This window comes from Zea mays, chromosome 4, assembly GCF_902167145.1.
Source record: "Zea mays cultivar B73 chromosome 4, Zm-B73-REFERENCE-NAM-5.0, whole genome shotgun sequence".
Classification (NCBI taxonomy): domain Eukaryota; kingdom Viridiplantae; phylum Streptophyta; class Magnoliopsida; order Poales; family Poaceae; genus Zea; species Zea mays.
In genome coordinates this window covers 32,382,223-32,454,311 of record NC_050099.1, presented here as the reverse complement: position 1 = coordinate 32,454,311, position 72,089 = coordinate 32,382,223, and the positions used below count along the sequence as shown (strand labels likewise).

General features: G+C 43.7%; 2 protein-coding genes and 1 non-coding gene across 4 annotated transcripts; 2 read left to right on the top strand and 1 right to left on the bottom strand.

Moving 5' to 3' along the window:
* Positions 1 to 16,357: 16,357 nt before the first annotated feature.
* Positions 16,358 to 16,477, bottom strand: LOC111591444 (small nucleolar RNA F1/F2/snoR5a). Its single transcript, XR_004858075.1, has one exon. It is a non-coding gene; the product is annotated as a small nucleolar RNA F1/F2/snoR5a (small nucleolar RNA).
* Positions 16,478 to 35,099: 18,622 nt separating this feature from the next.
* On the top strand, positions 35,100 to 39,414 carry LOC100384196 (Cullin-3B). Its single transcript, NM_001321832.1, has 2 exons — positions 35,100 to 35,454; positions 37,198 to 39,414. The coding sequence occupies exons 1-2, from the start codon at positions 35,279 to 35,281 to the stop codon at positions 39,239 to 39,241; spliced, it is 2,220 nt and encodes a 739-aa protein (NP_001308761.1). The 5' UTR covers positions 35,100 to 35,278; the 3' UTR covers positions 39,242 to 39,414.
* Positions 39,415 to 44,098: 4,684 nt separating this feature from the next.
* LOC103653050 (uncharacterized) lies at positions 44,099 to 45,437 on the top strand. 2 transcript variants are annotated; one of them, XM_008680025.3, is made up of 3 exons: positions 44,099 to 44,411; positions 44,507 to 44,577; positions 44,731 to 45,437. In XM_008680025.3, the coding sequence occupies exons 1-3, from the start codon at positions 44,342 to 44,344 to the stop codon at positions 45,022 to 45,024; spliced, it is 435 nt and encodes a 144-aa protein (XP_008678247.1). In that variant the 5' UTR covers positions 44,099 to 44,341; the 3' UTR covers positions 45,025 to 45,437. The 2 variants fall into 2 exon arrangements, with proteins under 2 accessions (XP_008678247.1, XP_008678248.1); XM_008680026.3 differs by having other exon boundaries at positions 44,102 to 44,411; positions 44,734 to 45,437.
* Positions 45,438 to 72,089: the final 26,652 nt, after the last annotated feature.

Here is a 72,089-nt window from a genome sequence, read left to right as displayed (position 1 = left end):
GATCGTTCGATCATTCGTCCGATCGTTCATGGTTCGTTCGTCCGTTCGTCCGATCATTCGATCGTTCGTCCGTTCGTTCGTCCAAATAATCTTTTCCTGTTGTTATGCTGCCGAAATTCCGATCGTTCGTTCGTTCGATCGTTCATAGTTCCTATTCATCGTTCATCGTTCGTTCATCGTCACTATTCACTGTTCATCGTTCGTTCATACGAACTATTCACCGTTACTATTCATCGTTACTATTCATCGATCATCCGGTCACCCCAAATTTCATCTACTCATCCATCATGCTGCCCAGTCCACCTAAGACCAGCCAGACCCATATTCCAGTCATACGAACTCCGGTGACTATGATTTTCATTCCAGTAGGAAACTTCCCATCTGATCACCCATCCTAGATTTCTCCAAGTTGAGCACGCTTAACTTTGGGATTCTTTCAAGCTAGACTTCCAAAAAGAAAGGCGAACCATGTTTGTATGGATACGTCTTCAATCCTTTAAAACCTGGCCCAAGATACCACAACCCACTCGGACCACAATACCACAGCATTCCAGCTATTTGGGTCCCGCCTCATTGCTGTCTGATGTGACACAGTAGGTAGGAACAGTTTGCACCAATATAAACCTCTGCCCAAGAATAGCCCAAAAATAATTCCTCGCACCCCGCTCAAAAATACATTTGTATTTTTGATTTTCCAAATATCTCTAAATATTCAAATTCTAGAATATTCTAAGAATATTCCTTTTCTTTTTCTCCCTATGATTATAAAATCCAAAACTCCTCCATCCAAACTCAGATTTCAGTCATTCTTGTTTCTAAAATTCTTGTCAAACTATTCCCTATCCAACCATGTCATCCCTTAAGCATGGTTCATATTCCAGAAAACTCCCAAAATACTCTTGTCTCATATTCTGCCTATAACTCTCCTCTTCATATTAAGTCAGACGATTCAATCGTCACTATTCTCACCAACAGTGAACTTCACTGTGCTACACCACATACACCTAGCTATAAATACACCTAGCTACCCTCTCCCTCTCCACACACACTCGACACCCTCAGCCAAGGTAAACACCCCACCCACTCAGTTACTCCGCTCTGCCGGCTACACGCATAGTGTCGTTTCGTCTCCAGTCCACCCTCCTGGTAAGCACCTTCCCTTCACCACTAGCAGTATCTCAACACCACATGACACAGATTCTACTCAAGACTCTACCCATCCATATATCGCTATTCTGACCACTATACTAAATATTTGTTGGTATACTTGTTGGTTTGTATGTTTTCTTGTTCATGTTGCATAGTTATCGGAGCGTTCGTGCCATCTCGTGGAGGCCAGATCTGCAAGTCTACGCCAGGCAGTGGAGCTAGAAGCCAGTTCCGCAAGCTCCCTTTCCCCCTTCATCGGATAAGCACGGCAAGCTCACTGGATCCCTTTGATGCATAAATTACCTATGATTTTTCAACCACAACCCTCAGCCTGTTATTTTATGCATAATATGATTTTGAGACAAGTTATTATGGCCACCCATCCGCTTGCCGCAATCAATCCTTGATATATTTGTTACAAATTATTTGAGAAAAGGTGTGAGTTTTCAAAAGAAAATGCTTTTCAAAATGTGTATGATGAAGGGTTTTCACTCTTATCACCTTTGAGTAGGGATGATCAGGGACTCCCTGGTTTAGGGGAGGGCCTAAGGTAATGGCTCAGCTGGTTTAGGTGTGAGCAGAAGGATTGTCCCCTCACATAAGGACCGGTTTGTCATCCTTCACTACCTGTACTCATGATAAGTACAACCACTCGAGACTGTGTGGGCAGTCACTCAATCTGAACTCGTACAATCCAACCACAGGGTTATGAAGGCTGGGGAGCACCGGGAGGATAAGGAGGGGGAAAGTTTTGTCCGGTTTGGACATGGCGGTGGCCTGACTCCTTCCGGTATAACCGTTAAGGTTAGGACGTGCGAGGAAAGAAAGAGATTCGGCATTCGGGTCTCATGACGGTGAGATCGCAGAAACCGGACTAGTGGGTAAAGTGTACACCTCTGTGCAGAGTTTGAAAACCTATTCGAATAGTCCGTGCCCACAAGAATTGACGAGTCTGGTATGGTATGGCAATTAATGTTTTGTTTTCAAAAAAGGGTGCGTTTGATAAAGGTGGTTTTTAAAAGGTCCGGCGGTTGAGCCGTGAGCTATGGTGGACGGGAAGTCCAGCAGCTGTTTTTGAAAATGAAAACCAGTGGGAAGCTACTGAGATACCTGGATGGTTTAGTCCAGGGGATTTTGTTCTAATATTGAAAAACTTCCTGCTCCTTTGGGAGAGAATGCGCTTTGAAAAATACAAAATGTTTTAAAAAACAACCCTGCATAAAATATTGTTGTTTCTGCAAAATATCCTGAGTTCCACATATTCCATGCATTATATCTGATTTCCCCATTCCGCGGGTGAAGGTGGGCTGCTGAGTACGTTTGTACTCACCCTTGCTTATTTGTTGTTTTTCAGAAAAAGGAGATCGGGTAAGAGTTACGACTGTTCCCAACCTTGCCTGTGGCTGTTGGACCGCTGAATTGCTTCGCTGCGTATATCGGGCTGCTTCAGCCCCACTCTGATGATATGTCCCGAGTTGTGGACCAACTCTTAAAGTTGTTCGCCACCTTTATAGGTTTGTATCGTTTAAGCATATCTGTAATCATCTCATGTATAAATGTGTTTACTAGCCTCCTGGGACTAGTAATTGCATCACATTTGAGTCCCAAAGGATTGGGGCGCTTCACGGACACTGTCCGGTGCACCAGCCACGTCACCCGGCCGTTGGGTTCTGACCGTTGGAGCTTCTGACAACGGGGCCACCGGACAGTCCGGTAATGCACCGGACAGGTCCTGTTCATTGTCCGGTGCGCCATCTGACGCCTGCTCTGACTCCTGTGAGCGCAGGCGCGCACTGTAGCGTTTCAATGTTCCTTTGCAGACGACCGTTGGCGCTGTATAGCCGTTACTCCGCTGGCACACCGAACAGTCCGATGCTACACTGGACAGTCCGATGAATTATAGCGGAGTGGCTCCCAGAATTCCCGAAGCTAGCGAGTTGGAGAGAATCCACCCTGGTGCACCGGACAGTCCGGTGCGCCAGACCAGGGCAGCCTTCGGTTGTCTTTTGCTCTTTTTATTTGAACCCTTTTTTTGAACTTTGTATTGGTTTATTGTGAACCTTTGGCACCTGTAGAACTTATAATCTAGAGCAAACTAGTTAGTCCAATTGTTTGTGTTGGGCAATTCAACCACCAAAATCATTTAGGAAAAGGTGTAAGCCTATTTCCCTTTCAATCTCCCCCTTTTTGGTGATTGATGCCAACACAAACCAAAGCAAATATATAATTGCAGAATTGAACTAGTTTGCATAATGAAAGTGCAAAGGTTACTTGGAATTAAACCAATATACATTTCATAAGATATGCATGGATGCTTTCTTCTAATTTTAACATTTTGGACCACGCTTGCACCACATGTTTTGTTTTTGCAAAATCTTCTGGAAATTCTTTTTCAAAGTCTTTTTGCAAATAGTCAAAGGTAAATGAATAAGATTTCGAGAAGCATTTTCAAGATTTGAAATTTTCTCCCCCTGTTTCAAATGCTTTTCCTTTGACTAAACAAAACTCCCCCTCAATGAAATTCTCCTCTTAGTGTTCAAGAGGGTATTAGATATTAATTTTGAAAGGGGTTATACCCATTTTAAAAATCTATCAAAAATAAGATACCAATTGAAAAACCTTCTTTTAATACAAATTTCATTTTTGAAATTGGTGGTGGTGCGGTCCTTTTGCTTTGGGCTAATACTTTCTCCCCTTTTGGCATGAATCGCCAAAAACGGATACTTGTGTGTGAAATATAAGCTCTTTTACTTTCTCTTCCGTTGGTAAATAAAATAAGAGTGAAGATTATACCAAATTGGAGAGTGGTGCGGAGTGACGGCGAAGTTAAATAACATGATGGAGTGGAGTGGAAGCCTTGTCTTCGCCGAAGACTCCATTTCCCTTTCAATCTATGACTTGGTATGAAATTTACTTGACAAACGCATTAGTCATAGCACATGAAAGAGATATGATCAAAGGTATATAAATGAGCTATGTGTGCAAGATATCAATCAAAATTCCTAGAATAAAGAATGTTTAGCTCATGCCTAAGTTCGGTAAAAGTTTTCTCATCTAATGGCTTGGTAAAGATATCGGCTAATTGTTCTTTGGTGCTAACATATGCAATCTCGATATCCCCCTTTTGTTGGTGATCCCTCAAAAAGTGATACCGAATGGCTACGTGCTTAGTGCGGCTGTGCTCAATGGGATTATCCGCCATGCGGATTGCACTCTCATTATCACATAGGAGAGGAACTTTGGTTAATTTGGAACCATAGTCCCTAAGGGTTTGCCTCATCCAAAGCAATTGCGCGCAACAATGGCCTGCGGCAATATACTCGGCTTCGGCGGTAGAAAGAGCTACAAATTTTTGTTTCTTAGAAGCCCAAGACACCAGAGATCTTCCCAAGAACTGGCAAGTCCCTAATGTGCTTTTTCTATCAATCTTACACCCTACCCAATCAGCATCTGAATATCCAATTAAATCAAATGTGGATCCCCTGGGGTACCATAGGCCAAACTTAGGAGTATAAACTAAATATCTCAAGATTCGTTTCACGGCCCTAAGGTGAACTTCCTTAGGATCGGCTTGGAATCTTGCAAACATGCATACGGAAAGCATTATATCCGGTCGAGATGCACATAAATAGAGTAGAGATCCTATCATTGACCGGTATACCTTTTGATCTACAGATTTACCTCCCGTGTCGAGGTCGAGATGCCCATTGGTTCCCATGGGTGTCTTGATGGGCTTGGCATCCTTCATCCCAAACTTGGTGAGTATGTCTTGAATGTACTTCGTTTGGCTAATGAAGGTGCCCTCTTGGAGTTGTTTGACTTGAAATCCTAAGAAATACTTCAACTCCCCCATCATAGACATCTCGAATTTTTGAATCATAATCCTACTAAACTCTTCACAAGTAGATTTGTTAGTAGACCCAAATATGATATCATCAACATAAATTTGGCATACAAACAAATCATTTGCAATTGTTTTAGTAAAGAGAGTAGGGTCGGCTTTGCCGACTTTGAAGCCATTAGCAATAAGAAAATCTCTTAGGCATTCATACCATGCTCTTGGGGCTTGCTTGAGCCCATAAAGCGCCTTAGAGAGTTTATAGACATGGTTAGGGTACTCACTATCTTCAAAGTCGGGAGGTTGCTCAACATAGACCTCCTCCTTGATTGGTCCATTGAGGAAGGCACTTTTCACGTCCATTTGATAGAGCTTAAAGCCATGGTAAGTAGCATAGGCAAGTAATATACGAATTGACTCAAGCCTAGCTACGGGTGCATAGGTTTCACCAAAATCCAAACCTTCGACTTGTGAATATCCTTTGGCCACAAGTCGGGCTTTGTTCCTTGTCACCACACCATGCTCATCTTGCTTGTTGCGGAAGACCCACTTGGTTCCTACAACATTTTGGTTAGGACGTGGAACAAGATGCCAAACCTCATTCCTCGTGAAGTTGTTGAGTTCCTCTTGCATTGCCAACACCCAATCTGAATCCCTTAATGCGTCTTCCACCCTGTATAGCTCAATAGAAGACACAAAGGAGTAATGTTCACAAAAATGAGCAACATGAGATCGATTGGTTACCCCATGAATATCAACGAGGATGGAGTTCATGGGGTGATCTCGTTGTATTGCTTGGTGGACTCTTGGGTGTGGCAGTCTTGGACTGTCGTCATCTTCCTTGTCTTCATTAGCATCTCCCCCTTGATCATTGTCCTCCTCTTGAGGTAGCTCCTCTTGATCTTCATTTTCATCATCTTGAGCTTGATCCTCATCTTGGGTTGGTGGAGATGCTTGCAAGGAGGAAGATGGTTGATCTTGTGCTTGTGGAGGCTCTTCGGATTCCTTATGACACACATCCCCAATGGACATGTTCCTTAGAGCGACGCACGGAGCCTCTTCATCATCTATCTCATCAAGATCAACTTGCTCTACTTGAGAGCCGTTAGTCTCATCAAACACAATGTCACAAGAAACTTCAACTAGTCCAGTGGACTTGTTAAAGACTCTATATGCCCTTGCGTTTGAATCATATCCTAGTAAAAAGCCTTCTACAGCCTTAGGAGCAAATTTAGATTTTCTACCTCTTTTAACAAGAATAAAGCATTTGCTACCAAAGACTCTAAAATATGAAACATTGGGCTTTTTACCGGTGAGGAGTTCATATGATGTCTTCTTGAGGATTCGGTGAAGATAGAGACGGTTGATGGCGTAGCAAGCGGTGTTGATTGCTTCTGCCCAAAACCGGTCCAAAGTCTTGTACTCATCAAGCATGGTCCTTGCCATGTCAAGTAGAGTTCTATTCTTCCTCTCTACTACACCATTTTGTTGTGGTGCGTAGAGAGAAGAGAACTCATGCTTGATGCCCTCATCCTCAAGGAAGCCTTCTATTTGTGAGTTCTTGAACTCCGTCCCATTGTCGCTTCTTATCTTTTTGATCCTTAAGCCAAACTCGTTTTGAGCCCGTCTCAAGAATCCCTTCAATGTCTCTTGGGTTTGTGATTTTTCCTGCAAAAAGAATACCCAAGTGAAGCGAGAATAATCATCCACAATAACTAGACAGTACTTACTCCCGCCGATGCTTATGTAAGCTACCGGGCCGAATAGGTCCATGTGAAGTAGCTCAAGCGGCCTGTCAGTCGTCATGATGTTCTTATGTGGATGATGAACACCAACTTGCTTTCCTGCTTGACATGCGCTACACATCCTGTCTTTCTCAAAATGAACATTTGTTAGTCCCAAAATGTGTTCTCTCTTTAGAAGCTTATGAAGATTCTTCATCCCAACGTGGGCTAGTCGGCGGTGCCAGAGCCAACCCATGTTAGTCTTAGCAATTAAGCAAGTGTTGAGTTCAGCTCTAGAACTAAGTATAGCTGACCCTCTAACACTCCCTTAAATGCTACTGAATCATCACTTCTTCTAAAGACAGTAACACCTATATCCGTAAAAATACAATTGTAGCCCATTTTGCATAATTGAGAGACAGAAAGCAAGTTATAATCTAAAGAGTCTACAAGAAAAACATTGGAAATAGAGTGGTCAGGAGATATAGCAATTTTACCAAGTCCTTTGACCAAACCTTGATTTCCATCCCCGAATGTGATAGCTCTTTGGGGATCATGGTTTTTCTCGTAGGAGGAGAACATCTTCTTCTCCCCTGTCATGTGGTTTGTGCACCCGCTATTAATGATCCAACTTGAGCCCCTGGATGCATAAACCTACAAAACAAATTTAGGCCTTATTCTTAGGTACCCAAACGGTCTTGGGTCCTTTCACATTAGAAACAAGCACCTTGGGTACCCAAACACAAGTCTTTGAGCCCTTGTGTTTGGCCCCAACATATTTGGCAACTACTTTGCCTGATTTATTAGTTAAAACATATGATGCATCAAAAGTCTTAAATGAAATGTTAGGTTCATTTGATGCAATAGGAGTTTTCTTCTTAGGTAATTTAACATGGGTTGATTGCCTAGAGCTAGATGCCTCACTCATATACATAAAAGCATGATTAGAGCCAAAGTGAGACTTCCTAGAGTGAATTCTCCTAATTTTGTGCTCGGGATAACCGGTAGGGTATAAAATGTAACCCTCGTTATCCTGAGCCATGGGAGCCTTGCCCTTAACAAAGTTGGACAATTTCTTAGGGGCATTAAGCTTGACATTGTCTCCCTTTTGGAAGCCAATGCCATCCTTAATGCCTGGGTGTCTCCCACTATAGAGCATGCTTCTAGCAAATTTAAATTTTTCATTTTCTAAGTCATGCTCATTAATTTTGGCACTAAGTTGAGCTATGTGATCATTTTGTTGTTTAATTAAATCTAGGTGATCATGAATAGCATCAACATTAATATCTCTACAACTAGTACAAATAGTAACATGCTCAACGGTAGATGTAGAGGGTTTGCATGCATTTAATTCATCAATCTTAGCATGTAAAATATCATTTTCATTCTTAAGATTGGAAATAGAAACATTGCAAACATTTAGATCTTTAGCCTTAGTAATTAATTTTTCATTTTCAATTTTAAGGCTAGAGAGTGATGCAATCAACTTGTCAATCTTAGCAATCAAATTATCATTAACCTTTTTAAGATTAACAATTGAATCATCACAAACATTTGAACTTTCAACCTTAGCAATTAATTTAGCATTCTCATTCCTAAGGTTGGCAATAGTATCATGGCAAGAACATAGCTCACTAGTTAATTTTTCACATTTTTCTACTTCTTGAGCATAAGCATTTTTAACTTTAACATGCCTCTTATTTTCTTTAATAAGGAAGTCCTCTTGGCTATCCAAGAGTTCATCCTTCTCATGAATGGCACTAATCAATTCATTTAGTTTTTCCTTTTGTTGCATGTTTAAGTTGGCAAAAAGGGTGAGCAAGTTCTCCTCATCATCACTAGAATTTTTCTCATCACTAGAAGTTGCATACTTAGTGGATGAAGCATCCCGATCCTTTGGGACTCAAATGTGATACAATTACTAGTCCTAGGAGGCTAGTAAACACATTCCTTACTTCAAATAGTACAAAGTTAAATAGAGGTTATTACAATACCGAGGTACAAGCTCTAGGGAGCCAGAATAAGAAGCGCAGTAGGAAAATATACTAACCCAAGCCACAGGCAGAACTGGGTGCAGGCACAAGCCTCTCAATCAAGCATAGCAGAAAAGAAGTCTTCGGCTCCTGAAAAACATAAATAAATTTGGGTGAATACACTAGGTATTCCGCAAGCCCACCCCGCTCCCGTAAAGAGAAAGAGACCTATATCATACATGCTTTATTTGGTGGAGTTGAAGTCACTCTTCATTTTCTTAGAGAAAGGCAGTTGCTGTAAGGTTTTTCCCAAAGACTTAAAAGTAACAAAAATACTCAACCACCACTGAGCTTCCCGCTCCCGTGGCCTTGTTTTCTTTCTTAGTAAGCACTTACACACATTTCCCTGCTCACGGAGGTTATAGAAAAATCTCTAATTGTCATACCACACCAGACTCGTCCATACCAGTGGACACAGACTATTCGAATAGGTTTCAACTCTGCGCAGAGGGGTACACTTTACCCACTAGTCCGGTTTCTGCGATCTCACCGTCGCGAGACCCGAATGCTAGATCTCTTTCCTTTCTCGTACGTCCTAACCTTAACGGTTATCCAGAAGGAGTCAGGCCACCACCATGTCCAAACCGGACAAAACTTTCCCCCTCCTTATCCTCCCGGTGCTCCCCAGCCTTCATAACCCTGGGGTCGGACCGCACGAGTTCAGATTGAGTGACTGCCCACACAGTCTCGAGTGGTTGTACTATTAAAGAGTACAGGTAGTGAAGATGACAAACCGGTCCTTATATGAGGGGACAATCCTTCTGCTCACGCCTAAACCAGCTGAGCCAACACCTTAGGCCCTCCCCTAAACCAGGGAGTCCTTCATCATCCCACTCCCAAGGTGATGAGGGTGAGTACCCTTCATCGCACAACCCTTTCTTTAAGGAAAACTTATTTGAAATATCATATTCCCCTTTCTCCCAACCCACATTTCGTATCCGAAAAATGTATGTTAATGCAGGCTATCTCTTTGCTCACAATGCAAATATCCCTCCCTGAAATCCTGGCCTAGGTAGTGGTAGAAAGAATAGGTAATTTATGCATCAAGGGAAGGATGGACTTGCCTTCGTCGAAGCTTTCCTGGCACAAAAGATCTACTTCCGGGAGATCGGGCTCCGGCCCTTCTTCCGGGGCTACGGGTTCCGGATCAATGGTCCCCGCTTCTTCTAGTAAAAACAGGCAATAAAACAATACATCAACAGTGGTTTTCCAGTTGCAGTGTGTCATTTTCTAACATTATTATTACTTGTGACTTTAGAAATCATTTTGATAATTTTTGGTGAATAAAATATTGAGAAATACTAATTAAATGAGAAAAGGTTGGAAAAAGGAAAAAGAAAAGGGATTCCAGCACTGGTGGGCCGGGGGGGAGATCTTGGCCTAGCCAGGCGCAGCGCGCGCGAGGGCGCCGGCCCAGCTGCGGCCCAAGTCGAGGAGATGGCGCGGGCGCGCGAGGAGCGGACGCCGTCACTGTGGGCCCACACGTCAGCGAGAGCGGAGGGGGGGAACGACGTCACGGTTCGACGGCACGGGCGAACAGGCCGCCCGTGGGGGAAGAAACCCAGCCGCCGGTGGGCTCGGCGGCGATTCGCCGCTGGTGGCCCGGTTCTTGGACAACGGAGAGGTGCCTTAGCACGGGGAGGGGCTGGCGAACCTAGGGGTGGGCTCAATTTGGCTATAGGGGGCCGGGAGGGGGCTGTCCGCGGGGAGGTGGCGGAGCTCCACGGCAGGGATCGCTGTCGGTGGGCTTCGGGCAAGGGATTGGGGCGGGGGAGTGGTGTTCTGAGTCTGCGGCAATGTGATGAAGCTGGTAGGCCAACTTAATCGCTCGCCGGACCAACAGAGAGGGAGGGAGAAGAGGGGGAAGGGCTCACCGGAGAGGGAGAAGACGGCGGCGCTTCGCGAATTGAGCTTGGGTGAGGGGAGGAGGGTGGTGGCTGAGGACGGTGCGGGGAAGGAGGTGCTCGAGGCGACCTTTTTATAAGCTCCCGAGGGGAGGGGAGCGGCGGAGCTCGGTGGGCGCCGGTGAGGTGCATAGCGCCGGCATTAATGTCGCACAGCGGCGACGATGAGACCTCACGGCGAGGGCGGTACTGGGCGAGGACGCGGTCAAGCGGCGAGGACGGGGCGGTGCCAAACTCTCCTGTGCGGCGAGGGGATGGGCGAGGGGACGGCGATGGAGGGGACGGTGGTGCGTCGTACGCGAGGAAGACGACGAAGCGGCTGACCAGTGGGGCCGGTCTGCCAGCGAGAGGGAGCGCGCGAGAGGGAGTGGCTGGCAGGTGGCGCTGGCTCGTCAGCGAGAGAGAGGGAGGGGAGCGCGGAGCGGCTGTGCGCGCGCGAGCGGGCCGGCAATGGGCCAAAAGGGGGAAGCGCGGGCACGAGGGGGAGGGGAGGCGGCCGCGGCATGGGCCAGATTCAGCCCAGCAGGGGGAAGGAGAGCTTTCTCTTTTTCCTTTTATTTTCTAATTCCCATTTCCATTTTTGTTTCTTTTTCTTTTTGAACAATTTATTTAGTAGATAATCTAGGTGCTGGAAAATAAAATCGAACTGAGGTGTTCAAAATCAAACAAAGTGTATGCATATGATGGGAAGAATCTAAGGGAGTTTTGGGATGGATAAAAAAAGAAGAGGGGGGGTTAGGTTAGGGTTTCAAACCTGGGTTAGAATTAGGGATGTTACAAACCTACCCCACTTAAAGGAATCTCGCCCTCAAGATTCAGACGGGGCTCGAGAAAAGGTAAGGGTATTCCTTCCTCAGAGAGTCCTCACTTTCCCAGGTGGCTTCCTCTTCTCCATCTCTGCTCCACTGAACCTTACAGAGTCTCACTTCTGAGTTGTGGGTCCTTCGGACTGCTGAGTCGAGAATCTTTATTGGCTTCTCTCGGTACTGGAGATCCTTTTGAATCTGAATTGTCTCTGCCTCGATGTGGTCTTCTGGTACTTGTAGGCATTTACGGAGTTGGGACACATGAAACACATTGTGAATGTCTGACATGGATTCTGGTAGCTCAAGGCGGTATGCTGCGGGTCCCACTCGGCTAATGACGGGGTAGGGGCCGACGAAACGCGGTGCTAGCTTTCCTTTCATTTGGAACCTTTTGACACCACGCATCGGGGAGACCTTGAGATAAACGAAATCTCCTTCCTCAAATCTGAGTTCTCTCCGTCTGTTGTCTGCATAACTTTTCTGTTGACTCTAAGCTTCTAGTAACCTCTTGCGGATCAGGGCAACTATCTCTTCGGCTTCTTTAACAAAGTCAGATCCTTCTAGTGTCCTTTCCCCTACATTGGACCACATTAGGGGGTCTGGCATTTTCTTCCATACAATGCTTCAAACGGTGACATTTTGATGCTGGTCTGATGGCTGTTGTTGTATGAGAATTCGGCGTACGGCAAACTGGACTCCCAATCCCTATCAAACGTTAACACACAGGCTCTTAGTAAATCTTTGAGGATCTTGTTGACTCTTTCTGTTTGACCATCTGACTGGGGGTGATAAGCGGTGCTGAAATCTAACTTGGTGTCCATCGCTTGCTGAAGGCCTTTCCAAAATTTTTAGGTGAACTACGTCCCTCTGTCTGACACTATCTTCCGCGGAATACCATGGAGCCTAACTATCTCCTTAAGATATATTCGGGCAAGGGCGGCTCCTCCAAAAGTGGTTTTTACTGGGATGAAGTGGGCCACCTTGGTGAGACGATCGATTATTACCCAGATAGAATCATTCCCTTTTTGCGTTCGGGGCAGTCCGGTTACGAAATCCATGCCTATTTCTTCCCACTTCCATTCAGGCACTCGGAGGGGTTGCAGTAGGCCTGCAGGCTTCTGGTGTTCGGCCTTTGTTCGCTGGCAGGTGTCACACTGGGCCACATACCGTGCTATCTCCTTCTTCATTCCTCTCCACCAGTATCTGGCTTTGAGGTCCAGGTACATCTTGGTGGTTCCTGGGTGGATGGAGTAAGCTGAGTTGTGGGCTTCATTGAGCAGGACTTCTCGTGCCTCTCCCATTGGTACACACAGACGGTTCTTGAACCAAAGGACTCCTTGTTCATCTGTCCTAAGATCCGGAAGTTGCTCCTTGCGAGCTCTTTCCATAAGTCTGGCTATCTCTGCGTCCAGGCGTTGAGCCTTGCGTATGAGATCTTCTAGCATTGGCTTGACTTCTAGGCTACCGTTGTCTCCCAGACATGCATTTAGCTGAGCTTATTCCTTCTTCCAATCTTCTAAAAAGTTGGTCCCCTTTATCCTGAAAGGTTTTCGGCTGAGGGCGTCCGCTACTACGTTGGCCTTCCCGGGGTGGTAATGGATTTCGAGGTCATAATCCTTGATCAATTCAAGCCATCTTCTTTGATGGAGGTTGAGGTCTGGCTGAGTGAAGATGTACCTCAGACTCTTGTGATCAGTGAAGATGTGGCATTTGTTCCCAATCAGATAGTGCCTCCATATTTTCAGGGCGTGCACTATGGCTGCCAACTCCAAGTCGTGGGTGGGGTAGTTCTGCTCATGTGGCTTGAGTAAGCGGGATGCATAGGCAATAACTTTCTCATTTTGCATCAAGACACACCCTAAGCCTTGCCTTGAAGCATCACAGAAGATGACGAAATCCTGGTGTATATCTGGTAGTGTCAAAACGGGCGCGGTTGTAAGCTTTTCCTTGATGATCTGGAAACTTTCCTCACATTTTGGAGTCCACACAAACTTATTGTCCTTTTTGAGAAGTTCGGTCATAGGTTTCGCTATGCTGGAGAATCCTTTGATAAAGCGGCGGTAATACCCTGCCATTCCCAGAAAGCTTCGTACTTCACTGACGTTGGATGGCTGTTTCCATTTTGAAACGGCTTCCACCTTGGATGGGTCCACTTCTATCCCTTCTGCAGTCAAGATATGCCCTAGGAAGGCTATCTTTTCTAACTAGAACTCACACTTGCTGAGCTTAGCATAAAGTTGATGTGCCCTGAGTCTTCCGAGGACAATTCGAAGGTGACGCTCATGGTCCTTGCGATTATTGGAATAGATAAGGATGTCATCGATGAAGACCAGGACAAACTTATCCAATTCTTCCATGAATACCTTATTCATGAGGTTCATGAAAAAGGCGGGTGCGTTTGTTAGCCCAAACGGCATCACTGTGAATTCATATTGTCCGTATCTGGTGACAAATGCAGTCTTCTGAATATCTGCTTCCTTGATCCTCAGTTGGTGATATCCTGACCAGAGGTTTATCTTGGAGAAATATTTGGCTCCCTGCAGCTAGTCGAAGAGGTCGTCGATCCGAGGGAGAGGGTACTTATTCTTGATTGTAACTTCATTCGAGGACCGGTAATCAATACACATTCTCATACTTCCATCCTTTTTTGTAACGAAAAGGACGGGTGCTCCCCAGGGAGACAAACTAGGACAGATGTACCCTTTTTGTTGCAGCTCTGAAATCTGGAGTTTCAATTCTGCTAACTCTGTGGGGGCCATGCGGTATGGTCTCTTTGCGATGGGCGCAGTGCCAGGAATGAGATCTATATAGAACTCCACTCCTCTTTCTGGTGGCATTCCCGGTAACTCTTCCGGAAATACATCCACGAACTCTTCTATTACGAACATGTTTTCTGCTGCCAGATTAAACATCATTGGATCATTGGCGGACGGTTGGGCCTGACAAGAAACTGCTTTTCCTTGGCGGTCGGTGAGAAGGACGGTCTTACTTGCGCAGCTTATGATACCCTTGTGCTTAGTTAGCCAATCCATTCCTAGGATCACATCAATCCCTTGGGATGGCAAGACGGTTAAGTCTGCTAGGAACACTACCCCACTTAAAAGAATTCTGACTTGGGAGCACCTGAGTTGGCATAGGAGGTCTGACCCCGGGGTTCGGGTGACCAAAGGGATTGCTAGGGGTGTAGAGGGGATGCCATGCTTTTCCACAAACTTAGTGGCTATAAATGAATGGGATGCTCCTGAATCAAAAAGCACAGTAGCGGGAGTAAATTCAACAAGGAACTCACCGAGCACTACTCCCGGAGCTTGCTGGGCTTCTTGAGCGTCGACGTGGTTGACTCGTGCTCTGCCCTGGTACTGGGTCCTGCTCTGCTGACTGTTGGAAGGAGGTGCCTTGGAGGTAGGTGCCGAGGGAATCTTGGGGCCATTCACCGAGTTGGAGTAGGTAGGTCCGGGTGCCTTCAACTGGGGGCAGTTATTCTTGAAGTGACTGGTGTCTCCGCAGTGCCAACAGGCATTTGCTGGCAGTTGGTTGCTTGCAACAGAGGGGGCCTGAAGGGAGCTCTGACTCTGCTGACTGTAGCGTGACGGAGTGGGTCCAGATGGTCTATTAAAGCTTGGTCCCCTGGGTGGAAGCCCAAAGGGTCAAGCTCTCTGGTGACGATCTTGCTGCTGAGCTCGGAGAACTTGAAATTTCCTCTTGAGGTGCTCTTTTTCTTCCTCTTTTGCCCTTTCCACTTGGATGGCTTTGTTGGAGAGGTGAGAGAAGTTGAGGAAGTCTTGGCTGGCGAGGATGGTCTTAAGCTCGGGTCTTAGCCCTTTCAGAAAATAGGCCATCTTCTTGGACTCGGTGCTGACATCGTCAGGCACGTAACGGGCCAACTCTATGAACTTGTCACTACACGACGGTTCACTTACAGCGACCTACGGTCGGTTGCTAAAACGACCTTCAGCGACTTACGGTTGGTCGCTAAAAACTTTTAGCGACCCATAAGGATGGTCGCTGTAAGTGCCGTCGCTAAAGGCTTTAGCGACCGACATCTTTTTAGCGACCGACCGTCCGTTGCTAATATTGTATATTTAGCGACCAACCGTGAGTTGTTGTACTATAGATTTAGCAACCAATCGTGAGTCGTTATACTATACATTTAGCAACCAACAGAAAGTTGCCCCTAGTTATAGTCGTTAATAATGATAATATACCATTAATTAGCATTCAACAACTGTTATATATACAAAAGAATCACAAATCACCAATTTTTATACACATAATCACATAGATATACAAATTTAATTAGTATTGCACAATGATAGATCCACATCACATAAACCATCAACAAGCACCACAACAAAATCATTCACAAAACCTACACATGTTATTATGTTTTGCACATATTTGCAAACACTTTACAAAATCATTCACAAAAGTACCAACGCTTCAAGTGATTCGCAAAAGCCTTCACAAAAGCACTCCATCTTCTTGTATCCTCTTGTTTTAAGGCACAAGCTTGTAGGGGTTGTGATGTCGCCACTTACTTGATGCTAACAAGACATTTCCTTCACCAAAGCCATCTTCAACACTTCGCCCATAAAAAAGATCAATTCTGCATATGAAAGCAATCATGTCAGCAATGCATTCCAAATCATACAGTTTGAAATGTTACAGAATCACCCTTTCATTGACAATTGTGATCAATCTGAAATCTAAGAATCCAACTGGAATCGCAAAACAAATTACACCAATCTAACAAAGAAATAAATAACACAGCAGCTTACAGACAAGATAATATTGGCATAATGGGCGATCAAGTTAATCAAACTGATTTTGCAAAACATAGCAACCTATAACTAGGAAAACACACACATCACTTTTCAGTCAAGATGCATTAGCACAATGAGAAACATGTACACGGGCATATAGTAACTCGAAGCTCATAAGTGAGCAACCAGTGTCGCAAGAACCGTTAACCTTTGATTTCTGCCATGTTTCGAGACACACAATCACAAAAAAAATGACGGAGACCTAAGCTTTAAGATATGATAATTTTCATTTCAAATTAGACCACTAACATCTTGATTATTTTGCGATGTTCAATCGTGATAAACACACTAAACTATGTTCTCAAAGACACAATTTTATATCTAGTATAACTGCAGTAAGCTGATATAACAAAAAGGTTATATTACTTGCCTCAAGAATATCCTTAAATGTTGCCTCATCTAATGACACAAAGTCCGTGCAAGCAGTTGTGCAATAATCAAAATGCGTAGCAAAATTCCTCTTGCATACTTCTTCAAGCAGTTTACAAGATGGGATTGATGAAACTGCCTGTAAGACTGAACATACAGTGTCCTGCAATAAACTTTCAGGGGTCAGTCTACACTGAACCAGCTAAAAGTTCACCCAAATTTTCAGAAGCCATATCCCTTGAATTTGGAAAAAACTAGAAGCTAGTCCCGCCACATGGATCCGCACATGCATCACACCTAATCCATTTACAAATAAAATTGTAGCTGAAGAAAGACATAGTCCATCACAATATATTCATTTTGAACAAGCCACCAATTCATGGACAGTGAAGTTTTATTCTTATTGGCAATCCTCACTAATAAATATAGAAAGTAGTCTAGTACTAGTGCCACTTATCAGCCTGAGACAAACTTGGCGATAATTTTTAATTAAGAACAACAAGAAGTCTAGCACACTAGAAAACAAACACTGCAATTCAGTTCATTTCACTCAACAAAACTGAAATTGACGACAAACTGAAATTTATTCTTCACTTACATGAATGTTGATCAACGAATCATATGGGCAGTCTTTTGTTTGTGCTAAATCAATTTGTTAAATGTGATGTAGTATATTATTCCTACGAAACATAATTTAAATTTCTTTTGTTTAGCCCAAAATACAATGTTTAGAGAATCCGTTCAGCTCATCAACCAATGATTAGCCAGGTTTATTTATCATTGTCCTGGATGCAAAAAATATAAGAAAATAAAAAGAACTACTAGTAGTAGTAGTAGATGTCAATCAGCAAGATGTTTTGAAGACAATTCAGTCACACAGATGGAGTTGACGAACTGGTTAGGAATTCTCACAAGACTTTTGTCAGATATGAGACTTTTATCTTTAGCGAGTGAAACAATTGTTGGAATATTTAAACAAATACAGTGCTATTGCATACCACTTGACGGATTGACGAACGGAGCAGGGAGGTCGTCGCTGCCTCCAAAGAAGGAGGATGCAGTTGATCGATTTCTCCATTACCCGTGATGTGGAGCTGCGTCACGGTGTCTTCGTAGCACAGGACGGCGGCCGAGCCCGCCGGGCCCATGGCGCCGCCGCCGCCGCTGCAGAAGTCGGTGCAGAGCGAGGGAAGAGGACAGAGTGGGTGGCGGCTGATGGAGAGGAAGAAGGAGGCGGCGGCTACAGGGAGGAGCCAGGGCGCGCGCGCTAGGGTTAGCTGTTGGGCCTCTAGTGGGCCAATTAAGATAGGGTTTGTGTTTTTTTCTTTTTTTTCGAATTTCCTTTTTACTGTAACAAAAATATATATACTCTCTAAAAATTATAATAAATCCCAAAAATAATAGTTTATAAATAAAATACATAATTTTCGAATAGATTCTATTTAAATCAAATGTGTGTCACAATAAAACAATAAAAATGAGATTTTTGCAAATAATTATATACAAAATGATTAACCTTAAAAATTGAGTCAAACAGATTCAAGGTTCAAAACCTTAAAAATCCTTTTTTACAATTCGTTTTCTTTTCCATAATTTTTTTTCTTTTCTACAATTTTTTTTTCTTTACTACAATTTAGCGATCAATGTTTAATTGTTTTAATTAATTTGTAGTCACTAACATCTACAGGTACATTCAGGCTATAAGATTTGATGATCCTTGCTCTATAGCGACCCACCGCTAATCCCCAAAGACATCTATAGCGACCAACCATAAGTTGTTAAATTTCTAGACTTTTAGCGACCAACCGACCGTTGCTACAAAAGGATTTAGCGACTGACCGTCGGTCCCTAACCTTTAGCAACCAACAGTTGGTACCTAATAAGGGTCGCTAAAGATCAACCGTCGTGTAGTGTGTGCACATACTCACTGACAGTTCTCCCACCTTGAGTTAGCTCCCGGAACTCATCTTCCTTGAGTTGAACTATCCCCTGGGGTACATGGTGCTCACGGAAGGCTGTTTCAAATTCTGCCCAGGTAGCATCTCTGACGGCCTCGCTGAAGATATCCCACCATGCTAGGGCCATCCCAGAAAGTTGATGAGCAGCTAGTTGAACACGCTGATTTTCGGGGCATCCGATGGCTTCCAGTTTCCTCTTGATCGTGCGTAGCCAGTCATCTGCATCGAGGGGATTGCTAGACCCCGCGAACGTGGGAGGCTTGAGTCTTAAAAACTTCTCCCATCCTGTCCTGTGGTCTTCCACCACCTGGGCGCTGGTTTTCCAGACTTCTAGTGAGGACTTCAATGAGTCGGGTTTGATTGGCTAGAACTTGGGCTAGGTCTAGTGGTAGTTCCGGAGGTGCAGGGAGGTGGGTCTCACTCCCTTCTCCGCCAGCTTCTCCTTCAGCTCTTAGGGGAAAACCTGCTCCAATCCCAGAGGCGGTAGGCGTGGTTTTATCTGAAGCCATCTGCCAGGGGAAAAGAGTTACTACCATGCACATGCCAAATTTTTTTCAACTAGTTACTTTATTCATTACATCAGGTCATTACATAATACAACACACAACTACCATAAGCTTATTACACGCGAGTGCTATCGAGGGTACTCCCGAACTCCTTCTCTAAAATGTCCCCAAATTTCTTGAGAAGGTCATCAAGGCTGGCTAGGGACATTTCCTCGGTGTCGGACGAGTTTCTTATCCTGGTAGGAGGTAGGGCTGGAGGGGCTTCTTCCTTCTGCTCAGTCTGACATCCTTGGCTTTTGGTCTTCTTGCGGATATTTCTTGCGGGGGCGAGCTTCTTCAGTTTCTTGTCGTAATCCATCTTCAGAGTGCGGTAGGCCTCACGGGTATTGGTTTCCTCGCCTTCTGCTATCTCGAGGCTCTCTTGAAGGGACGCCTTTTCCCTTGTAAGTTCCCTGACTTTTTGCTCCAGGCTTTCCACCCGGGAGTTTAGGTGAGTGCAGTGGGAGGCAAGGTCATCATATTGGTTATCAAGGGTGTGAAGGTATCCAGCCATGTAGACGATGGTGGGGTCATCCTCAATAGGGTCTCCTCCTGACAGGGCCTGAAGTCTTTTCCTCCAGGTAGGTGTATTTTTGTTGCTGGGTGGGAAGTAGCGAAGGGGGGGTTTCAAAGATCACCTTGTTGTAGCTCTGGCATAGTTGTCGGAGGGCTTTCCGGGCAACATCTTGGCAAGTATCTGGGAAGCGGTATCCGGTAAAAGTGACTTGGAAAGAAGGATGGTTCGGATAGTTTCGGCTTTCTCCCAGGTAGACTGCCATAGAGCATTTTTCCATTCCGTTCTCGAGATACTCCTTCCAAACATATTATGGCTTTTTGCGGATTCCCATGTGAAGCGCACAACTTCGCAACAGATGTGGGAACCCTTCCACCTCTAAGCAGTAGGATGTCCTAATGGCCAGAGAGTCTGCCATCTGGAATAGGAAAAGAAGGGTCTGTTAATATTGGGGAAGAGGAGAGAAGGCTTTTCTTGGGGTAAGAGGTATTTTCTTTTAGGGCAAGTTTTAGGGTCAGGGCTGCGACCCACGGCCAGTCCTATGGCTCTGATACCACCTGAAGCGTCCCGATCCTTTGGGACTCAAATGTGATACAATTACTAGTCCCAGGAGGCTAGTAAACACATTCCTTACTTCAAATAGTACAGAGTTTAAATAGAGGTTATTACAATACCGAGGTACAAGCTCTAGAGAGCCAGAATAAGAAACACAGTAGGAAAATATACTAGCCCAAGCCGCAGGCAGAACTGGGTGCAGGCACATCCCTCTCAATCAAGCATAGCAGAAAAGAAGTCTTCGGCTGCTGAAAAACATAAATAAATTTGGGTGAATACACTAGGTATTCCGCAAGCCCACCCCGCTCCCGTAAAGAGAAAGATACCTATATCATACATGCTTTATTTGGTGGAGTTGAAGTCACTCTTCATTTTCTTAGAGAAAGGCAGTTGCTGTAAGGTTTTTCCCAAAGACTTAAAAGTAACAAAAATACTTAACCACCACTGAGCTTCCCGCTCCCGTGGCCTTGTTTTCTTTCTTAGTAAGCACTTACACACATTTTCCTGCTCATGGAGGTTATAGAAAAATCTCTAATTGTCATACCACACCAGACTCGTCCATACCAGTGGACACGACTATTCGAATAGGTTTCAACTCTGCGCAGAGGGGTACACTTTACCCACTAGTCCGGTTTCTGCGATCTCAGCGTCGCGAGACCCGAATGCTGGATCTCTTTCCTTCCTCGTACGTCCTAACCTTAACGGTTATCCGGAAGGAGTCAGGCCACCACCATGTCCAAACCGGACAAAATTTTCCCCCTCCTTATCCTCCCGGTGCTCCCCATCCTTCATAACCCTGGGGTCGGACCGCACAAGTTCAGATTGAGTGACTGCCCACACAGTCTCGAGTGGTTGTACTATTAAAGAGTATAGGTAGTGAAGATGACAAACCAGTCCTTATATGAGGGGACAATCCTCCTGCTCACGCCTAAACCAGCTGAGCCAACACCTTAGGCCCTCCCCTAAACCAGGGAGTCCTTGATCATCCCACTCCCAAGGTGATGAGGGTGAGTACCCTTCATCGCACAACCCTTTCTTTAAGGAAAACTTATTTGAAATATCATATTCCCCTTTCTCCCAACCCACATTTCGTATCCGAAAAATGTATGTTAATGCAGGCTATCTCTTTGCTCATAATGCAAATATCCCACCCTGAAATCCCGGCCTAGGTAGTGGTAGAAAGAATAGGTAATTTATGCATCAAGGGAAGGATGTACTTGCCTTCGTCGAAGCTTTCCTGGCACAAAAGATATACTTCCGGGAGATCGGGCTCCGACCCTTCTTACGGGGCTACGGGTTCCGGATCAATGGTCCCCGCTTCTTCTAGTAAAAACAGGCAATAAAACAATACATCAACAGTGGTTTTCCAGTTGCAGTGTGTCATTTTCTAACATTATTATTACTTGTGACTTTAGAAATCATTTTGATAAGTTTTGGTGCATAAAATATTGAGAAATACTAATTAAATGAGAAAAGGTTGGAAAAAGGAAAAAGAAAAGGGATTCCAGCACTGGTGGGCCGGGGGGGATATCTTGGCCTAGCTAGGCACAGCGCGCGCGCGAGGGCGCCGGCCCAGCTGCAGCCCAAGTCGAGGAGACGGCGCGGGCGCGCGAGGAGCGGACGCCGTCGCTGCGGGCCCACACGTCAGCGAGAGTGGAGGGGGGGGGGGGGGGGAACGGCGTCACGGTTCGACGGCGCGGGCGAACCGGCCGCCCGCGGGGGAAGAAACCCGGCCGCCGGTGGGCTCGGCGGCAATTCGCCGCTGGTGGCCCGATTCTTGGACAACGGGGAGGTGCCTTAGCACGGGGAGGGGCTGGCGAACCTAGGGGTGGGCTCAATTTGGCTATAGGGGGCCGGGAGGGGGCTGTCCGCGGGGAGGTGGCGGAGCTCCACGGCGGGGATCACCGTCGGTGGGCTTCGGGCGAGGGATTGGGGCGGGGGAGTGGTGTTCTGAGTCCGCGGCAATGTGATGAAGCTGGTAGGCCAACTTAATCGCTCGCCGGACCAACAGAGAGGGAGGGGGAAGGGCTCACCAGAGAGGGAGAAGACAGCGGCGCTTCGCGAATTGAGCTCGGGCGAGGGGAGGAGGTTGGTGGCTGAGGCCGGTGCGGGGAAGGAGGTGCCCGGGGCGACCTTTTTATAGGCGCCCGAGGGGAGGGGAGCGGCGGAGCTCGGCGGGCGCCGGTGAGGTGCACAGCGCCGGCATTAATGTCGCACAGCGGTGACGATGAGACCTCACGGCGGGGGCGGTACTGGGCGAGGACGCGGTCAAGCGGCGAGGACGGGCCGGTGCCGAACTCTCCTGTGCGGCGACGGGACGGCGATGGAGGGGACGACGATGGAGGGGACGGCGGTGCGTCGTACGCGAGGAAGACGACGAAGCGGCTGACCGATGGGGCCGGTCTGCCAGCGAGAGGGAGCGCGCGAGAGGGAGTGGCTGGCAGGTGGGGCTGGCTCGTCAGCGAGAGAGAGGGAGGGGAGCGCGGAGCAGCTGCGCGCGCGCGAGCGGGCCGACAATGGGCCAAAAGGGGGAAGCGCGGGCGCGAGGGGGAGGGGAGGCGGCCGCGGCATGGGCCGGATTCAGCCCAGCAGGGGGAGGAGAGCTTTCTCTTTTTCCTTTTATTTTCTAATTCCCATTTCCATTTTTGTTTCTTTTTCTTTTTGAACAATTTATTTAGTAGATAATCTAGGTGCTGGAAAATAAAATCTAAGTGAGGTGTTCAAAATCAAACAAAGTGTATGCATATGATGGGAAGAATCTAAGGGAGTTTTGGGATGGATAAAAAAAAGAAGAGGGGGGGGGTTAGGTTAGGGTTTCAAACCTGGGTTAGAATTTGGGATGTTACAGTGGAGGATCTAGATTTTACCTTCTTCTTCTTGCCGTCCTTTGCCATGAGGCACTTGTGGCCGACGTTGGGGAAGAGGAGACCCTTGTTGACGTCGATGTTGGCGGCGTCCTCATCAGAGGAGGAGTCGGTGGAGCTCTCATCGGAGTCCCACTCCCAGCAAACATGGGCATCGCCGCCCTTCTTCTCGTAGTACCTCTTCTTCTCCTTCTTCTTCCCTCTCTTGTCGTCGCCCCTGTCACTAGAAATAGGACATTTTGCTATAAAGTGACCGGGCTTACCACACTTGTAGCAAATCTTCTTGGAACAGGGTTTGTAGTCTTTCCCCTTCCTTTGCTTGAGGATTTGATGGAAGCTCTTGATGATGAGTGTCATCTCCTCGTTGTCGAGCTTGGAGGCATCGATGGGGAGTCTACTTGATGTAGACTCTTCTTTCTTCTCCTCCGTCGCCTTGAATGCGACGGGTTGCATCTCGGATGTGGAGGAGACACCTTGCTCGATGATTTTCTTGGAGCCTTTGATCATCAATTCAAAGCTCACAAATTTTTCTATTACTTCCTCGGGAGACATTAGTTTATATCTAGGATCACCGTGAATTAATTGAACTTGAGTAGGATTAAGAAATACAAGTGATCTTAGAATAACCTTGACCATTTCATGGTCATCCCATTTGGTGTTCCCGAGGTTGCGCACTTGGTTCACCAATGTCTTGAGCCGGTTGTACATGGCTTGTGGCTCCTCTCCTTGGTGAAGCATGAAGCGACCGAGCTCCCCCTTGATCGTTTCCCTCTTGGTGATCCTTGTCACCTCGTCTCCTTCGTGCGCGGTTTTGAGCACGTCCCAAATATCTTTGGCGGACTCTAACCCATCCACTTTGTTATACTCCTCTCGACTTAATGAGGCGAGGAGAATAGTTGTTGCTTGGGAGTTAAGGTGTCGTATTTGGTCGGCCTCATCCGAGTCGTAGTTCTTATCCCCCACCTGTGGTACCTGCGCTCCATACTCAACAACTTCCCATATGCTTTTGTGGAGTGAGTGAAAGTCGCCTAGAGGGGGGGGTGGATAGGCGAAACCTGAAAATTAAAACTTTATCCCCCAACTAGATCCTTTGATTAGTGGTTAGAACAAGATGAACAATAATCGGAGTATAAAAACTAAGTTCTTGCTAGTAAGGAGTATAGCTTTCAAATAATGCGGAAGTGATAAATCAATACAACTAATAATTCTATGATAACAAAGCAAGAAAGCTTAGATGAAAAAGAGCACTAACTCAAGTTCTTTTCTTGCGGAGTGTTGCTTCACTTAAATGAGATTTTAACTTGAAGCAACACCAAATGATATGAGCAAAGAATAGTGCAAGAGAACTTAGAGTAAGGGAAAGCAAACAAATCACAAGCAAAAGCACAATGAACACGGGTGATTTGTTTTACCGAGGTTCGGCCCTCGAAGGCCTAGTCCCCGTTGAGGAGTCCACTTAAGGACGGGTCTTTTTCAACCCTTTCCCTCTCTCCCGATCACACAAGGATCGGCGAGCTCTTCTTCTTCTCAAGGATCACTCTCGATCCCACAAGGACCACCACAATCTTTGGTGTCTCTTGCTAGCTTTTACAAGCCTCCAACACTTTGGAGGAAGTTCGAATGGGAGTCAAAAACTCCACGCGCAAAAGAACACAAAGATGTAGAACACACTATCTCTCAATGAATCTCACAAGGCGCTAGGGCTAAACTCAATTGAGTAGCTCTCAATTGCTTGCTCTCTCTTTTGTGGCACTTGTGTTGGTTGTAGTGGACTAAATCTTGTGTATAGGATGGATCAATGAATATAGGTGGTTGGGAGGGCTTGAGTATGTCAACTAGATGACTTGGAATGTTGCTTGGACTCCCTTCACTTTGAAGTGGCCGGTTGGGGTGGTATTTATAGCCACCATCCAATTTTGTAGCCGTTGGAGAAGCTGCTGGCGATGGGCGCACCGGACAGTCCGGTGCACACCGGACATGTCCGGTGCCCCAGCCACGTCATCCTATCCGTTGAGATTGGAGCTGGTCGACCGTTGGAGGCTTTGTCCTCATGTGGCACCGGACAGTCCGGTGCACACCGGACAGTCCGGTGCCTCTCTGATCCTCTGCTCTGACTTCTGCCGCGTGTACTGTTCTGCACTGTTTACTGTTAGAGTCGACCGTTAGGCGCAGATGACCGTTGCTCCGCTGGCACACCGGACAGTCCGGTGAATTTTAGCGGAGCAGTCTTCGTGAAATCCCGAGGCTGCCGAGTTCCTGAGGCCGGACACTGTCCGGTGTACACCGGACAGTCCGGTGAATTATAGCGCGCCGGCCCTGGACTTTCCCGAAGATGGCGAGTTTGAGTCTGAGTTCCCTGGTGCACCGGACAGGTACTGTTCACTGTCCGGTGGCACACCGGACAGTCCGGTGCGCCAGACCAGGAGTGCCTTCGGTTGCCCCTTTGCTCCTTTCTTTTGACTCTTGTCTTGTTCTTTTTATTGGTTTTATGTTGAATCTTTGGCACCTGTAGAACATATAATCTAGAGCAAACTAATTAGTCCAATTGTTTGTGTTGGACATTCAATTACCAAAATCATTTAGGAAAAGGTTTGAAGCCTATTTCCCTTTCAATCTCCCCCTTTTTGGTGATTGATGCCAACACAAACCAAAGCAAAAATATAAGAGCATAATTGAACTAGTTTGCTTATGGTAAGTGCAAAGATTGCTTGGAATTAAACCAATATTGATTTCATAAGATATGCATGAATAGTTCTTTCTTTATTTAGCATTTTGGACCACGTTTGCACCACATGTTTTGTTTTTGCAAATTCTTTTTGTAAATCTATTTCAAAGATCTTTTGCAAATAGTCAAAGGTAAATGAATAAGAGTTTGTAAAGCATTTTCAAGATTTGAAATTTTCTCCCCCTGTTTCAAATGCTTTTCTTTTGACTTAACAAAACTCCCCCTAAAAGAGATCCACCTCTTAGTGTTCAAGAGGGTTTTGATATACCATTTTTGAAGTACTGCTTTCTCCCCCTTTTGAACACAATAGGATACCAAATGATAAATACTTTTGGAAAGCACTAAGTTTTTGAATTTGGTGGTGGTGGTGCGGTCCTTTTGCTTTGGGCTCATTTCTCCCCCTTTTTGGCATGAATCGCCAAAAACGGAATCATTAGAGCCCTTAAAGTGCTATCTTCCCCTTTGGGCATAAATAAATGAGTTAAGATTATACCAAAGGCGAAGTCCGGTCTTTTAGCTTTGGGCTCTTACTCTCTCCAGAGACGAAGTCCTTTTCTTTGATGCTCATTTCTCCCCCAAAGAATAGAGAGTTGCTTGGAGTGATGGCGAAGTATGATTTATGGAGTGGAAGCCTTTGTTTTCGCCGAAGACTCCATTTCCCTTTCAATCTACGACTTATCATAGTAATATACTTGGAAACATATTAGTCGTAGTCATGGTACGGGAATAATAGGATATATGCATTTGTACCAAAATGAAAGAGATATGATCAAGAGATATGTCAATTAAGCATGATCATAGTTCTATATAATATAGATTTCTCCCCCTAAATATGTGCCTTGAGAGGAATACATATTTTGCCCTTAAATGCCAAGTGCACATAATTGGGTTAATGAGAACAAGTCTATATCATAGAGAAAGTGAAGTGCATTGTGTCATAGTATATGAGAGATGCTCAAGACAGTTTATGCACTTATGAACACATGTTGCAAACATTTTAAGCATTTTCCTTTAAGGATTTCAAAGAGACTTAAGGACCATCCACCTTTGGAACAAAGGTAGCTTATCCTCGTTACAAGGTTAAGCTTTAAGCTCTTTGACAATAGAATCACTTCATCTAGTTTTAGCAAAGATGCAATAATGCATGAGTGAAATTTTAAGAGGTTAAAACTAGGTATGAAGCAGGGATAAATGCAAAGGACATGCTTTCTCTTCCTTATATATAAGATATGCAAAGAATGCTTATAAGAGGAAGATTTAGGTACAAGTTTAAATGAAAGGAAGTGGTTTTACCCTTTTGTACCTTCTCATAGAGACGCTCTCTTCATTGTGCTTTGTCCTTAGTCTTAGTTGCTTAAGACCTATACTCAATGACAATATATGGAAATACTTTGCACAAGAGAGAGTTTAACAACTAGTGATCTTTTTCAAGTTAGTGTTAGCATATATCAAATGGATCACAAGTTGTATAAATGAATCATGAATTCTCCTTTTTCCTTAGTGCATATCAAGATAGATGTCAGTTAAAATTACAATTGAAATCAAACTCAACTTACATGAGGCACTAAGAAGCATAAGTGATAATTGAAGTTGTTCAATGATCAACCAATATGCGATCAAGAAAACAACAAAGGCATTAAATTTTCAATCAAGCTTAAAAATAGGAGAATCCAATAAGCATGCTACTTTTAGAAATGAAAGCAATAATCCTTGATAAAAGCGATATTACTTTGACAAGTTTGATTGATGTGAAGTAGCATACTATATGAGAAACATTATTCTCATGCAAGAGACTATATGAAATTACTAAGATAAAGCAATAGTCTTAACATAATCAAAATATAAGAATGGACTCCCCCTAAAGATATGCATCAAGTAATTGAAAGAATTGATTTCGATGCATTCACTTTTAAGGACATAAAGGGAGAAGCATTATACATTTTGATCAAGGCTCATAAATTTAGCAATAAACAACTTAAGCCTTGTAATCTCATAATGAAAAAGAATTTAGAATGCTTACAGCCACACCATTGATTATTGTGAAAACCTTATTGTCCAAGTAGGTGTTGTTGTCCTTGATGTTCTTCCTTTTTCATTTGAGTGTCCTCCCTTTGTAGTTGTCTCTTTTTCCTTCCAAACTTATTGAAAATACTCAAGAGAGATGTCAATAGCGCAAGGGAGTATATGGTGAAGGATGATTACTTTAGATAATTAGCATACAAAATTCATCATCCACAAGTCACACAGTCATGAAGTAAAATCCTTAACATTAGTGCATTTTAATAATTATTGGAGATTTTACTTTATCATATTGAAGTTAGTTAATCATCACTTGGAAGCAAATCAATATGATAACATATATATAAATATCGCAAAGGCATTAAATAGATTCTAATGGACATGAGCATTAAGAAAATGATATTTGAATGCACACTTAGTTAATTTCGGTCCAATAAAGAATCTATTCCTCTCAAGGGTAGAATATGATAATTTAGATTAAATACCCTTTGAGATGGGAACCAAACTTAAGAAGATGAGTTCCCATACCTTTGCTTTTACCTTTCTTCCTTTGGGTGAAGCTCAACCCATGAGGCTTGTGTACTTTCTCTCTTGTAGATTTTCATAATTGAACTCAAGAGAAATGTTAGTAGCAACACAAGCACTAGTTTCCATTTTTTTTTGTAATCATTTTGGTAAGGAATGAGAAGTTAGATTAACAAAACATGGAAACTCCATAGCATGGACTAGACTATCCATAGATGATGTTATGCTCAATTTTAACTCATAAAACAAGCATAAATAATCCTTTGAGAATATAGGAATAAATCTAAGTCATGATTTGGAAAGCGATAAATGAGAATGAATCATATCCAATTAAGCAATAAGAGATACAACATGAATTATTGGATAGAATCTCCTAGACATGATGAGATACGCATTTCCATAGAGAAACTTATTCTCTACAAGTGAGACTACTTAAATTACTTAGATAAAAACATTAGTCTCACTTTTCTAGCTATAGAGAGAATTTTCCTTTTATAAGTGTCCTAAGTATTTGAATTCCTTACATGACACCTTATTCTTTTAAGAACATGAAGTATCTCTCTATATCTAGAACATGGCAATAATAGAATAATTAATGTAGAAACATGCCATGAGAACTTGCAATAATTTAAAGCATGTAGATTGTCATAATATAGAATTTGATAAATACACAATCTACCATATGAGAGGAATTTCTTCAAAGAATGATGACATAATTTTAAAACATCCTTAAGTGTTTTCTATTTCTATGTGACTACACAAGACACATGACAAATTAAGATAATTGCACTTAAGAATATAAATGTTACCATCCCTTGACTTTCCTCCATGTTGTAGGCTTTGATATTCCGCATATGATGATTCTTTTATTTCCTACAACATTAATATCTTGCCGAGATGATATGAGTTTTGAATACAATAAACTGAAGTAACCTTGGGTCAATCTTGAATATGTAGATCATTTGAAGATTGATAGCTTGAGTTGATAAGAATTGAATTAACTCCCTCAAGCACCCCAAAGGTTCATACCATCTCCTTCTCCTACAAATCTTGTCAAGCACATTTTGGTACCCATCGCTTGATGGGTCCATTAAGGTTAGTAAACAAAGATCTAGGAACCCAAGTGTCCTTTGTGCTAGCGCTTGGTAAACTCGTTACCTTTCTAGCACAAGTTGCAATCTTGGGTTGCCTAGTTTTATATGAATCAAATGACAAGTTAGGAGTGGGATTTTTACCAATGGGACAATCTTTGCATTGATGTCCCTTCTTTCGGCATGTGTAGCATAGGCGTTTTCCAAGTTTTGAAGATTTCTTCTTTCCTTGTTTGTTGCTTGCTACATGGTTAGTAAAAATTTTCTTTTCTAACCCTATGCCTCTTTGTTTTAAATGGGGACAAGATCTAAGTAAGTGTCCCTTCTTGGAGCATTTAAAACAAAGTCTATCATCCTTGTTAATAATCAAGCCATTAATATAGGGACATGACCTAATCAAGTGCCCCTCTTCAAAGCATTCACTACACCTCTTAATGTGAAGTGTGACTTGATCATTACCTTGGATGTTACCTTTTGTGGAGGCGTGGTTGAGGTTTTTGGAGGAGGTGTTGAATTTCATATTTTGTTCCCTCCTCATTGCAATCCTCAAATCCTTGACATTTTCTTCAAGGGATGTAGTGCATGCCACGGTTGTTCCCGTCTCAAGCTTCTTCACCATGTGATCACGGTTATCTTGAGAATGTTGGGCAATGCATTTCCCTTTTAGTTGTGTCAAGCTCTTCTTTAGCCTCTCATTTTCTTCTTTGAGCTTTTGATATGAATCATCATTTGTTCCTGCAAATTCTAGCTCAAAGGAAGATTTGCTTGTTGACAAACAACAAGCATTAGCACATGGTAATATAGTATCAATTTGAATACATGTGCACGAATGAGGTTGTTGGGATTTTAAGTTCTCTATCACAACCTCATGAGCAATGTTTAATATGATATGATTATCCATAAGATTTTCATGAGAACATAGAAGCATATCATATTTATCTTGAAAAGCTAGATTTTCAACTTTTAGCTTTTCTACTTGGTCCTTGAGCAAGGTATTCCTATTTACTAATTGAGCGATACAATGTGAAGCGTTATCTTGCTCAATTGAAATAGTTTCATACCTTTGGACCAAATTAACATGAGAGCACTTTAGCTCCTCATGTTCTTTAGTCAACTCGTCAAAGTGTTGCATCTTTATGGAGAGAATATCTTCTAGCCTTTGACGAGCTTCGCTTTGCTCTCTCGCTCTTTCTAGAAGTTTGAGCATGACTGCCTTATCTTCTTGGCTTAGGCGAGCGTAGAGATGCACAAAGCTTCTTTCTTCCTCCTCATCCTCATTTGTGCTTCCGCTATCATTTTCATTAGCCACACAACACATGTGGGAATCGAAATGGGAAGACAAACCTTTTGGAGAGGTGGATTCATCGTTTGGTCTCCATCGTTCATTCTCTTCTTCTTCCTTGCAAGGGTTAGTATCACAAATACCAAGGGAAGTAGAAGCACAAAATGAACTATCATGTTTGGACTTATTAAATTTGCTTTTAATTCTAATCCAAATATCATGCACATCACAAATGGGTTTGTCATATTTTATTATGAAGGCATGATAATCTTCTTTGCTAAGGGATTTACTTAAGATGTCATAAGCTAGATAGTTTAAGCGAATACATCTTAAATCTTCTTCGGAGGCATTTTCCCTAGCATAGTTAGGAGGAATAATACCCTTGTCTAAAATTTGTTCTAATTGGGGGTCTACCGCTCTAAAGGCATTTATCACTCTAGTAGACCAAGAAACATAATTAGAACAATCGGAAAGTAATATCTCAAGAGTTACCTCCTTGTTCTCCTGGGTCCTCTTGTTCTTTTGGGATCTTCTACGAGCCATCACTTCGAGTTGTTAGACTCAAGATGAAGTGCCTAGCTCTGATACCAATTGAAAGTCGCCTAGAGGGGGGGGGGGGTGGATAGGCGAAACCTGAAAATTAAAACTTTATCCCCCAACTAGATCCTTTGATTAGTGGTTAGAACAAGATGAACAATAATCGGAGTATAAAAACTAAGTTCTTGCTAGTAAGGAGTATAGCTTTCAAATAATGCGGAAGTGATAAATCAATACAACTAATAATTCTATGATAACAAAGCAAGAAAGCTTAGATGAAAAAGAGCACTAACTCAAGTTCTTTTCTTGCGGAGTGTTGCTTCACTTAAATGAGATTTTAACTTGAAGCAACACCAAATGATATGAGCAAAGAATAGTGCAAGAGAACTTAGAGTAAGGGAAAGCAAACAAATCACAAGCAAAAGCACAATGAACACGGGTGATTTGTTTTACCGAGGTTCGGCCCTCGAAGGCCTAGTCCCCGTTGAGGAGTCCACTTAAGGACGGGTCTTTTTCAACCCTTTCCCTCTCTCCCGATCACACAAGGATCGGCGAGCTCTTCTTCTTCTCAAGGATCACTCTCGATCCCACAAGGACCACCACAATCTTTGGTGTCTCTTGCTAGCTTTTACAAGCCTCCAACACTTTGGAGGAAGTTCGAATGGGAGTCAAAAACTCCACGCGCAAAAGAACACAAAGATGTAGAACACACTATCTCTCAATGAATCTCACAAGGCGCTAGGGCTAAACTCAATTGAGTAGCTCTCAATTGCTTGCTCTCTCTTTTGTGGCACTTGTGTTGGTTGTAGTGGACTAAATCTTGTGTATAGGATGGATCAATGAATATAGGTGGTTGGGAGGGCTTGAGTATGTCAACTAGATGACTTGGAATGTTGCTTGGACTCCCTTCACTTTGAAGTGGCCGGTTGGGGTGGTATTTATAGCCACCATCCAATTTTGTAGCCGTTGGAGAAGCTGCTGGCGATGGGCGCACCGGACAGTCCGGTGCACACCGGACATGTCCGGTGCCCCAGCCACGTCATCCTATCCGTTGAGATTGGAGCTGGTCGACCGTTGGAGGCTTTGTCCTCATGTGGCACCGGACAGTCCGGTGCACACCGGACAGTCCGGTGCCTCTCTGATCCTCTGCTCTGACTTCTGCCGCGTGTACTGTTCTGCACTGTTTACTGTTAGAGTCGACCGTTAGGCGCAGATGACCGTTGCTCCGCTGGCACACCGGACAGTCCGGTGTACACCGGACAGTCCGGTGAATTTTAGCGGAGCAGTCTTCGTGAAATCCCGAGGCTGCCGAGTTCCTGAGGCCGGACACTGTCCGGTGTACACCGGACAGTCCGGTGAATTATAGCGCGCCGGCCCTGGACTTTCCCGAAGATGGCGAGTTTGAGTCTGAGTTCCCTGGTGCACCGGACAGGTACTGTTCACTGTCCGGTGGCACACCGGACAGTCCGGTGCGCCAGACCAGGGGTGCCTTCGGTTGCCCCTTTGCTCCTTTCTTTTGACTCTTGTCTTGTTCTTTTTATTGGTTTTATGTTGAATCTTTGGCACCTGTAGAACATATAATCTAGAGCAAACTAATTAGTCCAATTGTTTGTGTTGGACATTCAATTACCAAAATCATTTAGGAAAAGGTTTGAAGCCTATTTCCCTTTCAGTGAGGTTAGATGACTTCTCATTCTAGCACTCCACATAGAATAATCTTCACCCTCAAACATGGGTGGTTTGCCTAATGGGACCGAAAGTAAATAAGTATGTTTAGGAATGCGAGGATAGCGTAGGGGAATCTTACTAAACTTCTTGCGCTCATGGCGCTTAGAAGTGACGGATGGCGTGTCGGAGCCGAATGTAGAAGGTGATGAAGAATCGGTCTCATAGTAGACCACTTTCTTCATTTTCTTTTTCTTCTCGCCGCTTCGATGCAACTTGGTGTGTGAAGGGGATCCTTTCACCTTGTTGCCGGACTCTCCCGATGGAGCCTTCCCGTGGCTTGTGGCGGGTTTCTCGTCGGTCGCCATCTCCTTCTTGGCGTGATCTCCCGACATCACTTCGAGCGGTTAGGCTCTAATGAAGAACCGGGCTCTGATACCAATTGAAAGTCGCCTAGAGGGGGGTGTGAATAGGCAAATCTGAAATTTATGAAGTTTAAGCACAATTACAAGCCGAGGTTAGCGTTAGAAATGTAAACGAGTCCGAAAGAGAGGGCGAAAACAAATCACAAGCGAATAAGAACGGATGACACGGTGATTTGTTTTACCGAGGTTTGGTTCTTGCAAACCTACTCCCCGTTGAGGTGGTCACAAAGGCCGGGTCTCTTTCAACCCTTTCCCTCTCTCAAACGGTCACCTAGACCGAGTGAGCTTCTCTTCTCAATCAAACGGGACACTAAGTCCCCACAAGGACCACCACACAATTGGTGTCTCTTGCTTTGATTACAATGATCTTTGGAACAAGAAATGGGGAAGAAGAAAAGTGATCCAAGCGCAAGAGCTCAAAAGAACACAAAAGTCTCTCTCTAGTCACTAATTTGTTTGGAGTGATTTCGGACTTGGGAGAGGATTTGATCTCTTTGTTTGTGTCTTGGAATGAAGTCTAGAGCTCTTGTATGAGGTTTGATGGCTGAAAACTTGGATACATTGAAGTGTGGTGGTTGGGGGTATTTATAGCCCCAACCACCAATATGGCCGTTGGTGAAGCTTCTATCGTATGGCGCACCGGACAGTCCGGTGCACCAGCCACATCACCCGGCCGTTGGGTTCCGACCGTTGGAGCTTCTGACAACGGGGCCACCGGACAGTCCGGTGGTGCACCAGACAGGTCATGTTCACTGTCCGGTGCACCATCTGACGCCTGCTCTGACTCCTGTGGGCGCATGCGCGCACTGTAGCGTTTCACTGTTCCTTTGCAGACGACCGTTGGCGCTGTTTAGCCGTTACTCCGCTGGCACACCGGACAGTCCGGTGCTACACCAGACAGTCCGGTGAATTATAGCGGAGTGGCTCCCAGAATTCCCGAAGCTAGCGAGTTGGAGAGAATCCACCCTGGTGCACCGGACACTGTCCGGTGGCACACCGGACAGTCCGGTGCGCCAGACCAGGGCAGCCTTCGGTTATCTTTTGCTCTTTTTATTTGAACCCTTTCTTTGAACTTTGTATTGGTTTATTGTGAACCTTTGGCACCTGTAGAACTTATAATCTAGAGCAAACTAGTTAGTCCAATTGTTTGTGTTGGGCAATTCAACCACCAAAATCATTTAGGGCTTGTTCGGTTAAGTCTCAATCCATGTGGATTGAGTGGGATTGGATGAATTTGAATCCCAAACAAGTCAAACTTCCTATTAATTTTTTTCCAATCCCATCCCATCCATGTGTATTGGGAATAACCGAACAAGGCCTTAGGAAAAGGTGTAAGACTATTTCCCATTCAGAATCGAGAGGTCTTAAATGACATGCCACATAAGCAAATGATATGATATGATATGCAATTTAATGAAGAGAGATATGAGAGTTCCATAAGAGATGAGTCTATTTTCTAGACAAATATTTAAATGACAACTTTAAAAACAGGGTGACGAAACCATCTAATGAGAATGGCTAAGTTCCACGTTGGAACCAGCCTAATAATCTTGTCAGTTAAAACATAAGCTGGGCCCTAATAATCTTGTCAGTTAAAACATAATCCAGGCGCCGACAGCCTGTTGGACCCATAAGTGAAAGGGAGCCCGAATGCGAGAGACCGAGACGCCAAAAATAGATTAGGTGCGGTGAGGCCCAAACTCTATGTAGTAGAGCTTAAAATGGTCAACCAAATCAACCGATTAAAACTATCCCAACGAGAACATCGTTCCCCTTCCAGCACCTCCATTCCCAGCCACGAGACGACGAAACCCTAGCCTCCCCTCCCCCTCTCTCACCAGGCCACCACCTCGCCGGAACCCGGCGCCTCGACAGAGCACGGGATCATCGGCCGCCGTCGGCCGCGGCTGCGGAGGAGCGGTGTAAGATGTTGAACGGCGGCGGCGGCGGCCAGAAGAAGCGGAACACGAAGATCGAGCCCTACCGGCACCGCGTCGAGACCGACCCCAAGTTCTTCGACAAGTCGTGGCGGAAGCTCCATGACGCCATCCGCGAGATCTACAACCACAACGCCAGCGGTCTCTCCTTCGAGGAGCTCTACAGGTTAACATTGCGCGCCCGCGCCCGCGCCCCATCCCCCGAATTTTTTTGTCCCCATGTTCCGCCACTCAGGTTTTGTTCCACGCCATTAGGTCACGCCGTATGATCGCGGATGATTCGAATAGATAGCGCCCATAATGGCCAATGGATTGGTTGCTGACTTGCTGTGCTGATTGGTGATCTGTAATTTTTCATATTTTATATTCGATCTTTGTGTATGCATTTAAGATGATGATGTGTGAATGTTTTGCGAATAGATTGATATTGATTCATATGTCTTATTATTAGTGTATTAGGGCTTGTCATGTTACTCATGTAATAATTTGTCAACATGATATTATGATCTTTTATTTATTGGTTGATGCATGCTCATGGCTTTATTTTTGTCTACTATTAAATTTTGCTAGTTGCTTGAAGCCTTCAGGCCATTGTTAGCGTCGTTTTCTGGGTCTCGGCATTAAATGATTAAGCGGTTGGGGTTCTTGTTTTAATTTCATGCTATGCAAATAAGGAAATTTGAGTATGGGCCTGTATGGAAAAAAACTGGATGTTTCCGTTTTAACTTTTGGGCTACATGCAAGCCTACACCAGAGCTGAACCGACGAGAGCTGCAATCTAGACTTACATAAATATTATTTATTATCTAGAGAACTCCCTTAACAATCTTGTGCCTGTGTTCCTGTACTTCCTAATTTGTTGCCTTAGTTATATAGATACACCTCATATGTTGTGGCGTTGGTCCCCCTCATAGTTGGCACCTAGCAGTCCACGTAATGGGTTACTCTGTTTCCTTGCCTACACCGAGGAGATGCCACTATGGAGCTCCACCACTCTCCATGCATGGCTTGGTAGGATTGTTCGGAATATATTTTAAAATATTTATCTAATTTCTTACCTTGAAGGGCAAGCCTGGTGCCTGGTACACCATGAGAGCTGTCTCACTGAGTCACTAGGTCGCCAGTTCGAAGCAGCCTCTCTATGCATGGCTTGGGAACTTGTTTAGTTAAATTTTGGCAACTGTTTGCTTCTGTTTGTACAGATGCTTTTAGATAATTGGCATTCATTTCTCAGATCCTCTTCAGCAATTCTTTCTTCTTTTGGCAAATAGCCATGAGCTGTGATACAGTTCTACCGTATCTATAATTCATTTTACCATTTATAATGTCTTACTTTTCAGCATGTTGCAGCCTTTCATTTTCCAAAAATGTATGTGAATACATCAGTGGTGCAATAGATAAGTATATGCATACATCAAGTTTGTGATACAACTCAATCGTACTTGTACTTCACCTATCACTTCCCATGATTGATCCTTGTTTTCTGTTATTTTTGTTTCTTTGTTGCTCATGTTATCCAACTCAAAGTTAGACAATAAATAAACAGTTTTTTTTTAAGTTTTTCTGTTAGTTTGCTGTCTAAATAGTGATTTTTCCTGTCTGTTTGATCTGTAAAAACTTATTCTCTTCAGGACATTATTAATGTTATGTTAAAAAGATTAGTTGCCTCAGCTTACAGGAAGCCGTTTTTTCTATGAACCTTGCACCAGCTTGTAATACTGAAAACATAACATAACAACTGTATGTATGAAAGAGACAAGGATTGACAATGACCACCCTGGGCCTGCTCAGGCCTCTCCCGAGAAAGTATATTGGGGTGTATGTGTTTAACATAACAACCATATGTGTGTCTGTTTAAATTTTCCTTGAATATATTGGTGAATATATATTTTTTCTTATATTATGGCAGGACTGCTTATAACATGGTATTGAACAAGTTTGCTCCTCAGCTCTATGAGAAACTCACAGAAAACATGAAAGGGCATCTTGAAGAGATGCGCACATGTATAGAGGCTGCTCAAGGTGGTTTGTTCCTGGAAGAGTTGCAGCGAAAATGGAATGACCATAACAAGGCATTGACAATGATTAGAGATATCCTGATGTATATGGACAGGACATATATTCCCACTAATAAAAAGACACCTGTCTTCGAACATGGATTAGAGCTTTGGAGGGATACTATAGTTCGGTCTCCTATGATTCAGGGGAGGTTGTTTGACACGCTTCTCGAGCTCATACATAGAGAAAGGACTGGCGACGTGATAAATAGAGGCTTGATGAGGACTACAACTAAAATGTTGATGGATCTAGGGTTGTCTGTTTACCAGGATGATTTTGAAAGGCCATTTCTTGAGGTCTCTGCTAGTTTCTATAGTGGTGAGTCACAACAATTTATTGAATGCTGTACTTGTGGTGAGTATCTGAAGCAGGCTGAGAGGCGCCTCCATGAAGAATCAGAGCGTGTGTCACAGTACTTGGATGCTAAAACCAATGAGAAAATTACTGCTGTTGTGGTGAAAGAGATGCTAGCAAATCACATGCAGAGGTTGATTCTTATGGAGAACTCAGGGCTTGTGAATATGCTTGTCGAGGACAGGTATGAAGACCTGACCAGGATGTACACTTTGTTTAATCATGTTCCTGATGGTCTCGCAACAATTAGATCTGTGATGGTGTCTCATATTAAGGATACTGGCAAAAGTTTGGTAACAGATCCAGAGAGACTAAAGGACCCAGTTGATTTTGTTCAGCGGCTTCTTAACATGAAGGACAAGTATGACAATATCATCAATGTGTCATTTAGCAATGACAAGAGTTTCCTGAATGCTCTCAATTCCTCATTTGAGAACTTTATAAACTTAAACAACAGATCACCTGAGTTCATATCACTGTTTGTTGATGACAAACTGCGGAAGGGGGTGAAAGAGGCCAATGAGGAGGATCTTGAAACTGTCCTGGACAAAGTGATGATGCTGTTTAGGTATTTGCAAGAAAAAGATCTATTTGAGAAATATTACAAGCAACACTTGGCAAAGCGTCTTCTTTCTGGGAAGGCTGCTTCTGATGATTCTGAGAGAAGCATGCTTGTGAAGCTGAAGACAGAATGTGGCTACCAGTTTACTTCAAAGTTGGAGGGCATGTTCACTGATTTGAAGACCTCTCAGGATACTACACAAGGGTTTTATGCATCTACTTCCTCGGAGCTGCCGGCAGATGCCCCCACAATGTCTGTCCAGATACTCACAACTGGGTCATGGCCAACGCAAACCTGCAATACCTGCAATCTCCCCCCTGAAATTGTTTCTGTCTCAGAGAAGTTTCGGTCTTATTACCTTGGCACACATAATGGCAGGAGGCTAACATGGCAAACAAACATGGGGACGGCTGACATCAAAGTAACATTTGGAAATGGAAGCAAGCATGAACTGAACGTATCAACATACCAGATGTGTGTTCTCATGCTGTTTAACTCAGCAGATGTCTTGACTTACCGTGAAATTGAGCAGTCTACAGCAATACCAGCCGCTGACCTGAAGCGATGCCTCCAGTCACTAGCTCTTGTGAAGGGTAAGCAAGTCCTGCGGAAAGAGCCGATGAGCAGGGACATTGCCGATGATGACAGCTTCTGCGTGAACGACAAGTTCACCAGCAAGCTCTTCAAGGTGAAGATCGGCACCGTGGTGGCGCAGAAGGAGACCGACCCCGAGAAGCTAGAGACGCGGCAGCGGGTGGAGGAGGACAGGAAGCCGCAGATCGAGGCGGCCATTGTGCGGATCATGAAGTCGAGGAGGGTCCTCGACCACAACAGCATCATGACGGAGGTGACAAAGCAGCTGCAGCCGCGTTTCATGCCGAATCCCGTGGTGATCAAGAAGCGGATCGAGTCGCTCATCGAACGCGACTTCCTGGAGCGGGACAAGACAGACAGGAAGATGTATCGCTATCTGGCCTAAGAGAACCACCTGTCCTTGAATTCGATTTCATCATATCTACCCATGTTGTATAAACAGACCCTGATCCATGTAACTTGTCCAGAGAAGGAAATGGGTCTTTCTGCATCCCGTGACACTTTTAAGTTGAGACTTTTTTTTCTGGATCTGCCCAGTTAGTTGCTAGCTTAGCTTCTATAACATCTTGCGCTGGGTTGCATGCTAACGCTATAGATTGGCTGCGACGTAATGCTCTCTTTTCGTTGCTGCTTCAGAAACGCGATCTGATCGCTATCAAGGTTGACCTTTTGTGGATGGTTGGATGTCACTGAAACGGTGCTCGGATGAGGTTCCGCTAAACTGTTCTATCCAGCGTGCAATGCTATGTGGTGCGTGGCTTCTAGAATGTCACATATGGTAGCATGACCAAATTTGATGTTTCAGCAGCGTAAAGTCTCTGGCGAAGGTGGTACCAGACGGTGACGACGCTGGACGTGGTGAAGGCGTGGCTGGCCGGCGCTACCCGCGGCCATGCGCTGAAGTCTAACGCGCTCACGGAGCAGTTCTGCGTCATCTTCGAGAGCTACCTGGCCGCTGAAAGTCAGTGTGGTTCATTCAGTCAGTTTTTTTAGTATAACAAATATTAATCGTCAATTTATATAAAAAAACGAGTACAAAAACTTATTGGTATTACAAATATTTTTAAATTCATTAATAAAAAAATTGTCTTAAAAGAAGGTTACACAGTATACATGATATTTCAAATGTGATTATAATATTATTTCTTGTCATCTCACTTACGCTTTCTAATAGCCAAACAAACCTCTATTATATCAAGGAAACTATCTCGCTCAATAAAGATGACTAGACAATCGTCCAAAAGAGTATCACTCATCCTATTTCTTGACTTAGCTCTTGACAGATCCTATTTCTTGACTTGCTCTTGATAGATTTAATTATTGAAAAATGTTCTTTCAACACTTGTTGCGACAAGTAAAATCAATACCAACTTGATAAACGAGTACAGTACACCAATCCATAAACATGTCCCTCTCTGCTCTAACGAGCTCACGCGATAGATCAACTTGATTGATTATTCAAGCCTTTGAAGCCAATATTTATCAAGCTGCGTTTCAAATCTTAGCATGTCATTTCTTGAAAGATCATTAGGGTAAAATTTAGCAAGTACAATCTGGCTTTCTGGAACAATGGAGGACAACCGTGCAACTTATTTTGCAAGAATTTTTCAAACCTTCAAGGGTTTATCACACCATTCCTCAAAAACCCTTTGATTTCTAATCTTTAGGCTATGGTAAAATTGTCACATGAGAGGTTCGGATCGTTCAACAAGCGAGGGGACCAAGTGGGTAATTCAGGATTATTTTTTGACCCATATTTTCTTATCAGATGATTTTTTTTGCTAATGCAACAGTTAGGGAGGAAGCTAAACGTTTTCACTATCTCTATCTAAGCACAACACTCTACATGTAAATTCACGGTCAGGTTTTGAGGTGAGATTTTTTTATTTTATTCAACTGAACTTATTTCCATCATGAGAGCCTTTCCATCACAAAATACATCACTATTTGATGATTAGTCTCAATATAATTTACAGGTCTAATTTTTGTAGTGGCTTAAATGGCATCCTCGTGTACATTTGATAATTCGCAGAATCAGAGGATTCTAATGTATGGATGTGGAACGCTGATGCCATTCTAAATATGTTTGCTTGACACAGTAACATAGTGACATGACCAAACTGTTCTTTAGTTTGTACCGTGTAGTGATGAATTTTCTGTAGTATTTCAATTGTGTCGTGTAGCGACGAGTTTTCTAGGTCCTCTTCCTGTGTCATGGAACTGAAATACCATAATACAGTCTAGCTATCTCAAATTTCTGTGAACTAAAGTGTATGTCCTGTTCTCTATCATTTTAGAAGGGGAAGAAACGTGGAAGGAAATCTGGAGTAAGTCATGAGGTAACTTCTGAAAGTGCTTATGCATAGAAGGTAATAATACCTGGTGTCGATATACTCATGTGATTATATGGAATTATGAATTTGGGTTTGGGCTCGGGTACAGTCGCCTACCATCTGGTCACAACTGTTGATCATTGCTGGAATAGAGAAGTAGAAAACATTGAAAGTATTCCTGGTAAGGTCTCTCAGGTACTGATACTTTGAACATATTACAAATCAGTTTCTGTTTATTTACAATGGTCACTAACCTATTTCTATTTTTTATATGTGTTGTCTGTTTTTCATATAAACGTTGTACACTAACATTTTATCTCATTGAATAATTTGTGTCGTTGTAGGTTGTCTACGCTGGAGATGAGAACAACATTGTGCATTCATGGCTTCTATTGGCTGTTGTACTTCCTTTTCACTTTGTATGTGCTTGTCCCAAGGAATTGGAGCTTGATGCAAACACAATGGAGATCGCCAGGGGTGCTGGAATCAATATGATCGAAATAAAAACAGTCCCAGAGAAGCAGTTAAGGGAGCAGACGTTGTGTACACAGATGTTTGGGCCAGCATGGGACAAAAGGAAGAGGTTGGTTATAGAAAGCAAAAGTTTCATGGATTCACGATATGTCTATTTTTTCACACTTTCTAGAATTTCTGCATGTCTTACTAGACTCCCTGTACATATACTTACAAAAGCCCATGAGGCGATTGAGTCACAACTAGAAAAATAATCATTTACATTCTGACCTTCATATGATTCAAGATACTAGGTATTTATCTCAAATCATAATTGTGGTGTACACTGATTGTTTTACTTTTTTCCAAAGAGCAACATATAAACTGAAGGGAAGGCTCATATTTCTTATTAAGGCAAAACTTTTCCATCTTTAAATTCTAAGTCTGGCCAGATCTATTGCTTCTGCTCTCCAGATTTAGGCAAATCTAGTCTGCCCGATCCCTCAGGATATTGTGTCTATTCAGTTAATTTTTCTTTCTTTTTGTTGTTGTTGAGGAATTTGGTGTTTTCTTTTCTACAGCTATTGAGCAACTCACAATGTATTTACTAGAAACCCATAAAATGGAATATCTTCATTGCAGGGTCTGCTTGGCAAGAAGCATTCGTAGTCATAGGGTTACCTGTTAATAATTTGATTGAGCAAGTCAAGCGTCGAGGCCATCGAGGCGGGGAAGAAGCTCTACGAGGCAACCTACATCAAGAACCTCACAGTACAAATGGGGCCATTCATGGACCACATCATCATTTGTTATTGGTTGCTGACAAAAAATTTGTGAGATATTGAGATCAATGTAAAGTTCGTATCAGATGCTTAGGCTTTATAGGGTAGGTTCCTAATTGTGACCATGTACTAAATTGTATTTTTGTTGCTAAGTTACATTACAGACCAAATAAACTTAACCTGACCAGCTTGTAGAAAAATGTGGTATGGCAATTAAAGATACACGAATTGCTCATAATGTTACTTTCTATTCATGCTTGTAATTGAATTTACTTTTATGTGAATATTATGCATAGAAGCCATGCTATGATAATGGATTGTTAGAATCACTTATCAAATATGATTGTGCCGTCGCAACGCATACAGGGGTGGGCCTCATTCAATTCAATGGTATTCAATTGAATACCCATTATTTTGACAAAAACAACATATACATATATAGTATATATACATAGGAAATAAGAAATGAATCAAATGAGTGGAGGAATTTCTATTAACTTAGACCAAAATATCTCTAATCTCCTTGCTACTTCTCATACCCACCCAGCCCAATAAATTGTTGTGTGATTGTGTCCTATGAGATCCAATGGAGTGATATAGCCCATCTTAGTATCTCACGACAAAAAATCTTCAAACCCTATTGTCGTACTAGGGAAGAGTTGTCAGGTCGTGGTGGGACATTAGCGACAATGCGAGGCATTAGCGATTGGAAAGAGCCAAATATGATAAGTATCTAGGCAACAACCGAGCAATAGCCTCTGGTGCATTTCGATTTAAATTTTTTGAAATAGTTGTATGAAATTTGAGTTTAGTAGGCTAGTTATTGGATCGGTTATGACTATATTGTGTGTGCTTAATTATAGATTATATATAATTAACTACATATATAAACAAGCTTTAGGTCTAGAAAAAATTTTATCCTAATTTTTTTGAATACCCGCCTTCTAAATCCTGGGCCCGCCACTGAATGCATAGGCACTGTACTATGTAGTGGTGAAATAACTAGATTAAAATAATAAAATTTATGTATGGCTAGAATCATAAATGGATCATGAAGTATTTTCTTATAATAGTATAACATATATTTGTACTTAAGTTATCGTGCTATTATATGTTCCCGTTGCAATGCACGGACGCCTTAGCTCCGCGCGAAGGCGCCCGTGAACACACGTACTTTACATGACTGCACAAATATCTTTAAACACAGCTTGTTGGGCTTTCATTGATGTTCAAACTACTCACAGGAATTAATGCTCCAATTGGATTTGGGTCGTATAGCTCTGAAAGTCGGACAGATAAACAAAGCCCAGCTTTTCCCCCCTGGAGCGCCCAATAATAATCCTTGTTTTTTTTTCTTCCTTCTCGAGGAAGCCCAATGAGATGGATGCCATCCCAATTGGATCCGAGGGATGTGATGTTTTTTATTTTAAATGTCATATAAGCATCAATCAAGATCATGCAACCAACATCAGCAGTATGTATTTTGAGTGGGAGAGAGACAAGCTCCCTGAAATGAATTCTCCATTCTTAAAGCTCTGTAGGCTCGGAACCTGAGCCTGGTCGTGAGGACATGGACAAGGTGACGACGGAGCAAAACAAGGGCCATATTTCGCGGCCGGGAAAACATCCTCCCTTAAAGGCGGTGACATGCATGCATGCGCCTTATCTTGAGACTCACATCAAGATCCCATTCTTTGTAGGCTTGTAACCCAACTTAATTCTGGACAGGAATCTGCGATCAGAGACTCATCACGTCCTCGCTAGCTAGAAGACATGCATAATAACGTATATGCCTTCAGAAATATGTGTTCACTTCGTGTCTTCGTTCATATATATGCACCCAAAATCAGTTCTTGAGCAGCCTTTAGCCAGCTTCGTATCAGGTATCACACACTGTTGTTAGCACCTGCAACTGCAATGTGGAGCTGGAGCTCCATGGCGTTTGGCTCTCTCCTCCTCCTCTTCCTCCTGGCTACCAGAGCTTATGGTGATGATGATACTTGATCTTCATTTTTATCTCTCAGTCTCTGTACGTATATATATAGAATGATGACGAAGATGTTACATTTTCATCGTCTGCAGGTCTTGGGAGGCAGGACATGCAGTTGCACACAGCACACTTGCCCATGAACACGAAGGTCAATAGCCAGAAGGTGAGTGACGCAGTTCTTTCTAGCTAGCGTTAAGCCGTTAATTCTCCAGTCTACATTAATTAGCTTCTTCTTCGTCATGCGCACCCATGTGACTGCGTGTGCGCGCGCGCGTCTGATGATCTGTAGTAATTCTCTATTCGATCTGTGCTGTAGCAGGAGATACCAGCTGACTTCAAGTGGCAACTACGACCGCCGGCGGGCACACTGGACAGCCGCCGGAACGGCTTAGGCGGCAGCACCACACCGCCAGAGCATCGCCGCCTGGCGACGACCACGGGACGTGCCGCTGCCGCGAAGGAGGAAGACGGCGGAGGAGAGGTCAAGAAGACGATGTGGAGGACTCATCGTCGTGAGGTGGCGGCGCCCAGGTTTATCCACCAAGACTACGCCGGGCCCAGCGGTCACTCACCCAACCACCACCGGGCAATTCCCTGCGGCCCATGCTAGCATGCATCGAGCACAACAGCAGTTTTTCTCCGGTGAACAAATGCTGCTTGCATGCTTTGCGTCCGGAGATGCGATGTCCTTGTTGTGGGCTTGTGGCTGGAGAGACGACTAGCAGCAGAGGAGTCCCCTAGTAGCACCTAGCTAGATACAGTGGCGGACCCAGGATTTGAGGACAGTCTAGGCAAGATTAAGTTGCTATCCTTTATGTCTGTGCTTGCTTGCTTCTCTCCATTGCCGTAGGATTAAGCGTATGGTACTTGCTTGCTTCTCTCCATTGCCGTAGGCAAAGCAGCCCAGGCCACCGCCTGTGGTGCCTGGGTGGTGAGTCCGCCACTGGCTAGACCCTAGTTCAAGTTGCTGGTAGACATTGGCAGTTTTGGGCTTATTTCAAGATAACTTTTCTCACTCTCAAATCTTGATTAGTATATGTTTGACGCGAAGATCGGTCACACGCTAGCTAGCTACATCTAGGCCGTCACTACAGGAAAACTACAGGAAAAACAGTTAATTCCCGTCGGCCAGGAACCGACGGGAATAAGCATTAAACCGACGAGAATAAGTAATTCCCGTCGGTTTAGGGCTTATTCCCGTCGATTGTCAGCGGCCAGGCGTCCCTTGTCGGGGATAAGGTTATCCCCGTCGGCGGCTGACAGGAATAATTAATTCCCGTCGGCTAGTTAGTGGCCGACGTGAATTAAGGCTAACTCCCGTCGGTTTTGCTGGCCGACGGGCGTCACATATTAATTCCCGTCGGTTTCCCAGGCCGACGGGAGTTATTAATTAATTCCCGTCGGCCCTACGTGGCCGACGGGAATTAACTGGGCCGACGGGCATTAGTAATTAATTCCAGTCGGTTCGACCATAGCCGACGGGAATTAACTGGGCCGACGAGAATTACCCTATACTGCTACAAAAACAGCACTAAATTAGGTCACTATTTCTGCACACATAACATATATCACACATACATAAATCACAGATAACAACCACATTACAAACACATGCATTTAGAGATACGACATTCACAAACACATGCATTTAGACATAAACACATGCATTTATAATTAAAACATCCACCAACGAGTACGACATAGTATTAAAACTAAACATCCACCAACGAGTACGACATAGTTTTGAAACATAACATCCACCAACGAGTACGACATTTCAAACATAAGTTCAAGTGTTTAGAGATAACCACCACTTGGGTGGTTAGAGCTTTGACCGCCGCCGCCACCACCACCAGGAGGAGGGAACGCGAAGAGCGAGTCAACAAATCCAGTCCCTACTGCTGGATCAGACCCACTACCACCCGCTTCAGGCGTAACCTATGCAAGTTAGCAAATATCAACACGTTAAATGCAAATATCAAAAAATATACAAGTGTATAAATTAATCGAGAGTTATCAAACGTACCCTATCTCCAAGTGCAGGTATATGTGTCGGAGGGGTGTTGAACTGTGGTGGTGGAACTGGTGTGTTTGCAAATTGGCTCCATTGTGGTGGCGGTGGAAAATTTGTTGCCATGCCCTGTTGCTGCATTAACTGTTAAACACATATGTGTTACTACTGAAGATGTTGTATTGAAATATAATAATTTAGAGTTCGGATTATGTGTACTCACTTGATACATCGCTTGGTTATGTGCATTGCAAGCCTCCATAAATTCGTGTTGTTGTCTCATCTCTTCACGCATCCTCATAATCTCCAACTTCTGCTCGTTCGGTCGACGAGAGCATGAGCTACGGGAAGATGAACCCGTCCTCTGAGATCTCACCGACGACGAGTCAATGAATCCGTCGAAGAGTGCGTATCTATAAGTGATTCAAAAAATATGATTACTGCAAAATCAATTTAGTGTCAACCATATAATTTCATAAGTTAGAGGTTACCGTTCATGCGCTTTGCCACCACCACTTGCGTACACCACCGAGGGATCCACTGGTTCATGGCGCCAGTCGAAGTCAAGGCCATGGCGACGAATCATCTCCTCCCCATAGGACGCCTATACATCATTCACAATCTTACAAATGCAGGAATTTATATACTTTGAACGTTTGAACTTTTGAGCCAAAACTCACCAAGCGATCCGTGGCTGTCTAGCTGCAGAGCTAGTCAGGGTTGTTCGGGTCTGGTCCTTTGTGGCCCTCCTGGTAGACCTCAATGTCACTAGGCTTTTGGCCACTCGTAGCTTCCTGTATAAACAAAAAACATTCATAAGAAACTGAAAGGGAATTAGGCTTACACCTTTTTCCTAATTAATTTTGGTGGTTGAATTGCCCAACACAAATAATTGGACTAACTAGTTTGCTCTAGTCTATAAGTTCTACAGGTGCCAAAGGTTCACAATAAGCCAATAAAAAGACCAAGAATGGGTTCAAACTAAGAGAGCAAAAGACATCCTAGAAGGCACCCTGGTCTGGCGCACCAGACAGTGTCCGGTGCACCAGGGCACTCAAGGCTGAACTCCTCACCTTCGGGAAAATCAGAGGGTGCTCCGCTATAATTCACCGGACTGTTCGGTGTGCCAGCGGAGCAACGGCTACTTCGCGCGCAACGGTCGACTGCAACCGCATTAAATGCGCTACAGTGTGCGCCAGAGTCAGAGCACGCGCAGTTGGCGCACCGGACAGTCTACAGGACCTGTCCGGTGCACCACCAGACAGCCCAGAGGCCCCACAAGTCAGAGCTCCAACGGTCGAACCCCAACGGCTGGCTGACGTGGCTGGCGCACCGGACAGTGTCCGGTGGCGCACCGGACTGTCCGGTGTGCCATGCGACAGCACACTTCCAACGGCCACTTTGTGGTGGTTGGGGCTATAAATACCCCAACCACCCCATATTCAATTGCATCCAAGTTTCTACACTTCTACACCTTACAAGAGCTATAGCATTCAATACAAGACACACCAAAGAGATCAAATCCTCTCCCAACTCCACACAAAGCTTTAGTGATTAGAGAGAGTGATTTGTTGTGTTCATTTGAGCTCTTGCGCTTGGATTGCTTCCTTTCTTTCTCATTCTTCTTGTGATCAAACTCAATTGTAACCAAGGCAAGAGACACCAATTGTGTGGTGGTCCTTGCGGGAACTTCGTGTTCCGTCTGATTGAGAAGAGAAGCTCACTCGGTCTAAGTGACCGTTTGAGAGAGGGAAAGGGTTGAAAGAGACCCGGTCTTAGTGACCACCTCAACGGGGAGTAGGTTTGCAAGAACCGAACCTCGGTAAAACAAATCATCGTGTCTCGCTTTTTATTTGCTCACGATTTGTTTTGCGCCCTCTCTCTCGGACTCGTTTATATTTCTAACGCTAACCCAGTTTGTAGTTGTGCTTAAGTTTATAAATTTCAGATTCGCCCTATTCACCCCCTCTAGGCGACTTTCAATTGGTATCAGAGCCCGGTGCTTCATTAGAGCTTAACCGCTCGAAGTGATGTCGGGAGATCACGCCAAGAAGGAGATGATGACCGGCGAGAAGCCCGCTACAAGCCATGGGAAGGCTCCATCCGGGGAGTCCGCCAACAAAGTGAAGGGATCCCCTTCACACAACAAGTCGGGTCAGAGCGGTGACAAAAAGAAGAAGATGAGGAAGGTGGTCTACTACGAGACCGACTTTTCGTCGCCATCCACCTCCGGCTCCGACACGCCGTCCGTAACTTCTAAGCGCCATGAGCGCAAGAAGTTTAGTAAGATCCCCCTACGCCACCCTCGCATTTCCAAACGTACTCCATTGCTTTCCGTCCCATTAGGCAAACCACCCATGTTTGATAGTGAGGATTATAATATGTGGAGCGATAAAATGAGGCATCATCTAACCTCACTCCACACAAGTATTTGGGATGTTGTTGAGATTGGAGTATAGGTACCTTCACCGGGGGATGAAGACTATGATTCGGACGAGGTCGCCCAAATCCGGCACTTTAACTCCCAAGCCACCACTATACTCCTCGCCTCTCTAAGTCGAGAGGAGTATAACAAGGTGCAAGGATTAAAAAGCGCCAAGGAAATTTGGGACGTACTCAAGACCGCGCACGAAGGAGATGAGGTGACCAAAATCACCAAGCGGGAGACGATCGAGGGGGAGCTCGGTCGGTTCCGACTCAACCAAGGCGAGGACCCTCAAGCCATGTACAATCGCTTGAAGACCTTGGTGAAACAAGTGCGCAACCTCGGGAGCACAAAATGGGATGACCATGAGATGGTCAAGGTTATTCTAAGATCCCTCATTTTTCTTAACCCTACGCAAGTTCAATTAATTCGAGTAAATCCTAGATATACACTAATGACTCCCGAGGAAGTGATAGGAAATTTTGTGAGCTTTGAGTTAATGATCAAAGGCTCAAAGAAAATCATCGAGCTAGATGGCCCCTGTTGGGGACTTGTTCTCAAATGCTTAGGATTAAGAACAAGGCAACATAAAATGTTGAATGTTAATGCCCTTCGTCTATGAAACATTATTCTCTTGAGAATAATGGATCTTGGACGAAGGTTGATAAAAGCATAATTACGAAGCTCAAATCTTCGTAATAAAATTTCAGTAAAAATTATTAAATGACATAAAATGAAAGGTATAAAAGGAATAAATACATCATAGATGAATTACATTGTATTTACTCAATGTATTGAACTATTGAATACAATAATACCTTTGCCTTGGCAAAGAGTTGGATTCCGAGAATGCGATTGTAATTAATCGAATGCCTGAACAGTAACGGAATACTGTTCACTATTTATAGGCACAGGACGCAGCCTGTGAGGAATTACAAGTATGCCCCTTATAAAAACTTACAACATTAACTCAGACCTTTATGTACTAAAAGGTCATTCTATCTTTAAGTCGGTTTGTAATGCCGAAGCTTTACGAAGAGGAACCTTCGGCTATCTTATACAAACAGCTTCATCCGAGGACCACTTCTTTCTATAAGACCTTCGGCGACGAAGCATAGACCCAACAGTAGCCCCTTTCGCGGTGCTAGATCGTTTTTCGTAACGAGCTTGATCCGTGAAAAAAGTTTCTTAGGCTTCGGAGCGCCGAAGGTCTCAAAAACACCTTCCCTGAGCTCGTTGTCGAGAAACGATTCAATCTCCCTGCGCGTAGCGGCCCCACCTTGCAGAGTTACTGTTCGGTCTCTGCGGTCCACCGTACAGCGAGTGCGAGCGGGTGTCCGCCTGGTGTAAAACTTCTGGCGCTTCGCCTTCTTACCTGCAGCACTATATAAACAAACGAGTAGGTGTGAAGTTACCACAGCATTTACTGCTATTTGCACTGTTTTGCTGCCAAAATTTTTAACCGTCGCCGAAGCTTGTTTGTCGTAATCGAACGAAGCTCCATCTTGAAGCCTGCTTCGGAGGAAAAAAGTATTTAAGTTTCACAAGTTCATAGTTAAATGGCCAGAGTCCGTTCTACCGCCAGGGTTGAGCGTGAGGGGGACGAAACTGAAGCTTCGGAGACTGTCCCTATCTCCGAAGCCATGCAACGATCCGGGCTAGTGACTTCGGAAAAGATTCCTAGTGATGATGCGGAACAAGCAATCGCTGAAGCAAAAGGAGAAGATACTGAGGAAACTGACCCCGAAGATGATTATCACCTTGCCACGCCAAGCAAACCCAGCCATTTGGACTTCGGGACATCTACTGTTTCGAAGGCTGATCTGTCCAAGATGGTAAAGTCAGGCTATTTTACTGAAAATCAAAGGAAGCTATTACGCTTCGGGGGAGAAGAGACTACCCCAAAGCCGGAGAAAGATGAAATTGTTATTTTTAAGAGCTTCCTAAAGGCTGGATTAAGATTCCCCCTACATGGGATTATTGCAGAGATATTGAAGAATTTCGGAATCTATTTTCACCAGCTAACCCCTAACGCTATCGTTAGGCTTAGTGTTTATATCTGGGCACTCCGAAGCCAGGCGGTGGAACCGTTTGCGGACAGCTTTTGCCGAGTTCACGAACTGCACTATCAGACAAAGGCTAGAAAGGATGGATTACATGACAATTTTGGTTGCTATAATTTTGCTTATCGGAAAACTACGAAGTATCCTGTGATCAGCTACCGAAGCAAATGGGCAGCAGGGTGGAAATCGGAATGGTTCTATGTCAAGGTTGATGACGATAAGGAAAAGCTTGTGCAAAGTCCACTTGAACTAATCTTCGGAGAAACCCGCCCCCAGTGCCACATGTTACCAGAGGGTCCGACTCAAAAAGCAATGTATGAATTCAAAATAATTGCAGAGCATATCAGTACAAGGGACCTGGTCCAGGAGTTTTTGGCTTTCAAGGTTTTTCCTAGTGTAAAAGAGTGGGAAATGCCGAAGCTGAAGGGGGAGAAGAAAAAAGGTGAACTTGTACGTTTACCTTACTACTTCAAATTTAAGAAATACTTTAAAATTCCTTGCCAAGAGTGGCTGGATACAATTGAAGTGATGTGCAATGAGATACTTGGCAATTATTCCAAAAAAGAAGATCAATTGATGACCGCAGCCTTCGGCACCCGTCCGAAACGAAGGCTAAATCGAGTGTTGGACGCCTTGGGTTTCGAATACCCTGACTATGAAAATCTGAACAAAGGTGCCGGAGGCCAAAAAAGGAAAAGGATAACTGAAGCCTTAGACGAAGGTGAAAAAGAGCCAATAAAGAAGAAAATTCCGAAGAAAAGGAAAGCTCCTTCTCCGAAGCGACAAATACCCGAAGCAGAAGAAACCCCCGCATCACCTTCTGCTGCTATCGTTGAGGAAATTCTGAAGGTAATGACTGAATCCTTACCTGCGAAGCTAAGTCCACTGGGCCCTCAACTGACAAAGTTTTTTCAGAAGGACAAGGAGCCCGAAAAATCGAAGAAGACAATCAAAGCAAAGAAACAAAGAATTATCACTGTGACAGAGGTAATTGACAAGACGCCGCCAAGAGCTTCAGCCCAGAAAACACCGGCGGCTGCAGAGGGGACAGATATTGAAATTGCACCTTCGGAGGCCGCAGCTGCCGAAGCTGCCTCAGCTGAGGATTTGAACCTGGAGAGCACAATTGAACATATTGATCAAATACTGCTAGACATGGCTGCAGAAGAAGCTACCACTGCTGCCGAAGAGGCCGTGACCGCAGCGTCGGAGAAAGGAAAAGAAATTGCTGATGAAACCTCAGAAAACGAAGCCTTCGTGTTCCAGAACTTAGTTGGAGAACATCTATCAAAAGCTGAAATAGAAGAACTTAGAGAATATGCGAAATCCTGTGGATACAAACCTGGGGCACTCCTCTTCGGAGGCGTTGATGATGAGAAATTAGAGTGTATTCGAGATCAAACAGGGGCCAAAATTATCAGTACTCTGTCCAAGAGTATTGGATTCCCGAAGCTAGAAACAGACATCAGCCGCTACCGACGACAACATGTCGTTGGTAGTTTATTTTACTCCAACTTCAAGGTGAATAACTTGTCCCTTAACTTTTATTGTTTCTAATAATAAAAACATGTCTGACGAAGGTTATGTTCGTGTAGAGTATGCTATTGAGCAAAGCCTTGCAAATGCAGCAAGATTTTGAAGATAAAAAGCACGAAGTTATAATTGAAAATTTGGAAAGCAAAATAAAGGAACAATCAGATGCTTTCGAGAAAAAGAACTTTGAGCTCCAGGCAACCGAAGGTTTATTGGCGGAAGCTGAAGCAAAAATAACAGAACTGAACACGAAGCTTCTCCGCCAGTCTGAGCAGTTCGAACGAGAAAAACAAGATTTTATTGTAAAACTTGAAGCCGAAGCTCAACAAAATTCAGATTTGAGAAAACTACTGACAAGTCTTCAAGAAAAATGCTTGGAATTTAGCAACAAATGCATTCAGCGATTAAGAAAGATTTTTTACTCAGTTGGAGCCAGCAGTGAAAAATTCACCCCCTCAGCTGAAGATCTACCGAAAACCTTCGAACATATTGAGGGGGAGATTGCCGAGCTCGACGAAGTCATAGCTGGGCATGGTGACTTCTGTGCCTGGGTGGCTTCTTGAGGGACTGCTGCAGCCTTCCTGAAGGCTGGCTGTGATCATGGGAAGATTGTCAATAGGCCAAATTTCACTTTATCACCATCAATCCTGGATGACATCCCTGATCTCGCCCGAAGTATCTCGAATCGATTTGTAAAAATGATATGGACAAAAGGTGGTCGAGAGAAGGCTGGAGACGAAGCTCGTAGCCACCTTGATCCAGTAAGAAACCATACCTTGTGCTTACCTTTTCCTGTAAACTTGATTTTGACTTCCAACGACCTTATTCATGTAGGATGACGAAGCCGAAGCTGATGATCAAAAATAACGCCGAAGCCGAAGCTCCTTGGAGATTTAGATAGTAGACTGTAGACAGTACTTGAAAAACTTTTGAGATAACTTTTGTAAATGTAGCCAAAACTTGTCTTTAATGAATTCTGTTCGTACCTTGTTGTATATCCTTATCCTTCCATTGATGTATGGGAAATGCTTTGATGTGGACGAAATTTTCTTTTGAGCCGAAGGCGAAAAAACACCTTCCCTTCTTTTCGTACGCAGCGAAGCATAGAAAACAACATTTTCCTTTCTTCTTTGTGCACGAAGCTCTTTTTTCCCTTTCTTTTTTCTCTTTTTGCCGAAGCAACCATTTATGTGATGAAGATGATTATCCTACATATGCCTAGATGAATGTTTATGAATGCAAATGCTATGATGTAATGTGATGTGCAAATGAATGGCCAAACACGTATCCGAAGCCATATTCATAGCCATTATTTTCTTAAAAACAATCACACCTCAGCTCTGCATTCCCTTAGGAACGACTTTGGAGCTTCTTCGCCTTTACTTTTGGCGGAATCAGCGTTGACTTTTCGCTGTAAGCTCTGCATTCCCTTAGGAACGACTTTGGAGCTTCTTCGCCTTTACTTTTGGCGGAATCAGCGTTGACTTTTCGCTGTAAGCTCTGCATTCCCTTAGGAACGACTTTGGAGCTTCTTCGCCTTTACTTTTTGGCACTCGATGGTGCGCTGTCAGCTTTTACATTTACATTCTTTGGGGGATTTTGCTCTTATAGAACTAAAAAAGGAAATTACATATGCTGGCCCCATTAAAAACCTTTCTCCCCCTTTGGAAAGGAAAAGGGTGCCATGAAAGAAAAAATAAAAAATATGAAAAATTACATCGAATTATACATAATATCGCCGAAGCTCATCCGCATTCCAAGACCTAGGAATGTCATTGCCGTCCATATCTTTCAATCTGTATGAACCGGGTCTTGACGAAGATGCTACTAAGAAAGGTCCGTCCCATTTCAACTGCAATTTGCCCACTGTTTCTGGGTTGGCCACCCTCCGAAACACCAAGTGCCCTGGCTCAATATTTTTTAGCCGAACCTTTCTATCCCGCCATTTGACTGTTTCAGCTTGATATTTATTGATATTCTCCACGGCTTGCAGTCCGATCCCTTCTAAAGCATCTTTTTCTATAGAATAAGCAGCTTCGGAATCTGATTCTGCCGAAGCTACTATCCTTATTGATCCGGTTTTAGCTTCCTCTGGAGTTATTGCTTCGTCACCGAATAACAACTTGAATGGAGTGAAGCCTGTAGACCTTGATGTTGTCGTGTTGTGGCTCCACACCACTTTGGTTAACTGATCTGGCCATTTTCCTCTGGGTTGATTGAAGATTAGCTTCATTATTCCTGTCATTATAATGCCGTTGGCTCTTTCAACGAGTCCATTTGACTCCGGGTGCCTGACTGATGCAAAATGGATCTTCGTACCAATTTGGTTACAGAAGTCCCTGAAAGCTTCGGAGTCAAACTGTGTCCCATTGTCCACAGTGATGGCCTTTGGCACCCCGAAACGACAAACAATATTCTGCCAGAAAAACTTTTGGACGGTGGCCGAAGTTATTGTGGCTAAAGGCTTCGCCTCAATCCATTTAGAAAAATATTCCACAGCTACTACAACATATCTCAGGTTCCCTTGGGCCGGTGGTAACGGACCTAACAAGTCAAGGCCCCACCTCTGCAATGGCCAAATGGGTTGTATGAGCTGTGTTAAGGACGAAGGTTGTTTTTGATCTCTTGCACATTTCTGACAACCTTCGCACTTTTGAACCAATTCTGCTGCATCCGAAGCTGCCTTCGGCCAATAAAACCCTTGGCGGAAAATTTTTCCAAGTAACGGCCTAGATCCGATGTGAGATCCACACAGGCCTGCATGTATTTCTTTCATTAACTCTATACCTTCGGTTCTGGATAAACATTTGAGCAGCGGAGCACAAACTCCATGTTTGTACAACTCCCCTTCTATCATGACATATGGACGAGCTCTTGCCTCTATCCTCTTGTTATAAGCTTCGTCATCTGAAAGGAATTTACCCTGAAGGTAAGAGATGATCTCGGTTCTCCAATCTTCGCTAAAAACAGGAGATATATTAAGAACTGCTCTTTCAAGAAGTTCCACCGAAGGTGCTTTTATTGTTTCGAAGAACACATCCGAAGGTAAAGGCAGCCCCTGTGCTGCTGACTTAGCTAGCAGATCAGCATGCTCATTTTGTCCTCGAGGGATATTTTTGACAGAAAACCCTTCGAAGGAAGCTTCAACTCTTCGAACCATATCCAGATATTTTTCAAGCTTCGGATCCTTAGCCTTGCAACTCTTGTCAATATGACCTGAAACAACCTGGGAATCAGTTTTAAGTATGGCCCTTCTGATTCCCATTGCTTTTAACTTCCGAAGACCTAGAATCAATGCTTCGTACTCAGCAATGTTATTTGTGCAATTAAAATCAAGCTTTGCCGCATAACAAGTTTTGACTTTGGAAGGTGAAACCAACACAGCAGCCGCTCCTGCTCCGAAGGTTCCCCAAGATCCATCACAAAACACTGTCCAGGCTTCGTTGTCTTTATTCGTTTCCTCCTCCTGAGCCCCTGGCGTCCAATCAGCAATAAAGTCTGCCAGCGCCTGTGACTGAATCGAAGATCTATGAACATATTCAATACAAAATTCATTGAGCTCTGCAGCCCATTTTCCAATCCTTCCAGTAGCTTCTCGGTTCCTCATAATATCTTTCAGAGGTTGTGATGAAGGAACAATTATGTTGTAAGCTTGGAAATAGTGCCGAAGCTTCCTGGAGGCCATCAAGACAGCATACAGTACCTTCTCCAACTCTGTATAATTTTTCTTTGACAAACTAAGAACCTCGGATACAAAATATATTGGGGCCTGCCTCTTGACTTGACCATCAAGCTTCTCCTGGACAAGCGCTGCACTTACCGCTGAGTGCGAAGCTGCCACATATAATAACAAAGGAGCCCCTGGCATTGGTGGAGTCAATGTTGTTAGATCTATTAAATACTGTTTTAGCTCTTCAAAAGCCTTCTGCTGGATTGGTCCCCATTGAAATACTTCGGCTGACTTCAGCACTTCGAAGAATGGTAAGTTTCTCTCTGCTGATCTGGATATGAATCTATTGAGAGATGCCAATCTTCCTGTCAATCTTTGAGCCCCCTTCTTTGTAGTTGGTGGCTCCATCCGAAGTATAGCTTCAATTTTACTTGGATTAGCTTCAATTCCCTTTGTTGAAACCAAGCATCCAAGAAATTTCCCCTTCTTCACCCCGAAGACGCATTTTTCTGGATTTAATTTTAAGCCAGCTTGCCTAAAACTGGCGAAGGTCTCCTGCAGATCAGCAATATGATTCTCCTGCTTCGTGCTTTTGACAATGATGTCATCAACATAAGTTAGCACATTTCTGCCTATTTGAGATTGGAGAACCTTCGCAGTCATTCGGCTGAAACTTCCTCCAGCGTTTTTGAGCCCCTCAGGCATTCGAAGATAGCAATATGTGCCACTTGGAGTTATAAAGCTAGTCTTCGGCTCATCTTCCTTCTTCATCCAAATTTGGTGATAGCCTGAATAACAGTCTAACAGACTCATGAGCTCTGAAGAAGCTGCTGCATCAACTAAAGAGTCTATCCTTGGTAGTGGGAATTCATCCTTCGGACAAGCCTTGTTAAGATCTGTAAAATCGATGCACATTCGCCACCTGCCATTGGCCTTTTTTACCATAACAGTGTTAGCTAGCCATTCTGGGTACTTCACTTCTCTGATAACTCCTGCACTGAGGAGTCTTTTGACTTCGTTGCGAGCACCTTCGGCCTTATCATCTGACATTTTCCGAAGCCTTTGCTTTCTGGGTCTGAAGGATGGATCGACATTGAGTGAGTGCTCAATAACATCCCTATTAACTCCGCATAGATCATTGGCTGACCAAGCAAAAACATCTTTGTTATTGAACAAAAACCTTATCAAGGTTTTCTCCTGCTCTTCGGATAATTGAGAGCCTAACAGCACCTTCTGCTCTGCTATGTCCTCACATAAGAGCATAGGCTTCGGCTGATCTGCTGAAGCTGCTTTCTCCCTTCTGAATTTGTACTGTTCACAAGCTTCAGCTCCATCTATGTTATGGATTGCTTTTGAGTCAGTCCAATTGCCTTCGGCCCTTCTTGCAGCTTCCTGACTTCCATGGATAGCAATGGGTCCCTGATCCGAAGGTATCTTCATACAAAGATAGGCAGGATGAAGGATTGCTTCGAAGGCATTGAGAGTACCACGACCAATAATTGCATTGTAAGGGTATTCCATGTCAACAATGTCAAACACAACTTGCTCAGTTCTAGTGTTGTTGATGAACCCGAAGGTCACTGACATGGTGATCTTGCCCAGTGCTACAATCTGTCTTCCTCCGAAGCCACAGAGAGGATGTGTAGCATCATGAATCTTATCTTCTGGCTCTTGCATTTGTCTGAAGGCCTTAGCAAATATGATGTCAGCTGCACTGCCTGTGTCAACCAAGACATTGTGGACCAGAAATCCTTTGATAACACAAGAGATAACCATGGCATCGTTGTGTGGGTAATCTTTGAGCTGAAGGTCCTCTTGGGAGAAGGTAATAGGAATGTGAGACCATCTTGTCTTGATGAAGGGTCCTTGCACCCCAACATGTTGTACCCTTCTCTGTGCTTCCTTCTTCTGTTTCTTGTTAGCTGGCTCTGAGGACGAGCCACCTGTGATCGGGAGCACCAGCTTCGGGTCCGAAGCAGCTCCAGCTTGGTCGTTGAACGAAGCCATCAGCTCAAAAAGTGGAAGTGAGTTCACCGGAGGTGGGCGCCAATGTTGGGGACTTGTTCTCAAATGCTTAGGATTAAGAACAAGGCAACATAAAATGTTGAATGTTAATGCCCTTCGTCTATGAAACATTATTCTCTTGAGAATAATGGATCTTGGACGAAGGTTGATAAAAGCATAATTACGAAGCTCAAATCTTCGTAATAAAATTTCAGTAAAAATTATTAAATGACATAAAATGAAAGGTATAAAAGGAATAAATACATCATAGATGAATTACATTGTATTTACTCAATGTATTGAACTATTGAATACAATAATACCTTTGCCTTGGCAAAGAGTTGGATTCCGAGAATGCGATTGTAATTAATCGAATGCCTGAACAGTAACGGAATACTGTTCACTATTTATAGGCACAGGACGCAGCCTGTGAGGAATTACAAGTATGCCCCTTATAAAAACTTACAACATTGACTCAGACCTTTATGGACTAAAAGGTCATTCTATCTTTAAGTCGGTTTGTAATGCCGAAGCTTTACGAAGAGGAACCTTCGGCTATCTTATACAAACAACTTCATCCGAGGACCACTTCTTTCTATAAGACCTTCGGCGACGAAGCATAGACCCAACAGCCCCTCCACGTCCGAGGCACAACCGGTCACATTCAAGGCGATGGAGGAGAAAAAGGAGGAGTCTACATCAAGTAGACAACCAATCGATGCATCTAAGCTCGACAACGAGGAGATGGCGCTCATCATCAAGAGCTTCCGCCAAACCCTCAAGCAACGGAAGGGGAAGGATTACAAGCCCCGCTCCAAGAAAGTGTGCTACAAATGTGGTAAGCCCGGTCATTTTATTGCAAAATGTCCACTATCTAGTGACAGTGACAGGGGTGAAGACAAGAAGGGCAAGAGGAGAGAAAAGAAGAGGTACCACAAGAAGAGGGGTGGCGATGCCCATGTGTGCCGCGAGTGGGACTCCGAGGAAAGCTCCTCCGACTCCTCCTCCGACGAGTACACCGCCAACATCGCTGGCACCAAGGGCCTCCTCTTCCCCAACGTCGGCCACAAGTGCCTCATGGCAAAGGACGGCAAAAGGAAGAAGGTAAAATCAAAATCCTCCACTAAATATGAAACCTCTAGTGATGAGGATAATGTTAGTGATGAGGAGGATAATTTGCGTACCCTTTTTGCCAACCTCAACATGCAACAAAAGGAAAAATTAAATAAATTAATTAGTGCTATTCATGAGAAGGATGATCTCTTGGACTCTCAAGAGGACTTCCTAATTAAGGAGAACAAGAAGCATGTTAAGGTTAAAAATGCTTACGCTCTAGAAGTAGAAAAATGTGAAAAATTATCTAGTGAGCTAAGCACTTGCCATGATATTATTACCAACCTTAGAAATGAGAATGCAAAATTAATTGGTAAGGTTGATTCAAATGTTTGTAATTATTCAATTCCAAATCTTAGTGATGATAATGCTAATTTGCTTGCTAAGATTGAAAAGTTGAATGATTCTCTTGCTAGCCTTAGGATTGAAAATGAAGAATTGATTGCTAAGGCTAAAGAATTAGATGTTTGCAATTCCGATCTTAGAGATAAGAATGATATTTTACGTGCTAAGATTGTTGAACTTAATTCTTGCAAACCCTCTACATCTACCATTGAGCATGTCACTATCTGCACTAGATGTAGAGACATTAATATTGATGCTATTCATGATCACCTAGCCTTAATTAAGAAAAAAATGATCACATAGCTCAACTTAATGCAAAAATTCATGAGCATGACTTAGAAAATGAAAAATTTAAATTTGCTAGAAGCATGCTCTATAATGGGAGACGCCCTGGCATCAAGGATGGCATTGGCTTCCAAAAGGGGGACAATGTCAAACTTAATGACCCTCCTAAAAGATTGTCTAACTTTGTTAAGGGCAAGGCTCCCATGCCTCAGGATAACGAGGGTTACATTTTGTACCCTGCCGGTTATCCCGACAGCAAAATTAGGAGAATTCACTCTAGGAAGTCTCACTCTGGCCCTAATCATGCTTTTATGTATAAGGGTGAGACATCTAGCTCTAGGTAAGCAACCTGTGCCAAATTGCCTAGAAAGAAAACTCCTATTGCATCAAATGATCATAATATTTCATTTAAAACTTTTGATGCATCCTATGTTTTAACTAACAAATCCGGCAAGGTAGTTGCGAAATATGTTGGGGACAAACACAAGGGCTCCAAGACTTGTGTTTGGGTACCCAAAGTTCTTGTATCTAATGTCAAAGGACCCAAAACCGTTTGGGTACCTAAAAGCAAGAACTAAACTTGTTTTGTAGGTTTATGCATCCGGGGGCTCAAGTTGGATCATCGATAGCGGGTGCACAAACCATATGACAGGGGAGAAGAAGATGTTCTCCTCCTACGAGAAAAACCAAGATCCCCAACGAGCTATCACATTCGGGGATGGAAATCAAGGTTTGGTCAAAGGATTGGGTAAAATTGCTATATCACCTGACCATTCCATTTCCAGTGTTTTTCTTGTAGATTCTTTAGATTATAACTTGCTTTCAGTTTCACAATTATGTAAAATGGGTTACAACTGTCTTTTTACGGATGTAGGTGTCACTGTCTTTAGAAGAAGTGATGATTCAATAGCATTTAAGGGAGTGTTAGAGGGTCAGCTATACTTAGTAGATTTTGATAGAGCTGAACTCGACACTTGCTTAATTGCTAAGACTAACATGGGCTGGCTCTGGCATCACCGACTAGCACATGTTGGGATGAAGAATCTTCACAAGCTTCTAAAGGGAGAACACATTTTGGGACTAACAAATGTTCATTTTGAGAAAGACAGGATTTGTAGCGCATGTCAGGCAGGGAAGCAAGTTGGTGTTCATCATCCACATAAGAACATCATGACGACCGACATGCCACTCGAGCTCCTACACATGGACCTATTCGGCCCGATAGCTTACATAAGCATCGGCGGGAGTAAGTACTGTCTAGTTATTGTGGATGACTATTCTCGCTTCACTTGGGTGTTCTTTTTGCAGGAAAAATCTCATACCCAAGAGACCTTAAAGGGATTCTTGAGACGAGCTCAAAATGAGTTCGGCTTGAGGATCAAGAAAATAAGAAGCGACAACGGGACGGAGTTCAAGAACTCTCAAATTGAAGGCTTCCTTGAGGAGGAGGGCATCAAGCATGAGTTCTCTTCTCCCTACACCCCACAACAAAATGGTGTAGTGGAGAGGAAGAATCGAACTCTATTGGACATGGCAAGAACCATGCTTGATGAATACAAGACTTCGGATCGGTTTTGGGCCGAGGCGGTCAACACCGCCTGCTACGCCATCAACCGGTTATATCTACACCGAATCCTCAAGAAGACATCGTATGAACTCCTAACTGGTAAAAAGCCCAATGTTTCATATTTTAGAGTCTTTGGTAGCAAATGCTTTATTCTTGTCAAAAGAGGTAGAAAATCCAAATTTGCTCCTAAGACTGTAGAAGGCTTTTTACTAGGATATGATTCAAACACAAGAGCATATAGAGTCTTTAACAAGTCCTCTGGACAAGTTGAAGTTTCTTGTGACATTGTGTTTGATGAGACTAACGGCTCCCAAGTAGAGCAAGTTGATCTTGATGAGATAGGTGATGAAGAGGCTCCGTTCGTCGCACTAAGAAACATGTCCATTGGGCATGTGTGTCCTAAGGAATCCGAAGAGCCACCTCAAGCACAAGATCAACCATCTTCCTCCACACAAGCATCTCCACCAACTCAAGATGAGGATAAGGCTCAAAATGATGAAGGAGAAGATCAAGAAGTTGAGCCACCTCAAGAGGAAAGCAATGATCAAGGGGGAGATACCCATGATCAAGATGAGGAAGATGAACAAGTTCCAAGACCGCCTCACCCAAGAGTCCACCAAGCAATCCAACGAGATCACCCCGTCGACACCATCCTCGGCGATATTCATAAGGGGGTAACCACTAGATCTCGTGTTGCACATTTTTGTGAACATTACTCTTTTGTTTCCTCTATTGAGCCACATAGGGTAGAGGAAGCACTTCAAGATTCGGATTGGGTGATGGCGATGCAAGAGGAGCTCAACAACTTCACTAGGAATGAGGTATGGCATTTGGTTCCACGTCCTAATCAAAATGTTGTAGGAACCAAGTGGGTCTTCCGCAACAAGCAAGATGAGCATGGTGTGGTGACAAGGAACAAAGCCCGACTTGTGGCAAAGGAATATTCACAAGTCAAAGGTTTGGATTTCGGTGAAACCTATGCATCCGTAGCTAGGCTTGAGTCAATTCACATTTTACTTGCCTATGCTACTTACCATGGCTTCAAGCTTTATCAAATGGACATGAAAAGTGCCTTCCTCAATGGACCAATCAAGGAAGAGGTCTATGTTGAGCAACCTCCCGGCTTTGAAGATAGTGAGTATCCGAACCATGTGTATAAACTCTCTAAGGCGCTTTATGGGCTTAAGCAAGCCCCAAGAGCATGGTATGAATGCCTGAGAGATTTTCTTATCACTAATGGCTTCAAAGTCGGAAAGGCCGATCCTACTTTATTTACTAAAACTCTTGACAATGATTTGTTTGTATGCCAAATTTATGTTGATGATATTATATTTGGGTCTACTAACGAATCTACATGTGAGGAATTCAGTAGGATCATGACACAGAAATTCGAGATGTCGATGATGGGGGAGTTGAAGTACTTCTTGGGATTTCAAGTGAAACAACTCCAAGAGGGCACCTTCATTAGCCAAACGAAGTATATTCAAGACATTCTAAACAAGTTTGGGATGAAGGATGCCAAGCCCATCAAGACACCCATGGGAACAAATGGGCATATTGACCTCGACGCGGGAGGTAAATCCGTCGATCAAAAGGTACACCAGTCGATGATAGGTTCTTTACTCTACTTATGTGCATCTCGACCGGATATTATGCTTTCCGTATGCATGTGTGCAAGATTCCAAGCCGACCCTAAGGAAGCTCACCTTACAGCCGTAAAACGAATCTTGAGATATTTAGTTCATACTCCTAAGTTTGGGCTTTGGTACCCTCGGAGATCCACATTTGATTTAATTGGTTATTCGGATGCCGATTGGGCGGGATGTAAAATTAATAGAAAGAGCACATCGGGGACTTGCCAGTTCTTGGGAAGGTCCTTGGTGTCTTGGGCTTCAAAGAAGCAAAATTCGGTAGCTCTTTCTACCGCCGAAGCCGAGTATATTGCCGCAGGCCATTGTTGTGCGCAATTACTTTGGATGAGGCAAACCCTCAGGGACTATGGTTACAAATTAACCAAAGTTCCTCTTCTGTGTGATAATGAGAGTGCAATCCGCATGGCGGATAATCCCGTTGAGCATAGCCGCACTAAACACATAGCCATTCGGTATCATTTTCTTAGGGATCACCAACAAAAGGGAGATATCGAGATTGCATATATTAACACTAAGGAACAATTAGCCGATATCTTTACCAAGCCACTAGATGAACAAACATTTAACAAACTTAGGCATGAGCTCAATATTCTTGATTCTAGGAATTTCTTTAATGTTTTGCACACATAGCTCATTATTATACCTTTGATCATTTCTCTTTCATGTGCTATGACTAATGTGTTTTCAAGTATATTTCAAACCAAGTCATAGGTGTATTGAAAGGGAATTGGAGTCTTCGGCGAAGACAAAGGCTTCCACTCCACTCCATCAATTACTCACCCTTCGCCGTCGCTCCGAGCCACTCTCCAACTTTGGTATAATCTTCACTCATATGTTGTTTATCAAAGGGGGAGAAAGTGATTGAAAAGGGCTTATATTTCACTCAAGTATCCGTTTTTGGCGATTCATGCCAAAGGGGGAGAAAATATTAGCCCAAAGCAAAAGGACCGCACCACCACCTAATTTTAAATAATGTTTTCAAATTGGTATCTTATTGTGTTCAAAAGGGGGAAGTAGTCTTTTCAAAAATGGTGTCTTAAAACCCTCTTGAACACTAAGAGGAAGGTCTTATATAGGGGGAGTTTTGTTTAGTCAAAGGAAAAGCATTCGAAACAGGGGGAGAAAATTTCAAATCTTGAAAACGCTTCTCAAAATCTTACTCATTTACCTTTGACTATTTGCAAAAGAACCTTGAAGAGAATTTACAAAAGTATTTGCAAAAACAAAACATGTGGTGCAAGCGTGGTCCAAAATGTTAAGAAAATAAAGAAACAATCCATGCATAACTTATGTGAATTTATATTGGCTCAATTCTAAGTAACCTTTGCACTTACAATTATGCAAACTAGTTCATTTATGCATTTCTATATTTGCTTTGGTTTGTGTTGGCATCAATCACCAAAAAGGGGGGAGATTGAAAGGGAATTAGGCTTACACCTTTTTCCTAATTGATTTTGGTGGTTGAATTGCCCAACACAAATAATTGAACTAACTAGTTTGCTCTAGTCTATAAGTTCTACAGGTGCCAAATGTTCACAATAAGCCAATAAAAAGACCAAGAATGGGTTCAAACAAAGAGAGCAAAAGACATCCTAGAAGGCACCCTGGTCTGGCGCACCGGACTGTCCGGTGCACCACCGGACAGTGTCCGGTGCACCAGGGCACTCGAGGCTGAACTCCTCACCTTCGGGAAAATCAGAGGGCGCTCCGCTATAATTCATCGGACTGTCCGGTGTGCCAGCGGAGCAATGACTACTTCGCGCGCAACGGTTGTCTGCAACCGCATTAAATGCGCTACAGTGCGCGCCAGAGTCAGAGCACGTGCAGTTGGCGCACCAGACAGTCTACAGGACCTGTCCGGTGCACCACCGGACAGCCCAGAGGCCCCACAAGTCAGAGCTCCAACGGTCGAACCCCAACGGCTGACTGACGTGACTGGCGCACCGGACAACACACTTCCAACGGCCACTTTGTGGTGGTTGGGGCTATAAATACCCCAACCACCCCACATTCAATTGCATCCAAGTTTCTACACTTCTACACCTTAAAGAGCTATAGCATTCAATACAAGACACACCAAAGAGATCAAATCCTCTCCCAACTACACACAAAGCTTTAGTGATTAGAGAGAGTGATTTGTTGTGTTCATTTGAGCTCTTGCGCTTGGATTGCTTCCTTTCTTTCTCATTCTTCTTGTGATCAAACTCAATTGTAACCAAGGCAAGAGACACCAATTGTGTGGTGGTCCTTGCGGGAACTTCGTGTTCCGTTTGATTGAGAAGAGAAGCTCACTCGGTCTAAGTGACCGTTTGAGAGAGGGAAAGGGTTGAAAGAGACCCGGTCTTAGTGACCACCTCAACGGGGAGTAGGTTTGCAAGAACCGAACCTCGGTAAAACAAATCATCGTGTCTCGCTTTTTATTTGCTCACGATTTGTTTTGCGCCCTCTCTCTCGGACTTGTTTATATTTCTAACTGAAAGTCGCCTAGAGGGGGGGTGAATAGGGCGAATCTAAAATTTACAAACTTAATCACAACTACAAGCCGGGTTAGCGTTAGAAATGTAAACGAGTCCGAGAGAGGGCGTGAAAAGAAATCGCAAGCGAATAAAGAGTGAGACACAAGGATTTGTTTTACCGAGGTTCGGTTTTCGCAAACCTACTCCCCGTTGAGGTGGTCACAAAGACCGAGTCTCTTTCAACCCTTTCCCTCTCTCAAACGGTCCCTCGGACCGAGTGAGCTTCTCTTCTCAATCAATTGGGAACCAAACTTCCCGCAAGGACCACCACATAATTGGTGTCTCTTGCCTTGATTACAATTGAGATGATCGCAAGAAAGAATGAGAAAAAGAAGCAATCCAAGCGCAAGAGCTCAAATGAACACAACAAATCTCTCTCACTAATCACTAAATCTTTGTGTGGAGTTGGGAGAGGATTTGATCTCTTTGGTGTGTCTTGTATTGAATGCTAGCTCTTGTAATGTAGTTGGAAGGTGGAAAACTTGGATGCCAATGAATGTGGGGTGGTTGGGGTATTTATAGCCCCAACCACCACAAAGTGGTCGTTGGAAGGCTGCAGTCGCATGGCGCACCGGACAGTCCGGTGCGCCACCGGACACTGTCCGGTGCGCCAGCCACGTCAGCAGACCGTTGGGGTTCGACCGTTGGAGCTCTGTCTTGTGGGCCCGCCTGGCTGTCCGGTGGTGCACCGGACAGGCCCTGTAGGCTGTCCGGTGTGCCACCCGCGCGTGCACTGCTCCTCTGTGTGTGCAGGTGCGCATTTAATGCATTCCAGTCGACCGTTGCGCGCGAAGTAGCCGTTGCTCCGCTGTCACACCGGACAGTCCGGTGAATTATAGCGGAGCGGATTCCCGAAGCTGGCGAGTTCAGAGTCGCTCTTCCTTGGGGCACCAGACAGTCTGGTGAATTATAGCGAAGCGCCTCTGAAAATTCCCGAAGGCAGGGAGTTCGGCTTGGAGTCCCCTGGTGCACCGGACACTGTCCGGTGCGCCAGACCAGGGCACACTTCGGTTATCTCTTGCTCTCTTGTTTGAACCCTTTTCTTGGTCTTTTTATTGGCTTATTGTGAACCTTTGGCACCTGTAAAACTTATAGACTAGAGCAAACTAGTTAGTCCAATTATTTGTGTTGGGCAATTCAACCACCAAAATCAATTAGGAAATAGGTGTAAGCCTAATTCCCTTTCAATCTCCCCCTTTTTGGTGATTGATGCCAACACAAACCAAAGCAAATATAGAAGTGCATAATTGAACTAGTTTGCATAATTGTAAGTGCAAAGGTTACTTAGAATTGAGCTAATATAAATTCTCATAAGATATGCATGGATTGTTTCTTTATTTTTAGCATTTTGGACCACACTTGCACCACATGTTTTGTTTTTGCAAAGGTTTTGGAAATTCTTTTTGAATTCTTTTGCAAAGAGTCAAAGGTAAATGAATAAGATTCTTGAGAAACATTTACAAGATTTGAAATTTTCTCCCCCTGTTTCAAATGCTTTTCCTTTGACTAGACAAAACTCCCCCTTAATGAAATCCTCCTCTTAGTGTTCAAGAGGGTTTTGATGTTAATTTTGAAGAGGGTATACCAATTTGAAATTATATCACAAATAAGATACCAATTTGAAAATACTTCTTTAAAACAAAATTGAAAGACTAAAATTTTTGAAATTGGTGGTGGTGCGGACCTTTTGCTTTGGTCTCATGCTCTCTCCCCCTTTGGCATAAATCGCCAAAAACGAAATCATTAGAGCCCTTTTAAACTACTTTCTCCCCTTTGGTAAACAAAATAGGAGTGAATATTATACCAAATACGGAGAGTTGCTTGGAGCGACGGCGAAGGATGAGTTGATGGAGTGGAGTGGAAGCCTTTGTCTTCGCCGAAGACTCCATTTCCCTTTCAATACACCTATGACTTGTTTTGAAATTCACTTGAAAACACATTAGTCATAGCACATGAAAGAGATATGATCAAAGGTATATGAATGAGCTATGTGTGCAAAACATCAAAAGAAGTTCCTAGAATCAAGAATATTTAGCTCATGCCTAAGTTTGTTAAAAGTTTGTTCATCTAGTGGCTTGGTAAAGATATCGGCTAATTGATCTTTAGTGTTAATATATGCAATCTCGATATCTCCCTTTTGTTGGTGATCCCTTAGAAAATGATACCGAATGACTATGTGTTTAGTGCGGCTATGCTCAACGGGATTATCCGCCATGCGGATTGCACTCTCATTATCACATAGAAGAGGAGCTTTGGTTAATTTGTAACCATAGTCCCTAAGGGTTTGGCTCATCCAAAGTAGTTGCACGCAACAATGTCCTGCGGCAATATACTCGACTTCGGCGGTAGAAAGAGCTACGGAATTTTGTTTCTTTGAAGCCCAAGACACCAAGGATCTTCCCAAGAACTGGCAAGTCCCCGATGTGCTCTTTCTATTGATTTTGCACCCTGCCCAATCGGCATCCGAATAACCAATTAAATCAAATGTGGATCCCTGAGGGTACTAAAGCCCAAACTTAGGAGTATGAACTAAATATCTCAAGATTCGTTTTACGACCGTAAGGTGAGCTTCCTTAGGGTCGGCTTGGAATCTTGCACACATACATACGGAAAGCATAATATCCGGCCGAGATGCACATAAATAGAGTAAAGAGCCTATCATCGACCGGTATACCTTTTGATCGACGGATTTACCTCCCGTGTTGAGTTCGAGATGCCCATTGGTTCCCATGGGTGTCTTGATGGGCTTGGCATCCTTCATCCCAAACTTGTTTAGAATGTCTTGAATATACTTTGTTTGGCTAATGAAGGTGCCCTCTTGGAGTTGCTTCACTTGAAATCCCAAGAAGTACTTCAACTCCCCCATCATCGACATCTCAAATTTCTTTGTCATGATCCTACTAAATTCCTCACATGTAGATTCGTTAGTAAATAGAGTAGGATCGACCTTTCCGACTTCATTAGTGATAAGGAAATCTCTTAGGCATTCATACCATGCTCTTGGGGCTTGCTTGAGCCCATAAAGCGCCTTAGAGAGTTTGTACACATGGTTAGGGTACTCACTATCTTCAAAGCCGGGAGGTTGCTCAACATAGACCTCTTCCTTAATTGGTCCATCGAGGAAGGCACTTTTCACGTCCATTTGATAAAGCTTGAAGCCATGGTAAGAAGCATAGGCAAGTAATATACGAATTGACTCAAGCCTAGCTATGGGTGCATAGGTTTCACCGAAATCCAAACCTTCGACTTGTGAATATCCTTTGGCTACAAGTCGGGCTTTGTTCCTTGTCACCACACCATGCTCGTCTTGCTTGTTGCGGAACACCCACTTGGTTCCTACAACATTTTGATTAGGACGTGGGACCAAATGCCATACCTCATTCCTAGTGAAGTTGTTGAGCTCCTCTTGCATCGCCACCACCCAATCCGAATCTTGAAGTGCTTCCTCTACCCTGTGTGGCTCAATAGAGGAAACAAAAGAGTAATGCTCACAAAAATGTGCAACACGAGATCTAGTGGTTACCCCCTTATGAATGTCGCCTAGGATGGTGTCGACGGGGTGATCTCGTTGGATTGCTTGGTGGACTCTTGGGTGTGGCGGCCTTGGAGTTTGTTTATCTTCCTCATCTTGATCATGGGCATCTCCCCCTTGATCATTGCTCTCCTCTTGAGGTGGCTCAACTCCTTGATCTTCTCCTTCATTATTTTGAGCCTCATCCTCATCTTGAGTTGGTGGAGATGCTTGTGTGGAGGAAGATGGTTGATCTTGTGCATTTGGAGGCTCTTCGGATTCCTTAGGACACACATCCCCAATGGACATGTTCCTTAGCGTGATGCATGGAGCCTCTTCATCACCTATCTCATCAAGATCAACTTGCTCTACTTGAGAGCCGTTAGTCTCATCAAACACAACGACACAAGAAACTTCAACTTGTCCAGAGGACTTGTTAAAGACTCTATATGCCCTTGTGTTTGAATCATATCCTAGTAAAAAGCCTTCTACATTCTTAGGAGCAAATTTAGATTTTCTACCTCTTTTAACAAGAATAAAGCATTTGCTACCAAAGACTCTAAAATATGAAATATTGGGCTTTTTACCGGTTAGGAGTTCGTATGATGTCTTCTTGAGGATTCGGTGTAGATATAATCGGTTGATGGCGTAGCAGACGGTGTTGACCGCCTCGGCCCAAAACCGATCCGAAGTCTTGTACTCATCAAGCATGGTTCTTGCCATGTCCAATAGAGTTCGATTCTTCCTCTCCACTACACCATTTTGTTGTGGGGTGTAGGGAGAAGAGAACTCATGCTTGATGCCCTCCTCCTCAAGGAAGCCTTCAATTTGAGAGTTCTTGAACTCCGTCCCGTTGTCACTTCTAATTTTCTTGATCCTTAAGCCGAACTCGTTTTGAGCCCGTCTCAAGAATCCCTTTAAGGTTTCTTGGGTATGAGATTTTTCCTACAAAAGAACACCCAAGTGAAGCGAGAATAATCATCCACAATAACTAGACAGTACTTACTCCCGCCGATGCTTATGTAAGCTATCGGGCCGAATAGGTCCATGTGTAGGAGCTCTAGTGGCCTGTCAGTCGTCATGATGTTCTTGTGTGGATGATGAACACCAACTTGCTTCCCTGCTTGGCATGCGCTACAAATCCTGTCTTTCTCAAAATAAACATTTGTTAATCCTAAAATGTGCTCTCCCCTTAGAAGCTTATGAAGATTCTTCATCCCAACATGGGCTAGTCGGCGGTGCCAGAGCCAACCCATGTTAGTCTTAGTAATTAAGCAAGTGTCGAGTTCAGCTCTATCAAAATCTATCAAGTATAGCTGACCCTCTAACACTCCCTTAAATGCTATTGAATCATCACTTCTTCTAAAGACAGTGACACCTACATCAGTAAAAAGACAGTTGTAGCCCATTTGACATAATTGAGAAACATAAAGCAAATTGTAATCTAAAGAATCTACAAGAAAAACATTGGAAATAGAATGGTCAGGTGAAATAGCAATTTTACCCAAACCTTTGACCAAACCTTGGTTTCCATCCCCGAATGTGATAGCTCGTTGGGGATCTTGGTTTTTCTCATAGGAGGAGAACATCTTCTTCTCACCTGTCATGTGGTTTGTGCACCCGCTATCGATGATCCAACTTGAGCCCCCGGATGCATAAACCTACAAAACAAGTTTAGTTCTTGACTTTAGGTACCCAAACTGTTTTGGGTCCTTTGGCATTAGATACAAGAACTTTGGGTACCCAAACACAAGTCTTTGATCCCTTGTGTTTGTCCCCGACATATTTGGCAACTATTTTGCCGGATTTGTTAGTCAAAACATAGGATGCATCAAAAGTCTTAAATGAAATGCTATGTTCATTTGATGCACTAGGAGTTTTCTTCTTAGGCAATTTAGCACGGGTTGATTGCCTAGAGCTAGATGTCTCACCCTTATACATAAAAGCATGATTAGGGCCAGAGTGAGACTTCCTAGAATGAATTCTCCTAATTTTGCTCTCAGGGTAACCGGCCGGGTACAAAATGTAACCCTCGTTATACTGAGGCATGGGAGCCTTGCCCTTAACAAAGTTAGACAATTTTTTAGGAGGGGCACTAAGTTTGACTTTGTCTCCCTTTTGAAAGCCAATGCCATCCTTGATGTCAGGGCGTCTCCCACTATAGAGCATGCTTCTAGCAAATTTAAATTTTTCATTTTCTAAGTCATGCTCACTGATCTTAGCATTAAGTTGAGCTATGTGATCATTTTGTTGTTTAATTAAAGCCATGTGATCATGAATAGCATCAATGTTTATGTCTCTACATCTAGTGCAAATGGAAGTATGCTCAACGGTAGATGTAGAAGGTTTGCAAGATTTTAATTCTACAACCTTAGCATGTAATATATCATTTTCACTTCTAAGGTTAGAAATGGAAGCATTGCAAACATCTAATTCTTTAGCCTTAGCAATCAATTTTTCATTTTCATTTCTAAGGCTAGCCAGAGAGATATTCAATTCTTCAATCTTAGCAAGCAAATCAACATTTCATCTCTAAGATTGGGAATTGAAACATCACAAATATTAGAATCAACCTTAGCAATTAATTTAGCATTTTCATTTCTAAGGTTGGTAATAGTGTCATGGCAAGTGCTTAGCTCACTAGATAGTTTTTCACATTTTTCTACTTCTAGAGCGTAAGCATTTTTAACCTTCACATGCTTCTTGTTTTCTTTGATAAGGAAGTCCTCTTGGGAGTCCAATAGATCATCCTTCTCATGAATAGCACTAATTAATTCATTTAGTTTTTCCTTTTGTTGCATGTTTAGGTTGGCAAAAAGGATGCACAAATTATCCTCCTCATCACTAGCATTTCCCTCATCACTAGAGGTTTCATATTTAGTGGAGGATCTTGATTTTTCCTTCTTCCTTTTGCCGTCCTTAGCCATGAGGCACTTGTGGCCGACGTTGGGGAAGAGAAGACCCTTGGTGACGGCGATGT

Coding starts and splice junctions, on each gene's coding strand:
- LOC100384196 (NM_001321832.1), top strand. CDS start 35,279: ATGTTGAACGGCGGCGGCGGCGGCCAGAAGAAGCGGAACACGAAGATC. Junction 35,455..37,197: donor TCCTTCGAGGAGCTCTACAG/GTTAACATTGCG, acceptor ATATTATGGCAG/GACTGCTTATAACATGGTAT.
- LOC103653050 (XM_008680025.3), top strand. CDS start 44,342: ATGTGGAGCTGGAGCTCCATGGCGTTTGGCTCTCTCCTCCTCCTCTTC. Junction 44,412..44,506: donor CCTGGCTACCAGAGCTTATG/GTGATGATGATA, acceptor CATCGTCTGCAG/GTCTTGGGAGGCAGGACATG. Junction 44,578..44,730: donor CGAAGGTCAATAGCCAGAAG/GTGAGTGACGCA, acceptor TCTGTGCTGTAG/CAGGAGATACCAGCTGACTT.